Source organism: Lolium rigidum, chromosome 1 (assembly GCF_022539505.1).
Source record: "Lolium rigidum isolate FL_2022 chromosome 1, APGP_CSIRO_Lrig_0.1, whole genome shotgun sequence".
In the NCBI taxonomy this organism is placed as follows: domain Eukaryota; kingdom Viridiplantae; phylum Streptophyta; class Magnoliopsida; order Poales; family Poaceae; genus Lolium; species Lolium rigidum.
Genome location: NC_061508.1, coordinates 40,897,047 through 40,969,135, shown reverse-complemented (window position 1 = coordinate 40,969,135; position 72,089 = coordinate 40,897,047). Strand labels below are relative to the sequence as shown.

Here is a 72,089-nt window from a genome sequence, read left to right as displayed (position 1 = left end):
GTATCCCATGGTGATCTGAACGTACCTCGTGACCAACCATAATGTGCCCTCATTGTGCGCTCATGAGACATCAATATTTGTATCCTTGATTTCTTTTACATGTTGAGATTTCCATTTCCTCTCCAAGTGTTGACGTTTATGATGTTGAGGCGTACTAAAATACCTTGCCCTAGCGTCGTCTATTTTATTTTTTGTTGCTTTCATGCCAAAGGGAGGGGTAATTCTATTAGGTCGTCGTGTTGTTGTTCTTGATATGTCAAGCTACACATCCCAATATTCCATTGTGTTGATCATATTGGCTTGTTCTCTAAGTTGCTATTGTTTTGTGTGTGATGTGTGCTATTTTAAATCATCCATTTTTACCATGTGAACTAACTGGTTTGTATAATTTGTATCTTTGTTGAATCGGTGTGATATGTGTTATTGTTATTATGAGTCTATGTTAAAGGTAATCTTCGTATGTTCTTATCTCTTTGCACTATCTCTTGGTGGCAATTCTATCACATGTTTCATATTAGTCTTCATGTTTACACACATGCTCCCTTGTGTAAAGTTTATCAATCATTTCCACAAGGCCCTCGTCAACCGACACATTCGACACCGATACCTAGGACTCGGCAGTGGCTCTAAATCGGGAACTTACGATAGGATCTATGAATCCCCAACACAAACCAAGGGCTGGCTAAAGTCGGCACACAACGAGTCCTACAATCACCACACACCAAAAATCACCGCAACATCTTACACATCATACAGTACACGATATATATGAAAACCACTAATCTAGATTACACGAGGTGAATCTACGTGCTCAGGAAGTAGATATGGCAAATGGCATTGCAAAATTTCATCCTGCAAGCTCTACATTTCGACCCTACCTACCCTGGATCACCGATTAACAAGGTACTATCATGTAAGTCGTAGCCAGATGTAGCAAACCCTACCAATATCTAACCGTAGGCAAGGAAGTTGGAGCGGCATATACTTATAGTCATCGCTGGGGGCGAAGGAGATCTCAATGAAGAAGATGAAGTAGCCTTGTCGCTGCCGTCGCCGACCCGGAGATCGGTGCGCCGCTTACCTGCTTTAAGACCGGAGCTGGGGCTCGAAAAGTAGGCGGAATGGAGGTTTCGAATTGGGCGGTGAGAGTGGAGGATAGACATAGGGGTGGGTGCTCGACGAGAGGTGACAAAATCCTTCCTACCCCTTTTCTCTTTTTGTCGCATCACGTGTGAGCTCGCTCCATCTCTGTGATCGGGCACGACTCGTGGATGAAAAGATTCCCTTTTCATCGACGGAGCGTGAGACGAGGGTGGCTCACTTGAAACGGCCGATTCAGTCGTTCCTCCCGTGCTTGGCCCAAGGGTGCTTTGAGAACCGATCTCGCCATAACATGGAGGTCTTCCAGGCATCCAAACGGCCCAATTTTATCTCCTCATATGTGGGCCAAATGGGTTGTGACCTGCCAAACGCGCCCTAGGAGCACCCGGCTTGTAGTTTTGCTAACTCAAAGTTTGTAAATGACGTGAAATTGCTCACAGTTCCCCTTTAATTGTTGACTTCGTGCTCTATTTTCCAATTTACAAGAGACGAGGGCTACATTCTTGAGATCATGTGGGCCTTTTTTTTTTTTGCCACGGGCTCTGTAATTGGAATTACTGCCTTTGTCTCTATGCCTCTGGTTATTTGTATGCTTGTTATTGTCTTGTTTAGTGCTGCTTCTATCTTGTTTATCTCGTGTATCTTGTTGCTAGAGTAACATTTGACACATAAGATTATACCGCATAGTTACATTATAGTGAATCTTTTAATTTTACATTTCCTAAAATCAACAAAATTATAATAATCCTGGTTATATATTTACCCATTAAGTCGGACATCCTTGGTCCTTCCCGACTCATGACATTTGTCCTAACGAACCCGTCGACCACTTTTGAGTCTGTGATGAAAGTGGTGTTTGACCGCACATGGGGCCAAATTTTCTTTACTTTTTTGGATGATATTCTCATGTACAATCTGGCGTTGGAGGACGTGAGGATCAGTTGTTTGTTAAGCTATCGAAGTGCACATTTGCTCACACTAGGTAATAGTATCTAGGACACATCATGTTGGACCCAGCCTTCACAACAGAGCCAACAAAGACGATAGTCATGGTTCAGCCATGACCATCAATAGGAAAGCTCTACCGCTTTCTTGGCCTCACATGCTATTAGAAAAAGAATGTATGCAACTATGAGGCTATCGCGCAACCTTTCGCGCTAGTGCTGAAGAAGAATGCATCTGAATGGAGTGATCAAGCCATTGAAGCGTTTGAGCACCTCAAACAAAAAAAATGCAATGACCAACACGCCAATTCTCGCACTCTCATCATTGAAATAGACACTTGTGATAACATAGTGGAAGCTATGTTGATGTAACACGGTCATCGAGTGGCATTCCTTAGTAAAAGAACTCGAACTAGCACACAAGAAGCTATCAATTTAGAAAAAGGAATTTCCTGCTCCAATTATGGTGATCAAGATGTGGCGTTAGTGCTTGCACCTAGTTGATTGCTTTCTTTCGATAGGGGAAACGAAGCCCCAACCTCTGCATCAAAGAGATGCATATGATTATTATTTAAGTTTTGTTTAACAAAAATATGTTTAATACATACATCATAAAATTTGAAAGCTACCATTCAACACCCAAAAACCTAACAATGCGTGAAGTAACATGTTGTCATGGTCTCTGCCGTAAAAAAAACGCCCCACCAATTAATAGCCAGGGGCACTCTTGAGTCACCCTATGGCGAAAACAGGAGGTCACAACAGGCCTAGGAGCATCTCCATATAGCCCTTGCGAGACATGTTATCAATGCCACCATGAAAGATCTGTCATGCGTAGCACCTGTTAAATTAACATGATCCAGCGTACCACCTATCGGCCAGACATGACTTGACATCTCCTTCTCCTACCTATGTTATCTCGCGCTAACCAATGTTCATGTTATCTTTTCTTGAAATTCCTAAGGGAGTGAGAAAAAGCCTTGATTATTATCGTTCTCGGTTTTTTTGGCAGTCCGATGATGATAAGATGAAATATAGATTGTCTAAGTGGAACATAATTTGTAGACCCAAAGATCAGGGGGGTTTGGGAATCGAGGTACTTGAACTTAAAAATATGTGCCTACTAAGTAAATGGTTATTCAAGTTATGACATGAAGATGGGATGTGGCAACAGTTGTTACAGAATAAGTATATCAAGAATAAAACTTTAGCACAAGTTGAGGCCAAACCCAGTGATTCTCCTTTTTGGAAGGGTCTCATGCGGGTTAAACATGAATTTTTCAAACTAGGAGCCTTTAAGGTTGGGAGTGGAATGGTAGTGCGTTTTTTGGAGGATACTTGGCTAGGTGATCTTCCTCTTTCTCTCCAATATCCGTCTCTATATAACATAGTCCAACGAAAAAATGTGTTAGTCTCCACAGTTTTGGCAGAGCACCCTCTTAATATTGGTTTTAGGAGAATGCTTAATGAATATAAATATAATCTGTGGTTACACTTATGTCAACGGCTGATGAATGTTCAGTTAACAAATGAGCCAGATAATTTTGTTTGGAAATTAACTGACAGTGGACTATTTTCTGTTAAATCTATGTATATGGATCTTATGAATAGTCATACTAGATTCTTACGGAAATATCTTTGGAAGATTAAAATTCCTCTTAAAATTAAGATATTTATGTGGTTTCTTAGTAATAAAGTTTTGCTTACTAAGGATAATTTGGTGAAGAGAAAGTGTACTGGGAGTCAGACATGTTGTTTCTGTAACAATAATGAAACTGTTGATCACTTGTTTCTTCATTGCCCTTTTGCAAAAATTGTTTGGCGGATGATATATTTTGCTTATAACATTCCACCACCGTCTAATGTTACTAATATGTTTGGTAATTGGTTAAACGGTGTTAAAAAAGAGGATAAGGCTCATATTCGGATTGGTATTTCGGCATTATGTTGGTCTATTTGGACTAGCCGAAATGATATTATTTTTAACAAACAGAAGGGGACAAATTTTTTGCAGGTTATTCTTCGTGCGGCGCACTGGATACAGCTATGGACGTATATGCTTCCGGAGGACCAGCGGGGTATTATGGATACAGGATGCAGCCGCCTGCTCAAGGTCACGCAGGACTGTTATTTCCAGGCTACTGGATGGCGTCATATTAGCAGGATTCGAGATGTCTAGTTTTTGTACTCTTCATCTTTGACCGGTTCATACTGTTGCAACAGTAGCATACTTTCATATGTAATACACACTTTTTGTTAACACTACTTCTTTAAATAAATGGCTGTGTGCATCGATTGATGCAGAGGCCGGGGCAGCGCTCCCATATCGAAGAAAAAAAAAATCTTGCGCTGCTTCGCAAATGATGCTCCCAAGAGAGAAACGACACCACAATGTCGCCATCGTCTATGCTGAAAGACCCCTAGGATTTTCCTCGGAGCAACACAAGTGGGTTGAAAGTCGTTGCACGACGATGACTTCATCAAGGTAACGGCGTAGAGCGCCGCCATCGCCCGCCTAGACCAAAGTCAGCTTAGTTGATTGATTTATCATCAGAATCTACCACCACGGTCTCAACTGCCTTGAGGAACAACATCTGCAGTCCAAGATGCAAGGAACGGCCATAACTCACCTGATTGGATTGCAAGCCATAACCTCAAGATGGTCTGTCGCGAAGGAGAAGAAGACACGTTTGTTGACGCTCTATGCCGCGTTGGACAGTTTCAGTGTTCAGGCTCTCTGAGTGCAAACCATTATAGCTGCTGGGCAGGTAGCATTCAATTTATATGCAACTGATCCTGTGGCATAACAACGTATTGGCGCGGCCCGTTCTAGTCAGTCTGGACGAACAAGGACATGAACTGCAAAACGGCGTGACCGAACAAAAATGGCTCATCTGGATCGGTTTGAGCTCTGCACTACAAACGAAACAGGTTTGACACTTTGTACACTTGTGCTGGGAGAGGCCACTCAGAAATTCAGACCACATAGCAACCTTTGCAGGACTTGTTCCTTTGGCTAGGCCTCAACCCTCAAGTCTAACTTGAAAGCTTCTTCGTCCATCAGTGACTCAACGTGCTGTTTTTCAACGCGCTAAATATAGCTTAACCAAGCCGATGGGTCTGCTTCACCCACTAGTAGTTCCAAAAGGAGCATGTAGGGTGTAAACGTTCATGGATAACATTGTGAAGCTACATGGTATGACATTAACCATTATCTCAGTTCGTCTATTTGAAAAAAAAAATCCCATTATTGTTCGAGACAAGATTTTCAGCAATGCGTTATTGAATGATCAATTTTCTAGTATGGATACAAAGCTTTTTTAGGGAACCACCCAGAGGGTGGGGAGTGTTGGATAATTAGGCACAATTTCCATGATTAATTCCAGAATATAAAACATGATGACAACAACTACTAACATGTGAAACTCGAACATACTAGATGCATTAATCAACATGAGTAGCAGCAGCACAAACGGTAAAGCACCCATCGCTAAACGGATCGAGATATGTCGCACGTACCGATCCGAGTGGTGGTGGCGGTGGAGGTGTAGCGAGATGATGTCACGAGCAGCAACGTTGTTGATGACAACGTTGTTGACGACGGGTCGAAGTAGACGGCGTTGAAGACGACGGTAGGCGGCACCGCCCGACTTGGACGGAAGGCGACCCGTGATGAAGAGCTTGAGCAGTCGCGCAGAGCGCTTCCCAAAAACCTAATTCGCCCTCTCCCGTACATGATCGCAAGGACAAGTGGTTCCGGAGACCTGCTCTCCCGTTCGCCGATGCACGTCAGCTCGCGGGATGGAGTAGGCTACGATGGCGGCGCAAGCAGAGAGAGGTGGAAACCCTAACTCGTGTATTAGCTATTATTCTGCGGTAGCCGGGCAAGAGATTATATAAGCTCGGGAAACCCTAGGCAACGTGGGCCACGCCCACGTTGCACGAACGTTTCGAGTCGGTTATGGGAGCGCTGCCCCGGCCTCTGCATCAATCGATGCACACAGCCACTCCCTAGTGAGCTGCCACCAACTTGGGCTCAAACTCACAAGGCTGCCACTATGTGGGCTTTGAGATTTATAGGAAAAACTGAAATCTAATTTGGGCCACTAAAAATGGGCCCAATATTTCAACAGGGAGCTCCCTTGTTGCATTATAAGAAAATAGAAAATAGAGCAGTTATTAAAGGAAATGGGACCGAAAGATCATCAAAGACATGGTTAATTAAGAGAAAACCGGCGAAAACCACACACACCCGAAGCTGCTGTTCTCCACGGCTTGTTATCCTCAGACCGGCGAGTAGAGCATCATGCTTGGAGATATCAGATAGATCGCATCCAGGGCTTAGCAAAAAGTAAAGCAATGCAAAGCACCTGCTCGTGGAATTATGGTACTTCTTCGGTTCATATTAGTTGATGCTAATATAGATGTATCTAGAGTCTAGATATATTTTAGTTGTAGATACATCCATTTTAACATCAAGTAATATGGATCGGAGGGAGTACTGTAAAGCTTCTCAATATGACTAATGGAGATGACACCAGGTGGGAAGGATGTTTACAAGTAACATAAAAACAATTAACGAAAGGAAACAACGCGGCAAACATATCCTGCAGTCCCATAATCATTGTCATAATTTAATTTGAATTTAAAATAAAATCATGATAAGAATTATAAAACAAGGATATAGGAAAGAAAAGATTAGCACCTGCTCTACCAACCTACTACAGTTGACAATGTCAATTCATTGGCCAACTGCTCTCACCTACACAATAGATTATGAATTTGTGTTCTAAAAAAATGTTATCGGTCATCACATGGAGTGTTTGATACACTGCATCTGCACAATCCGCCGTCTCCGGTAGCCGCCACCCCGAATTACCGCGACGGCGCGCGCGGTAAAAGAGAGAGCGAGACGTTTCGTCGCACCGGACGTGAAGAATAAACAAATGAAATCAGCTAAGTATAGGGTTTGATTTACAGGTCCGGGAAGTCGCTGAAGAAGCGCATCATCATCCCCGGCGAGGGCATGGTTGGCGTGGCCAGCAGCATGCCGGCGCCGGGGCTGGAGGCGAAGGGCGCGTCGCGGGCGCCGGCGGAGGGGAGGAAGGGGCTGAGGTCGTTGAGCCAGGCGAGGGAGGCGGCGCTGGTGTCGAACGGCAGCGGCGAGAAGAGCCCCGCCGAGGCCGCGGGCGGGAGCGTTGAGGGCAGGGGCGAGAGGATCCCCGGCCGCCCGGGGCCGAGCACCTCCGCGAGGCCGTCCAGGTCGACCCAGGAGCCGGCGTACGGCGCGGGCCCGGGCGGCAGCGGCCGGACGGACGTCTCGATGGCGGCGTACCGCGCCGCCGGGGAGAGCCCGGCGGTCGGGGAGAGGAGGAACTCCTGCGGCTGGAACTGCGGCGGGACCTCCTGCGGCTCGATCGAGTGACCCACGCCCGGGCCGGTGAGGCGCTGGACGAGCGCCATGAACTCGCTGGGCTGCGTGTGGATGACCTTGGGCGAGGCGTCGTAGATGATGACCGGCGCGCGCGGCTGCTGCGGCTGCGGCTGCTGGCGGTTGCGAGGTTGTTGGGCCCCGTGCGGCAGCGGCACGACGGGCGGCTTCCGGACCTTGTGGGAGTCCTTGCTGACGGAGAGGCGCGGCGGGCGCGGACCCTGCAGCTGCAGCTGCCGGCTGCGCGGCGACTGGCGGTCCGACGACGAGGCGTCCATGGATCGCGGAGGGGGAGGCGGAGGAGGAAGAGGAAGGCAAGCGGCCAAAAGGAGGGAGAAGACGGGAATGCTTTGTAGTTGCAGACGCAGCTATCAAGAAATCAACGCGAGCAGGAGGAAGCCGCGGTGTGTGCTGCGCTGTTGACGACGGACGGAAAAGTCGTGCGTGCTTCCCTTAACTACCACTTTTGCTGACTAGTTAATCATTTTTTGGCCTGATCCAAATCCAAAGCGATGATTTCTCCGCGACTTTTTCTGCTAATTTCTGCGGCTGCTCAGCTCAGGACGGCACGGTCTGGCTTTGTCTGTCTGGGTGTGCTCTCTGCTCAATGTGAGTTGTGGATTTCCCTTTTACTGTACACCAGCAAGCTCTGCAAGACACCGCAGGTGCCAAAAGACGTGAACTCGATACCGCACGACCAAACTCACGTGGTTCCTGCCACAAAACCAGTTTGTTCTCGGCCTTGTGCTGCATAAAAATAACCAAAAGCTGAAAGAAAAGCAGGCATCGATCCTTCGGCGAAACTATTTCACTCATCTAACTTTTTTGTGTGGTGCTCCTCTCATGGGCGCCACACATGCCCATGTGGCGCCCGTGCTGCCGGCGCCATAAACTCATCTGACGTGGCTCGTCGACGCTGAGCTGGTGAGCCGATCCGACATGGCAGGCCGTGTGGCGCCGCTCTCGCCGGCGCCACACTTTGAAAGTGTGGCGCCCGTGGCAAGGGCGCCACACGTCCACTTAAGTTTGGCCGCGCGAGCCCGCCCAGCCCGACCCAGTTTCTTTCTCCTCCCCCTGTTCTTCTTCTCTCACAAGAGGCGGCCGGCTCTCTCTCCCCCCTCTCCCCCCATCAAATCCACCACCAAATCATCAGATCTGTCTGTGGAGATCGTTCCCAACTCGTTCCTTGAGATAATCTCCTCCGTTCCCCTTCTTTTCATCCATTGATTTTGTGTATTTGGTTGAATCTACATGTGAAACCCTAGATGTGGATTTGGTTGATTTGAGGGTGGAGATGGATTTGGTTGGATGTTAGGGTTGTTGAAGTAGGAGAAATGGTAGTGTGCTAGTTTGTATGGGTAGATTATGTTGATTATGGTAACTAATGAACACATGTGTGTATGTGTTGTTCCCATTATGCTAGGGGGATGGAAAGAATTGTTCATGTTCATCATGTGGACAAGGATGCTTACTTGAAGGGAAACATAGAGCCGGACCCGGAAGAGGTTGACTTGGTGTTTGACCTTAGCCCTAGCTTTGCGGAGGTGGTAGCACAAGTGAGGGTTGAGTTGAATTGGAATGAGCCAAATGATGGTGTTGAGCTAGAGGGAAGGCATAATGTGGGGTTTGGAATGCACACCCGTTGGAAGACAATGCGTATCAACTCCGAGCAACGTTGGTCCGTTTACAAGGAGACGGTGGCCGGGTCACAAGATAAGGCTTTGGAGTTGTTTGCAACCAAGACGGTTGATGCTCGTATCGAGCTTGACCTTAACCGGCCCTCCTCCCCCGTTCGAGAGAGGAGTCCACCACCCATGAGCCAAGAAGAAGCCACCCAATCTCCCATTTTCCAATCTCCCATTGCCCAACAACCTTCGTTGGATAATGAGTATGACGAGCATGATGATGGTGATGATGGTTTCGAGATGAATGGCACCAATGTCGGTGATTTGGATAAATATTGGACGCAACAGGAGATGGACCACTCCATTCCTTATTCCCGATGCTATGCGTCGAACTCGGATGATGATGGACCCGAAGAGGAGGTTGACGAGGATGGCTTGACGGCTAAGGAAGCCGAAAGAGCCGAGATCTTCAAGAAGGTAACCGGACGGGATATCCGGGTACCATTGTTCCGTGATGTTAGTCTTGCGGATGGAGCCGTGGTTGATGGTGGCAAAAGTTTACTTCTTGGAGCTAGGCCAATATCCAAGAGAGATGTGGATGGTAGGACGGCTATGATCTCTAAAGGGCTCACGTTTGATACCTTCTTGGAATTGAAGATATGGTTGAAGGAGTTCTCCATTAAGCATCATCGCTCTTACCTCGTTGTTCACTCGGACTTGAAGAAGCGGTACACGCTAAAATGTGTGGATAAAAGGTGCCCATGGGTTGTCCGTGCAAGACCTTTCAAAAAAGGGCCCTCTTGGCACATAACAAGTTGTGTAGCGACTCACATGTGCCGGGGGCCGAAGCTTGATGGCAAGGATGCTCAGCCGGACCACCGTCAACTCACATCCGAGTTCATCGCATACAAGCTCTCGGCGGAGATATCATCACTTCCTATCATGAGCATTAAGTTCGTGCAAGATACGGTCAAATCCCGGTTTGCCTACGACGTCAAGTACGGGAAGGCATGGAAGGCCAAACAAGCCGCATTTAAGATGTTGTACGGTGATTGGGAGGAAGCATACAACCGAGTCCCTAGGTTGTTGTTAGCGATGGCCGCAACTAACCCGGGCATGGTGCATGTGGTGGAGCCTTCCACAACCAAAATGACATTGCATGATGGTAAAAGAGTGAGGGTATTTCACCGTGCATTTTGGTCATTCGAGCAATGCACGAGGGCATTCGAACATTGTAGGCCCGTCATAGCCGTGGATGGTACCTTCTTGACCGGCAAGTACAAGGGCACACTATTGGTGGCAATAGCAAATGATGCGAGCAACCGTTTAGTACCACTCGGCTTTTGCATTGGTAGAGATTGAGAACAATGATAACCGGGAATGGTTTTTCCATATATTGAGGACGAGGGTCATACCACCCTCAAAGGAAGTGTGTGTCATCTCCGATCGTCATCAAGGAATTCTCAATGCGGTGGAGCTTGCAATTCCCGGGCATGCTCCCTTGCATCACCGATGGTGCATGAGGCATTTTTGTGCAAACTTCTACCGGGCATGCAAGAGCAAAGAGTTGTCTGACCTTCTTCAAGATTGTTGCCTCGCTTATTCGGAGCGCCGCTTCGCAAACCTATACAACGGCTTGCTGAAGCACAAAGACCTCAACGCGGGTGGTCAAGAGTTTCTTCATAGACACCTCATATTTAACTCAAAGTGGGCAAGAGCTTATGATGAGGATGGGAGGAGATATTGTCAAATGACAAGCAACATGGCCGAGTGCTTCAACAATGTGTTGAAGGGTGTCCGTGCATTGCCCGTGACGGCAATCATTCAATACACATTCGAGAAGTTGAATCTCTATTTCCAGAACTACACCAATGAAACGGAGAAGGAAATTGCTATGAATTGCGAGTTCCCAACGAAGGTTCAAGAGTTCATGGATTTTCAGGCGAGGAAGGCGGACTCCCAAACGGCTACATGTTATGACAATGTTGACTGGGTTTACCAAGTGAATGAGCCGGGAGGCACCACACAAGGTGGTGTCCAACACGGAGGCCGGGCTTTCCGTGTGTCCCTAAAGACATGTGAATGCACATGTAGGAGGCTCTCTTTGCTTCATTTGGCTTGCTCCCACTTGCTAACAGCGGCACGCACTAGACGTATCGACTACAATAACCCGCTCACCGTTCGGGAGTCCGAGTTCTCAATTGAAGCCACAAAGAGGACATGGGCTCCAAGGTTTTCTCCTTACTTGGATCAATCACAATGGCCGGAGTATCATGGTGTGCAAGTTTGGCCAGATCCGGAATGGAAGGTTGTGAAACGTGGAAGAAGAAAGACAAAGAGGTATCACAGAGATATGGATAGATGGGGTCATTCGGGAAACAGGTTATTCCAAGAAGCTCGCGAGCCAACTAATTGTGGATCATGCAATAGTAAGGGCCACAATAAAAGGAAGTGCACATCCGGCAAAAAATCAAAGGGCAATGATGCTACCACAAGTCAAGCATCAAGTAGCCAACAAGCTTCAAATCAACCTCGAAGCCAACAAACCCCAAGCCAACAAGCTCCAAGCCAACCGTCTCCGTGTCAACCTCCTCCAAGCCAAAAAGCTCCAAGCACACAAGCCCCACGGCAACAAGCTCCAAGCACACAAGCCCCACGGCAACAAGCTCCAACGCAACAAGCTCCAAGGCAACAAGCCCCACGGCAACAAGCTCCTACGCAACAAGCTCCAAGGCAACAAGCCGCAAGGCATCAAACACAATGGCGACAAGGTCCAAGGCAACCAAGGATTCATGTTGGGCTTAGTAGAGGTCGGCATGGTGGCCGTCGGGGTACTAGTATGCTAGGATACCTAGCGGGGCCTTATTCGTATGTGTCTCCAAGTTACTAATTGCATTGTACTTTCTATTTTCCTATTCCATGACTAACTTTGGTTTTTCAATTTGGTTTTCAGGTATGGCAACTCAACCCACCAAGGGGAAGGGGGCATGGGAGGGCAATGAGAAGGAGGAGTCCGTTTGGGAGGAGGCGGTAAGGACGGTGCGGAAGAGGGAGAAGGAAGAACTTGAGAGGAAGAGGCGGGAGGAGATAGCTAAGAAGAAGGAGGAAGATGACCGTATGGAAAGGGGGTATGAGGAATACCTATTGCGCGACAAGAGGAGGAATGACAAGCTGAAGGCCGAACGGGACCGCGAGGCACGGGCAAAATTCCTGAGGAGCTGCCAACTTGAGCAAATAGCGAGGGAGAGGGCCAATAGGATGCACCTAGAAGAGGTGGATAGGGAGGCTGAACGCATCAAGGAGGAAAGAGCTCAAGCGGAAGATGCAAAGACGGAGGAGCGCCACCACTTCTTCGATTCGGTCGTTCAGTTGGCTCGTGACATAAGGGAGAAGGAAGAATTGGCTGAAGAATCTAAGAAAAAGAAAGCGAGGGGGGAGGGAGCCTTTGCCACGCAGTGATGTCCCTTTGGCTATGTTCTTGTTGTCGAACCTTTAAATGTTGTCGAACCATGATGTTGTGTGAACCTTGATCTTCTCGAACCTTCATGTCGTTGAACCTTATTGTAATTGGAACCTTGATGTCGTCGAACCTTATTTGTCGTTTGAACCATTATGCTGTGTCGTACATATTCAGTGCAATGTTGTACTCAAAACTGTTTGAATATGGTAGGATTTTTCATGGTTTTAACACAAGTCAATGTGTGGCACCCTTCCCACTGGCGCCACAGTGCACTGTGTGGCGCCCCTCGCATCGGCGCCACACATGCCAACATATATCAACTTTTGGGTCGAAAACATCCAGGGGCTCCGGACGATTAGTCCTTAGCCGTTTTGGTGAGGCTCTTTGTGTGGCGCCCGCGGCATCGGCGCCACACTGTGAGGTGTGGCGCCCGTGGCATCGGCGCCACACATAGAGCCTCGCCAAAACGGCTAAGTCCCGTATGATTTGTCTTACGGTATGTTTTGGGCAATTACAAATGGATGTGTGGCGCCGATGGGAGGGGCGCCACACAGTGCATCGTGGCGCCGGTGGGAAGGGCGCCACACATTGACTTGTGTAAAACCATGAAAAATCCTACCATATTCCAACAAAACTGCCATCATGTCAACAGCTATTTCATACACACATCATATCAAAAGCAATTTCGTACACACATGATAGACATAACATCATCATACCTAACATCGTAGCACATAGTTTCATACAATTTAAGATAGAATTCAAACAACACGTAGCAATGAAGATAGATTTCACAACACTCTAAGTTCTAACTATCGGTGTCTGAGCCGGATTCGCCGGTGTGGTAGTGCACGCGGCAGGCTGTGTCGTCGAACACCTTGACGATCATTGATAACCCACAAGTATAGGGGATCACAGCAGTCTTCGCGGGTAGTAAAACCCAATTTATTGATTCGACACAAGGGGAGACAAAGAATACTTGAAAGCCTTAACAAGCTGAGATGTCAATTCAGCTCGCACCTGGAAACGGACTTGCTCGAAGAGTATCGGTAGTACTAGCTTTATAGCAGTAGCGATAGTGAAATAACAGCAGCTGAGTAACGAGAGACAGCAGTAGTGATTATAGTAAACAGCAGGATTAAAATACGTAGGCACGGGAACGGATAACGGGCGTTGCATGGATGAGAGAAACTCATGTAACAATCAAGCGGGGCATTTGCGAGATAATAATAAAACGGTGTCCAAGTACAAAGCAATCAATAGGCATGTGTTCCAATTATAGTCGTACGTGCTCGCAATGAGAAACTTGCACAACATCTTTTGTCCTACCGAGCCGGTGGCAGCCGGGCCTCAAGGGAATCTACTCGGATATTAAGGTACTCCTTTTAATAGAGTACCGGAGCAAAGCATTAACACTCCGTGAACACATGTGATCCACACATCACTACCATCCCCTCCGGTTGTCCCGATTTGTCACTTCGGGGCCATTGGTTCCGGACAACGACATGTGTATACAACTTGCAGTGTAAGACCATAAACAATGAATATCATGATGAAATAATAACATGTTCAGATCTGAGATCATGGCACTCGGGCCCTAGTGACAAGCATTAAGCATAACAAGTTGCAACAATATCATCAAAGTACCAATTACGGACACTAGGCACTATGCCCTAACAATCTTACACTATTACATGACCAATCTCATCCAATCCCTACCATCCCCTTCATCCTACAGCGGGGAATTACTCACACATGGATGGGGGAAACATGGCTGGTCGATGGAGAGGCGTCGGTGGTGATGATGGCGATGATCTCCTCCAATTCCCCGTCCCGGCGGAGTGCCAGAACGAAGATTTCTGGCTCCTGAGACGGAGTTTCGCGATGTGGCGGCGGCTCCGGGATGGTTTTCTCTGTTTCCCGTCTTTTCTGGCCGATGTTTTTAGGTCGTGACGATTATATAGGCCGAGAATCGGAGTCGGAGGGCCACGGGGTGGCGCCACCATAGGGCGCGCCCCCCTGGGCCGCGCCGCCACGTGGTGTGGGGCCCCCCGGCACCCCTCCGACTTTTCTCCAGGTGCTCTGGAAGCTTCCGGGAATTATAAGGCCTTCGGTCTTGATTTCGTCCGATTCCGAAAATATTTCTTTACTAGGATTTCTGAAACCAAAAACAGCAGAAAACAGCAACTGGCCTTTCGGCATCTCGTCAATAGGTTAGTTCCTAAAAACGCATAAAAATGATATAAAGTGTGAACAAAACATGTTGGTATTGTCATAAAACAAGCATGGAACATCAGAAATTATAGATACGTTGGAGACGTATCAGCATCCCCAAGCTTAGTTCCTACTCGTCCTCGAGTAGGTAAACGATAAAAGATAATTTACGAGGTGACATGCTACCAACATAATCTTAATCATACTATTGTAAAGCATATGAGATGAATGCAGCGATTCAAAACAATATTAATGCAATGAGTAAACAATTGAATCATATAGCAAAGACTTTTCATGAATAGTACTTTCAAGACAAGTATCAATAAGTCTTGCATAAGAGTTACTCATAAAGCAATAAATTCAAAGTAAAGACATTGAAGCAACACAATGGAAGATTAAGTTTCAGCGGTTGCTTTCAACTTGTAACATGTATATCTCATGGATAATTGTCAATGCAAAGCAATATAACAAGTATAATATGCAAGTATGTAAGAATCAATGCACGAGTTAATCACAAGTGTTTGCTTCTAAGATAGAGAAATGGGTAAACTGACTCAACATAAAAGTAAAAGAATGGCCCTTCGCAGAGGAAGCATTGATTGCTATATTTGTGCTAGAGCTTTGGTTTTGAAAGCAAGAAAACAATTTTGTCAACGGTAGTAATAAAGCATATGAGTTATGTAAATTATATCTTACAAGTTGCAAGCCTCATGCATAGTATACTAATAGTGCCCGCACCTTGTCCTAATTAGCTTGGACTACCGGATCATCGCAATACACATGTTTTAACCAAGTGTCACAATGGGGTACCTCCATGCCGCATGTACAAAGGTCTAAGGAGAAAGCTCGCATTTTGGATTTCTCGCTTTTGATTATTCTCAACTTAGACATCCATACCGGGACAACATGGACAACAGATAATGGACTCCTCTTTAATGCATAAGCATGTGGCAACAATTATTATTCTCATATGAGATTGAGGATATATGTCCAAAAGCTGAAACTTCCACCATGAATCATGGCTTTAGTTAGCGGCCCAATGTTCTTCTCTAACAATATGCATGCTCCAACCATTAAGGTGGTAGATCTCTCTTACTTCAGACAAGACGGACATGCATAGCAACTCACATGATATTCAACAAAGAATAGTTGATGGCGTCCCCGAAACATGGTTATCGCACAACAAGCAACTTAATAAGAGATAAAGTGCATAAGTACATATTCAATACCACAATAGTTTTTAAGCTATTTGTCCCATGAGCTATATATTGTAAAGGTAGAGGATAGAAATTTAAAGGTAGCACTTCAAGCAATTTACTTTGGAATGGCGGAGAAATACCATGTAGTAGGTAGGTATGGTGGACACAAATGGCATAGTGGTTGGCTCAAGGATTTTGGATGCATGAGAAGTACTCCCTCTCGATACAAGGCTTAGGCTAGCAAGGTTGTTTGAAGCAAACACAAGCATAAACTAGTACATCAAAACTTACATAAAAGACATATTACAAGCATTATAAGACTATACATTGTCTTCCCCGTTGTTCAAACACCTCACTAGAAAATATCTAGACTCTAGAGAAACCACTCATGCAAACCAAATTTTAACAAGCTCTATGTATTTCTTCACTAATAGGTGCAAAGTATATGATGCAAGAGCTTAAACATGAGCACAACAGTTGCCAAGTATCAGGTTATTCAAGACATCATACCAGTTACTACACGTAGCATTTTCCGTTTCCAACCATATAATAATTAACGAAGCAGTTTCATCCTTCGCCATGAAAATTAAAATCTAAGAACACATGTGTTCATACGAACCAGCGGAGTGTGTCTCTCTCCCACACAAGCATTTATTCAAACAAAAACAAAAACAAGAAACATACAGACGCTCCAAGTAAAGTACATAAGATGTGACCGAATAAAAATATAGTTTCAAGAGAAGGAACTCGATAATTTGTCGATGAAGAAGGGGATGCCTTGGGCATCCCCAAGCTTAGATGCTTGAGTCTTCTTGAAATATGCAGGGATGAACCACCGGAGCATCCCCAAGCTTAGAGCTTTCACTCTCCTTGATCATAGTATATCATCCTCCTCTCTTGACCCTTGAAAACTTCCTCCACACCAAACTCGAAACAAACTCATTAGAGGGTTAGTGCATAATTAAAAATTCACATGTTCAGAGGTGACACAATCATTCTTAACACTTCTGGACATTGCTCAAAGCTACTGAAAGGTAATGGAACAAAGAAATCCACCCAACACAGCGAAAGAAGCAATGCGAAATAAAAGGCAGAATCTGTCAAAACGAACGATCCGTAAAGACGAATTTTAAAAGGGCACCAGACTTGCTCAAATGAAAATGCTCAAATTTAATGAAAGTTGCGTACATATCTGAGGATCACTCACGTAAATTGGCTTAATTTTCTGAGTTACCTACAGAGAATTAGACCCAGATTCGTGACAGCAAAGAAATCTGTTTCTGCGTAGTAATCCAAATCTAGTATTCACTTTACTATCAAAGACTTTACTTGGCACAACAAAACACAAAACTAAGATAATGAGAGGTTGCTACAGTAGTAAACAACTTCCAAGACACAAATATAAAACAAAGTACTGTAGCAAAATAACACATGGGTTATCTCCCAAGAAGTTCTTTCTTTATAACCATTAAGATGGGCTCAGCAATTTTAATGTTGCGCTCGCAGGAAATAGTATTTGGAGCAAAAAGAGAGCATCAAGAAGCAAATCCAAAACACATTTAAGTCTAACATGCTTCCTATGAAGAGGAGTCTTGTACACAAATGAATTCATGAAGAACAAAGTGACAAGCATAAAAGGATAAAACACGAGTAACTTCAAGATTCTCGACATAAAGAGGGGAAACTTAATATTATTGAAATGCATATAACCATATTTCCCTCTCTTATAATAACTTTCAGTAGCATCATTGATGAAATCCACAATATACCCATCACTTAAAACATTCTTATCATGATTCATATGCATAGAAGTATCATTAAATTTGGCATAAGAAGAGTTATTCTCATTAATAGTAATTGGAGTAAGATTATTATCAATAATTTGAACATGGTAAACAAATTGCATATTAAGGGAATTGTTTTTGGTAATCCAATCATGACTATGACAAGTTTCATAAGGATAGTTAGAACCTATATCATAGCATTCTTTATAATAATCATCGAGAGATCGGGGGCACGAGTGTCATCATAGGAAATAGAATAGTTATCTTTCACGAGTCGGTTTATCACGTGTCCACACCATCATTGTTATTAGAAGGAGATGTATCAAGAACATAATGACCAGTAGCTAAAGGATTTTCAAACACCTCTTCCCCAAGCTTAGAGCTTTCTATATCATTATGGGAGGAAGCATGGATAGCACCGACACTATGGCAATTATTATCATCATTTTCAGAATTAGTTTCCCGAGAGATTTGTAATATCAAAAGTAGTGTGCTCATTCAAATCATGATTGCTAATGTATGTAAAGGGCATAGGAAGATCATCGTATTCAGATTCATTATCATAATAATCATTAGGAGCAACATACTTACGGTTACCTAGCGTTATCTCATTCACGCGGGGGTACGCCGTTACCTCTTTCTTTTTATTCTCCTTCTTCTTCTTCTTCTTCTTCTTCTTCTTCTTCTTCGTTCCCTTCTTCTTGTTCCCTTCTTTAGGAGGAAGAGGCTTGAAGGGTGGCTTGTCCGCATAACCTGATTTACTTTCAGAAACAATGGAAGAAACTTGGGAGGATCCCTCCTTTTCATTAATTAGTTGAAAACACACAGCGGTCCTATCATATTTTAGCAAGGTGTCATCTTCTAAAATATTTTGTATGTAAGTATTTGTATGGCTATTATCAATGCAATAAGAAAAACACCCATGCAGGACATCATCAATATCAAGATCACTCATATGCAACAAAGAGATTTTTCTTGACAGTTCCTCACACCCCAAAAATAAAGTAAGTTCATCATGCTGATTAGGAGTAATTTCATCATCACAATACAAATTTGCAGCACTTATTGGGTTCAATTTATCATTGGAGGAGCATTGAAAATTAAAATGACCCCCTTCATGGCAAACTTCACAAATAAAAGGATAGAGGGCACAAACTTTTTTACCAAGATCTTCTAGAGCCCTAAACCACTTTCTAGTTTTTTCATTAGCATGATGGATACAATATTCATCTTCGATTTGATTAATTCCACAAGGTCTATGTATTCCACAAAAATTAATATGCTTATAGGAAATAGCATTCTTAGGAGTTTGAGCATGCTTATTACAATAATTAACAACAATTTCATTCTTCATGCAAGCCTCTTTAAAAGGTTCATGATACTTATCAAAATTCTTTTTAGGCAATTCAAAATGAGAAGCAAAGGCTTTATAAAGATTTGCAGCAACTTGAGAGTCAAGACCATAAGTAGCACTCATATTTCGAAATTTATCGGTATCCATAAAAGTTTCAATGCATTCATAATCATAATTTATACCGACTCTTTACCTTTGTCGTTCTCCCAATCTTCAGCGTTCTCCTTAATCCGATCAAGAAGGTCCCTTTTAAACTCTTCTTTGTTGCGCGTGAATGATCCAGAACAAGTAGCATCCAGACAAGGTCTTATCTTGAAAAGAAAGTCTTGCATAGAAATTATAAATGATGATATTACCTGGAAGCTCATGATTGGGGCATTTGAGCATTAAAGACTTCAATCTCTCCCATGCTTGGGCAATACTCTCTCCATCATGAGGCCAGCAATTATATATTCGGTTTCGGTCTCTGTGAATTTCACTTGGAGGATAGAATTTAGAATAAAATAGAGGCACAATATCCTTCCAATCAAGAGAATGCTCATCCTTCAGCAGTTTATGCCAATGCGCCGCTTTACCAGACAACGACATAGAGAATAATTTCTTCTTCACTTCATCCATAGAGATACCTGCACACTTGAATAACCCGCATAATTTATGCAAAAACAGTAAATGATCTCCAGGATGCACAGTTCCATCCCCTTCATAGCGGTTATCCATAACACGTTCAATAATTTTCATAGGTATTTTATATGGAATACTTTCAGTAGGTGCATTTAAAATATCACAAGCATCATTAGAGTTATCGCATATGGGAGATAAAGTATTATCAGAGCAAATTTTCTCCCCTAAAGATGGGAAGCTAAAAAGATCACAAAAACTAGCTTCCCCAAGCTTAGACTTCTCCATAGCATTAGCGAGTAATTGCATTCATACTAATAACATCGCTACTAGCATGCGAATAAGGTTCCATTGGTTTTTTAATGTTCGCACCAAACAATTCTAAATCAGGAAAAAGATTAAAAAGCTCACCAAATTTTTTGTTGTTTTCCATTATGCCTAACTAGTGAAAATAAAAACAAGAAACAAAAAGATGCAATTGCAGGATCTAAAGGAAATAGCTTCGAGCACTCACACACCGGCAACAGTGCTAGGAAATAGCTTAGTAGTCGGAGGATGTGAATGCCTTTTAGCTTACCTCCCCGGCAACGGCGCCAGAAAATAGCTTGATGTCTACGAGAGCTTCTATTCTTGTAGACAGTGTTGGGCCTCCAAGAGCAGAGGTTTGTAGAACAGCAGCAAGTTTCCCTTAAGTGGATCACCCAAGGTTTATCGATCTCGGGGAGGAAGAGGTCAAAGATATCCCTCTCAAGCAACCCCGCAACCACAAAGCAAGAAGTCTCTTGTGTCCCCAACACACCTAATACACTTGTCGGATGTATAGGTGCACTAGTTCGGCGAAGAGATAGTGAAATACAAGTAGTATGGATGTATATGAGTGGTAATAGCAATCTGAATAAAATATGGCAGCGAGTAAACATGCAACGTAACGAGTAAATAAACGGAGATTCGATGTTTGGAAACAAGGCCTAGGGATCATACTTTCACTAGTGGACACTCTCAACATTGATCGCATAATAAATAACTCTTTCTCTTATGTGCTACATACACTCTTTTGTTGGATGATGAACACATTGCGTAGGATTACACGAACCCTCAATGTCGGAGTTAACAAGCTCCACAATTCAATGTTCATATTTAAATAACCTTAGAGCATAATAGATCATTGCAAAATAAACCAAAAACTAACATAGTGCACACACTGTCCACATTACACTATGAAGGAGGAATAGATCACATCAATACTATCATAATGATAATTAACTCCACAATCTACAAGAGATCATGATCATAGCCTACGACAAGAACCACACGGTGCACACACTAGTCACCTTTACACCAAGCAGGAGGAATAGACTACTTTAATAACATCACATGAGTAGCACATAAACTAGTAGCGATACAAAGCTCATCATATGGATCTCAATCATGCAAAGCAATTCACGAGATCATTGTATTGGAGTAAGAGAGAGAGATTAACCACATAGCTACGGTAGAGCCCTCAGCCCCAGGGGTGGATTACTCCCTCCTCATCATGGAGACAGCGATGGCGGTGAAGATGGCGGTGGAGACGGCGGTGGAGATGACTCCGGGGGCAATTCCCCGCCCCGGCAGGGTGCCGGAACAGAGAGTTCTGTCCCCCGAATTGGACTTTCGCGATGGCGGCGGCTCTGGATGGTTTTCTCTGTTTCCGTCTTTTCTGTCGATGTTTTTAGGTCAGGGACGATTATATAGGCCGAGAATCGGAGTCGGAGGGGCCACGAGGTGGCGCCACCATACGGGGGCGCGCCCCCCTTGGGCCGCGCCGCCCTGTGGTGTGGGGCCCCCCTGGCACCCCTCTGACTTTTCTCCGGTGCTCCGGAAGCTTCCGGGAATTATAAGGCCTTCGGTCTTGATTTCGTCCGATTCCGAAAATATTTCTTTACTAGGATTTCCGAAACCAAAAACAGACAGAAAACAAGAATCGGCCTTTCGGCATCTCGTCAATAGGTTAGTTCCGAAAAACGCATAAAAATGATATAAAGTGTGAACAAAACATGTTGGTATTGTCATAAAACAAGCATGGAACATCAGAAATTATAGATACGTTGGAGACGTATCAGTCCCCCTCGTAGAGGAAGGTGAGCTGGTAGCCGGGCTCGAGCGCGAGGTCACGGGCGAACTTTCCCACCCCGTGTGCAGGTACATCTTGCCCTGCCCGTCGAACAGGACCTCCACGGGCCAGCGACGAGGCTGCGGCCTAGCCTCCCGTAGGCCGCAACTCGCGCCGGCTCGACGCCATCGACGAACTCGGCGAACTTGTCCGGTAGCCGCTTGATGCCGAGTGGGTCGTCGTCGATGCGGAGGAGGAACTCGAAGCAACGTTCCTCATGCGAAGAAGAGGAGGATGCGGTGACGGTGAGCGTGGAGCCGTTGCTTGCTCCACCGCGGCGGCCCCTTCCCGGCCCGGGGCGCCCGTGGCCGCGGCCTCGACCGCCTCGCCGGCCACCGGGACCGGCCATCCTACATGTTTACATGTTTGAACCATATTATGACCCATTCCACTAACAAATATGAGTTACTCCATCACAAATACTAGGCATATGTAACACATTTGAATGCATTTCCTAGGTAAATATTACACATTTCAACACATACATACATAGGGTTCATACACATACATGTGAAATTTCATATCTAGGTTTCAACAAATCTATGGTTCAAACACATGCATACATGAGGCTACCATCTCCAACACAAACACTACAATATAGAGTGCACAAAAAAAAAATTCATGTCTATGGTTCATGTCCAAATCTAGCAAGATCTATGAAATTAGTGGATGAATGGAGAAGATTCGAAGGGGATTACCTTGAGAAATGGATGGGGAATGATCTCCACGGACAGATCTGGTGATTTGGTGGTGGATTTGGTGGGGGGGAGAGTGGGGGAGAGAGAGAGCCGGGCGCCTGTGGAGAGAGAGGAAGAACAGAGGGAGGAGAAAGAAGAAGGGTCGGGCTGGGGGCGCGCGCGCGGCCGAAACTTAAGTGGATGTGTGTCGCCGTTGCCACGGGTGCCACACTTTCAATGTGTGGCGCCGGCAGGAGCGGCGCCACACGGTCTGCCACGTCGGATCGGCTAGCCAGCTCAGCGTCGACGAGCCACGTCGGATGGATTTACGGCGCCGGCAACAGGGGCGCCACATGGTCATGTGTGGCGCCCATGAGAGGGGCGCCACACAAAAAGGTTAGATGAGTAAAATAGTTTCGCCGGAGGGTCAGTCTGTGCTTTTCTTTCACTTTTGGGTTATTTTTGTGCAAATCGCCCTTTTATGCGGCGCCGCCCGCCTAGCAAAGTCCAACAGTCTTTTATAGAGCCACCTGTTCTGGATCGGTTCGATTCCGGGTCACCTTCCAGGCTCCAGTATCTCGACCGAAACAGAAATCCCCAACCGTAGCCACTGCCGTCGGCCGCCCGAGAGCACCCGGAGACATGGCGGCGACAACAGGCGGCGCAGCCGCCGACGCCGCTTCGACCGTCGACGGTGAGGCACCGAGCCGCATGGTCCGTGCGCTCAATCGCGTCCGCGATGTACTGGAACCCGTGGGCGAGACGCTTGCCGTCGTCAGCAGCGTACTCGGCATTGTTGTTGGCGCGATGGAGATTGTTCAGGACGTGCGCTACATCGTTGATTCTGCAAGAGGCACTCTGGCCCACGGAGGCGGTGGCGGTGCTGTTGACCTCGCGGGCGATGCTCTGAGCCGCATCAGCAAGGGTTTGGCCCCTGTCAGCGGTGATAGACCCGGTGCTTCAGTTAGGTAAGCCCCCCGTCGAATCGTTTATACCACTGTTCTAAGTAACTATCTAAGTAGCTAAGCGCCTAAGCCTATTCTTAAGGAAGGGATGCAATCATGGATTGATACCCTATGAGCATGTAATAAGTGACTTTCCATTGTAAATTACCCCCATCCACCATTTAATAGAAAAATGACACAGTAGAGAGCCTTTCCCTACTGTATTTGTGTCCAAAAAAAAAAGATGTAGGGCAATGTTCTGCTATATGTGACAGTGGTCATTCAACTGTTCGACACAGAACAGAAAACAAGTAGGTTCGTTTTGAAATCGAACTTTATTAGAAGGTCCAAATGCATATACTATTACAAGCTTGAATTACCAGGAAACGCATCAAGAAATCTGCAGCTTGGCACTGGGTACATCCAATACTAATCTCAAACAGTTGCCAACCATCTGAGGTTAATTATTGGACATGTTTATGTAGACGAGCTACATTATCATATATATAGCTAGATAAAGAGATAAACACAGCTAGGAAATCATCTATTGTTATTCTATTCTATATGCAAAGCTAATTCTTATTAATATTTTTTTGGAGGGATAATCCTTAATAGTTTTCAGTGTTACTGATATCTCCCTATGAATATATCGTGTATTACTTCTTTGCAAGTTGCAACCAGTCCATTGTAGGGCTGACGTTCCATTAGCACAACTATATAAAAATGCCTAGCGGCACTCCTAGGACACGTCATTTTTTGTTGTTTGTAACTGTGGAATATGATATTATCTATTGCAGGGCCGAATTGGAGAACAAACTGATCCACACTGGAGAGAGATCATATCATCACCAACGGAAGCTAATCTGCCAAACGCAGAGAGATATTACATTTGAAAACCTTCCAGAGGTTTGTGACGACTTCCTTTTCTGGTTTGTGTTGAGTATAACATTCAAATTCACAAACTTGGAGGCATGATATACGCACTATATTTTCAGAGTTGTCACTGCAAGATCTCATAAGGACCAGTGCTCTGTCAAGTAAATGGAGAAGTATGTGGACAATTTGTCCCAAACTAAGATTTGATGGTGGTACACTGTGTGGCAGTGAAACATCCAGGACACAACAATGTACTAAGAAGTTCATTGACAGTATTAACACAGTCTTGCAGCAGCACGAAGGAAAATTGGTTGACACGCTAGAGGTCAAAATTGAATTTTGCAGCATGCTAGTGAATCATCTCAATAACTGGGTTAGATTTGCTACAGCACATTTAACAAAGAATCTCTGTTTTGATTTAGCAATGGAGGAATTTGGTGGTCGTAATGATCATTACGTATTTCCCTTCGAACTTTTAATCATTGAAGCCATATCACGTTTAGAGCATATTCAACTTGGCTTTGTATCTTTAGCACTTCCTTCACAATTTAGTGGTTGGCCAAACCTGAAAAAACTCGATTTGCACTTGCTGCTTATTTCTAGAAATGACCTTCAAGATATGCTGTCAAGTTGTCCCAGTCTTGAGTGGTTGAGTATAGTTAGATGTCATCTTAACGATGAACTAAAGATTGACCGTCCATTCACCTGCCTGATATACTTGCAAGTTGCGCACTGCCAAATAACAAAGATACAGATACATGCTGTGAATCTTAAGACTTTTATATACAGGGGTATGCAGCTTCCACTTGACCTTAGTCATGCAAAAGAACTAGAAACTGTTAACGTTTCTTTTTTCGGTATAAATTTTGAGTATGCTCTCACCGTGCTTCCGAACGCACTTCCCAGTGTACGAAATTTGCATATGCAAGCTCGTCTTCTACTAAAGGTTTGTTATTTGAATGCATACTTTATAAGTACAGACTCATTTGTTTAAGTTAACTTCCTATTTCCTCTTTAATGATTTATATTGCAGTCACCCTGGTTGCTGGAAAGCTCCTGCAAGTTTTTTGGGCTGAAGCATTTGAAGTTGCTGATGTTTCACCTTGATGATGATATGCACAATATTCTCTCATTGGCTTCCTTTTTGAAGGCTGCCCCTCTCATTGAAATATTGGAGATTGATGTAAGTGCTCGCCCATGCCTGTTGTACTTCAAAGAAGTTAGATGAGTGTTGCTGCAATTTACTCTGTTATTATACTAAGAATGTTTTGCGTATGCTTATCGCCCTTTTATTCCTTCCTACTCTTGCAGTTCAATATCTTTGGCCTAATAAATGACTTGGAGACTGACTCTCTTAGGAGCCTTCCGAATTGTCCATATAACTATCTAAGGAACGTGTGCATTACTGGATTTCAAGGTGACATAGGCCAACTGGAACTTGTTGTACATATTGTGCAAAATGCGCCCGCATTGGAGGTTTTGATTATAGACAGAACAACAAAAAGAGGTGCCCATGTGAATCAACACTCTGGAGAGTGGCCTGGTATTGTTGTTAGAAGACACCTTGATGGCAAACTGTTACCTACAACAAAACTTGAAATTATCTGATATCCCTTTTGTAGAGGGACAAATGTAGGATTTGAGTGCAGTGAGGCAGCTCGTGTCTATACGCTGTATAACTAATTGTGCGGTCCATGTTGCTTTTTCCTCCTAGAAAATGTTCAGTTCATGTTCTGAACATATAAGATATCTATTTGGGCAGTAAGTCGCTTCTACTCATACTCATTGTTAATGGGAGCTTAGCAAGATTTAATCCAAAATGCCACATGAGCTGCGGATTGGTATCAGATATATTGCAGAGTCCAAAATATAAGATTTGAGGTTGGATTGGTTTGCCTTACATCAGTCTGTCACATGCGTCATAAACGCAGCATGAACACCTTCTGTCTGAAGAACATATCATCACCATGAGGAAGCACAGCTGAGCTAGTTACATGATTGGAACTTGGAAATGCGTATCTGCTTCGGCATAAACGCCTTCTGTCTGAAGAACATATCATCACCATGAGCAAGCGCAGCTGAGTTAGTTACATGATTGGAACTTGGAAGTGCGTATCTGCTTCGGCAAAGGGTGCAGCCTACCTCCCACAGAGGAGTTTTCCATGCACTGGGCAACATGCTGAGTAATGCCAGATTGGCTTCATTGGCATTTGGCTGAACATTGACCGAACACTTGATGGAGCGGAAAAGAGCAGGACCCAATCAAACATCCGATTCATTGAATCGTACCACTATGGAGCCGTCCGATCAAGTTTCATTTTGTGCAATCTCATTGATGATCTCAATGGCGTCCTCCTCACAGTTTTATGCAAAACTGAATGTTGATGGGTATGCGGACGTCATAACACGAATGTGAGACTAGTTACATGTCAGCCTCTGAGGAGGGACTTTGCCTTGCGTTTCAGACTTTCAGGGCTACCAAGTATCCTTGAGCCTTGAGGTTTTCTGCGCCGAGACGATCCACATGATTAAAGCCGCATCTGAACATCGGTGGCTATATCTTACCAAGGTAAAGAAGCTGGATCTCTTAATCCAGTATGGGATATTCTATGGAAGCTGAAAGTCCCAAGTAAAATAAAATGAATTGCTTGGAAGGAGCCACATGGTACTGTCCCTGGACTTGCAATCCTTGCCGATAGACATGTTCCTGTCTCGCCTCAATGTCCAGTGTGTGCTCAAGGCCATCATCTTCATTGTAAGAGTTTAGGAACCACGCATTGTGGTGTCTTGTATTGATCTATATATAGGGGGAATACAAGACAGAGTCCTTGTCACATACGACACGGACACATACAGGATTACACATATACAACCGTATCTCTATACAAATACATATACGGTTTATATTCTAACACCCTCCCTCAGTCGAAAATGGGCGTCCTACGAATGTTGAGACTGTCCCGAAAATCCAAAAAGAGAGGAGATGGTAATCCTTTAGTGAAGATGTCCGCAAACTGTGAAGAACTCGGCACATGAAGCACCCTAACATCGCCTGTGGTGACTCGATCCCGCACGAAATGAAGATCAATCTCCACATGCTTGGTGCGCTGATGGTGTACTGGATTCTGTGTCATGTAGACTGAGCTGACATTATCACAGAACACAATCGTAGCACCCGAGACTGGCCGATGAAGCTCCTGAAGAAGCTGGCGAAGCCAACAAGTCTCTGCCACCACATTTGCAACCGCCCGGTATTCAGCCTCAGCACTAGAACGGGACACTGTGTGTTGTCGCTTGGCAGACCATGACACTAGATTGGAGCCAAGGAAAACGCAGTAGCCAGAGGTAGACCGTCGAGTGTCGGGACATCCTGCCCAATCAGCATCCGAATAGGCCGTCAGTTTACTGGAACTCCGGCGAAACAAGGTCAGTCCATAGTCTCGTGGTGCCGCGGATGTAGCGAAGAACACGCTTGACAAGGAGCAAGTGATTTGCTCGAGGATCATGCATATGTAAACAGATTTGCTGCACCGCATAGGAGATGTCTGGCCGGGTAAACGTCAAGTATTGGAGACCTCCTGCAAGACTCCGATACTCTGTAGGATCTGCCACTGGTTCACTGGATTTGGCCGATAACTTGGAGGCGGTATCAACGGGTGTGGTGATGGATTTGCAATGCGACATGCCGGCACGCTCAAGAAGCTCTAACGCATACTTCTCTTGGGAGAGAAACAGACAATCCTTGCTGCGCTTGACGGAGACGCCGAGAAAGTAATGAAGATCTCCCATATCCGTCATACGAAACTCGACCGAAGCGAGACAATTAAGCTAGCCAGCAGAGCTGAGGAGGAGGCCGTCAAAACTATGTCGTCCACATAGAGCAAAAGATATGTCGTGTCCGGTCCACGCCGATAGATGAACAGGCTACTGTCGGACTTGGAGCCAATGAACCCAAGAGATGTGATGTAGGTGGCAAACCGCTGAAACCACGCCCGAGGTGCTTGCTTTAAGCCGTATAAGGACTTGTTGAGACGACACACCTTGTCAGGGAAGTTGGGATCAACAAACCTCGACGGCCGACGAGCATAGATCGTTTCCACTAGAGTGCCATTGAGAAAAGCATTCTTGACGTCGAGCTGATGTATGGGCCAGTTGCTAGACAGAGCAATAGACAACACTGTACGGATGGTGGCTGGTTTCACAACCGGGCTGAAAGTTTCATCGAAGTCAATCCCTTCACGTTGGGTGAATCCTCGCGAGAACCCAACGAGCTTTGTATCGATCCAAAGAACCATCAGACTTGAGCTTGTGACGATAGATCCACTTGCCTGTGACAATGTTTGCATTGCGAGGAGGATCAACAAGCTCCCAAGTATTGTTTGAGAGCAGAGCACCGTACTCATCAGTCATAGCTGAGCACCAGTTTGGGTCCTTGAGCGCAGCACGATATGTCTTCGGAATGGGAGATAAACCTTCGACGTGAAGATCAAAAATCTTCTTGGGCTGCACAACCCCTGACTTGGCGCGAGTGACCATGGTATGAGAGGGCGGTGGCGGTGGTGCACGCGGTCGTCGAACCGGTGCAGGTGCAGCAAGTCCGGGCGGCGAGGCTGCAGTGGAGGGCGCTGCCGCGCGCAGAAGCCGGGCGCGGCGGGCGACCGAGCAGCCGTGGGCGAGGCCAGGGCCGGTGATGGCGTAGCAGGCTCGTCTGCCGCGGCAGAGAAGCCAGGCGCGACAGGCTGTCGGGCAGCAGACGACCGATCCGCCGCAGGGGGCGCCGCAGGAGGCACAGCTGGAGTGACCGTGGCGGGCACGGTATACGGTGTCGGCACCATCGTTTGCTCAGGGACCTGCAAAAACTCATAGGTATGCAAGGAAGGAGTGGACGATGGAGAGGACACGAGTGGTAGCGAAGGGAAAGCTCGTCTCATCGAAAACAACGTGACGAGATATGATGATCTTCCGGGTAGACCTGTCGAGGCAGCGATAGCCTAGATGATGCGACGGATATCCGAGAAACACACAAGGCACGGAGCGAGGGGCAAGTTTATGCGGTGCAACAGCCGAGGTGTTGGGGTAACACAGACATCCGAAAACCCTAAGACCAGCATAGGAGGGATCCTTACCAAGAAGGGCGCGGAAGGGGACGCGCCCCGCAATGGCTTTGGAGGGAAGCCGATTATGAAGAAGCACGGCTGTATGAAGAGCTTCGACCCAGAAGCGAGGTGGCATGCTAGCTTGTATTAGGAGAGTGCGTGTGATGTCGTTAAGAGTGTGAATAATCCTTTCTGCTTTACCGTTTTGTTGAGATGTATATGGACATGAAAAGCGAAGTGCTATGCCATGTTTGTTGGCAAACGTGTGAAGGAGAGAATTATCGAACTCACGACCATTGTCGCATTGTATAGCTTGCGGGCGTGCTTGAAACTGGGTGTGAGCCAAGGCATGCAGGGACGCTAAGTGAGAGAAAACTTCAGACTTTGCTCGTAGAGGATAGACCCGAGCATACCGAGTGAAATCATCAAGACAAACAAGGTAGTACTTAAACCCAGAAATACTCTCAACAGGAGACGTCCACAAATCACAATGTATTATTTGAAAAGGGGCGACAGTTACACGATTGGTGGAGGAGAAAGGAAGACGAACATGACGACCTAACTGACAGGCATTGCACAAGCTAGTCTTATCTTTATTCTTTTCCCTAGGTATAACTGAAGAGCGAACTAAGGAGTCCATGACAGGCCGGCCTGGATGTCCGAGTCGACGGTGCCACGGTGCGGAATCGGCAACGAGGAAGGCGATGGGTGGACTGGTGGAAGAAGCTCGGACCGGGTAGAGAGCTCCGAAGCTATTGCATCCGAGAATCTCGGTCCCGGTACGCAGATCCTTCACAGAAAAACCAATGGGGTCAAATTCAACGGAGACATGATTATCAGTAGTGAATTGACGTACGGACAGAAGGTTTTTGACAATGTGAGGAGCTACTAAGACATTGCGAAGGTAAAGTGGGCGAGTGGATGATAAAAGGGGACGTGCGTGGCCGGTAGCAGTTATCGGAAGAGAGGAACCATTACCGACAATAACCGCACGAGAAGAAGGTGAAGGGGGAGACACGGATGTGAGCATACCGGGGTCGGACGCGAAGTGGGAGGATGCGCCGGTATCCATCACCCATTCACGAGGAGGAGCTTGCGGTCCCATAGTCCGGAACCGATTGAGCAAAGCCCGTTGGTCCCGGGAGGCCGTCGAGGGTGCCGGAGACGGAGGCACAGCGATGGGAGCGGTGTTGCCGTAGCCGTGGGGCAATGGTGGAGTGCCATAGCCGTAGGAGGGAACCGCACCATATGGGCTGTGCGCGTAGTAGGCATGAGAGGGCGGCGTGGGGCGGGGCACGTAGTGCTGCCGACCGAGCAAGCCGGCTCTGGCCGTAGGGCCACACCTGAAAGGCGCCGTTCCAGGGAAGCTGCATTGGCGTCCAAGATGGGGTGGCTGGGGCCGGGGCCGTGGCGGGCGCGACCTCTTTATCCTGCTTCTCCTTGTCCTGTTTCTTCTTCTTCTTCTTCTTGCCCTTGCCGTCACCCTTGCCAGGGTTGGGGTTTGGGTTGGGCGTGGCGGAGTAGAGAGCCGTGTCACCAGAGCGGGATCGACGGTTCTTCTTCTTCATGTCCTGAAGCTCAAGAAGAGATCGGCATTTGTCGAAGTTCATCCCGGGCATGAGGGAGATGAGATCAGCGGCCGAGTCGTATTGCTCGGGGAGGCCGTTGAGACACTGGATGACGAGCTTGGCGTCGTCGACCGGAGCGCCTAGATCGGTGAGGCCATCAGAAAGGCTCTTGACCTTAGTCAAGTAGTCCTTCATCGTCAGCTCGCCCATGTCAAGCCCGTCGAGCTCGGTGGAGAGATGAAGCTGGCGGTTGATCTTGTGGTCGGTGAAGAGGCCGTTGATGCTGGTCCAGAGCTCGACGGGCTATAGGATCATCGCCCGGTTTCATGACCGCGTCGAGGAGGCCAAGGGAGACGGACCCATAGAGCCACGAGACGACCGTGGCGTCGAGCGCAGTCCACTCCGGCGTCGGATCGGACGGAGCAGCCGCGTCGATGTGATCCAACGGGCGTACTTGCGAAGGGCGGCGCGGAAGAACGTGCGCCATTGGCGGTGAACGCCGGTGTCGAGGGCGAGCTCGACGGGAACATGCCCCTTGATGGAGGAGAGGCCGACGGCTTGGGCGTGCAAGGAGGAGATGGAGAAGAGGCCCGCGGTAGAGTTCGCGGGGTTGGCGATGGCAAGCTTGCCGGTCGCCTCGCGTTCTCGCTTCTCCTTGAGCTCCCTCGCGGCGCGCTCGCGCGTCGTCGCCCATGGCTGCCAAGAAGGGATCTAGGGTTTTGGAGGTGGGTGGCTCGCAGAGGTGGCGGCGGAAGAGGAGGGCGACGCGGTCCGGGTTAGGGTTTTGCGTCTGATACCATGTAAGAGTTTAGGAACCACGCATTGTGGTGTCTTGTATTGATCTATATATAGGGGGAATACAAGACAGAGTCCTTGTCACATACGACACGGACACATACAGGATTACACATATACAACCGTATCTCTATACAAATACATATACGGTTTATATTCTAACATTCATGTGTTGCAAAAGAGGTATGTCAATCTTTGGGTGTCCTTTCCATACTTGACTCATTGCTACTCTTTGAAAAATCGAGTTGGGTTGTCTTGGAAGAAATACTTCGTGATCATTTCCAAGTATCAACCAACGCAGCACTTAGTGATCTGAAGGCGTTAATCCTGGTGGGTGCATGGTATATTTGGTGGCAACGCAGCGGACTTGTAAAAGGAGAACAGCTTGCTCCTCCAGGTCGCACAGCCTTCTCAATCCAAGCTCTGACAGCAAACTATTGTGGTGCTCAAGCAAATGCTGTTCCTAAGGAAGTATGGTGGTGCAAGCCTAAGCCGAACACTTATAAACTGAATATAGATGCCTGCTTGTGCCGGAATGGATCGGGAGCTGCGGGAGCAATCGTTCGAAATGAGAAAGGTCAGGCAATTGCAGGTTCTAGCTGTACCCTAGATAACCTAATTGATGCAACTACGGCTGAAGCCTATGCCCTTCAAGAAAGGTCTACAACTGATCGAGCAGATTGGATGCTTGCCAGTCATTATAGAAACTGATTTTCTTGAATTTGTCCGGGCGGAACTATAGAAATTTGGAGCCCTTACGCAGCTATCCTAGCAGATTGCTTCGAGACTGCTAGCAGGATTGGTACTATATCCATTCAACATTGTTTGTGGCGCATAAATTAGCTATAGTTTGTTATGATTCAAATAATTTTGTTAGCGACTGTGATCACCCTAGTTTTTGGGTTCTTTTGTGGTACCCCCAACTGAATAACAGCTATTTATTTTCGTCCATCCAATGGTCCAAAAAAAAATCATACCACAGTCCAAAATTTGACAGGTATGTTACATACCGGTGGGAATTTTAGCACCCGTCAGGAGAAAAACGTGGACGGCCCAGCCCAATAAACGGTCCCAGCCTAATAGACTGGTTCAGGCCCAACGAGTCATTCCAGCCTTCCAGTCATGCGATGCTCCCTTCCCGTTCCGCTCGACGGAGTGCCCGCCGCCAAGTCCATCCCCTACTTAGGGTCGTCGACGGCAGCGACGAAAGTGGAGGTGGGTTATTCTCCGGTAGCTTCCCCACCGCGCTTCTGTAGATCCGCCGCATCATGTCCCCGTACGCATCCGGCATCGCCCTCCTGCTGCCAGAAAGGAACTCGTGGTCGCCGCAAAGGAGCTCATCACCGCCGGAAAGGAGCTCGCCGCCGGCTCCTCGTATCGTCCCCGAGCTCCTCCCTCCGTGCCTGAGAAATCTTCCGGTGGCTGCGGCGGAGGAGGAGATTCGCTCGTCCAGGTTCGTGTCCTTCATGCACTAATGCTTGTTGCATGCGCTCTGGCCGGACACCCTGTGGTGGTCGAAGCCTCAAAGGCTCAAACTCTGGTCGCGATATAGTTCTAGACATGTGTATACTGACTCGGAAATTGCAGGTGCCAGCCGGATTATTTGTCCGACTCCTAGCTAAATGGGTGTATTGTGAGAAAGAATGAGACATAAAGAGTTAGGAAATGCTATCATGGGTTACTGGACTGAAACAAACCTAATGCATTTTAGAAGTAGTGAGTGTATTTGACAGCAGCTAAAAACGTAATTGATACTTTCTGCCTGAAATAATGCCCGAAGACTGAGTTAGAGAGTTAGATAAGTATGATGTATGATTGAGTCTGATACTTGTAATTTTGACTTTTCCATGTAAGTGGACTCATTAATTGGGAAAATTTCTTCTTCCGCTAGCAAAATAAATGGAACACGTAGTATCATATGCCATACCCACATATGTTCTCTGCTTAGAAAATTTCATGGCTTGTGTATAACCTAGTGAAATACTGTTTAACAAATTATGATCAGTCTCTTGCATATAATATTCTCCATATATTGTTATCTCGGTAAATTCAACGAAACCTTAAAAGCTGGCGAGGTGTCCTAAAGAACTCAAAGTATTTTCTGCATCAGGCATTAACATGCATATTATTAGCAATGACTAATCTTAGTTTGAAAGAAAGTTCTCATTTTGACCATGAAGTGTTCTCGGTTTGGCCATAAGAGAAAATAACTACTGCTCTTACATGTTGGTTCGGTGTTAGATAAAAATTATTTTAATTAGTTTGTATGCTTCTAGATAAAATGAACTAGTTCTGTAAAGCAATCACGAACTCTTCGAGCCCTTCTACTTGTTACTTCAGAATGCATGCAGTCAACCCCCTTTCAACTATGACACAGTTATAATCAAACTTATTTAGATTTTAAAAGGCTTTTCTATTGGATAAAAGCAATGGTGTAAGTAGTTTATTGGGGATTGTATTGAGGCCAAAGGACAAGTAAAAAAAGAATGAGCATAGTAGCCCTGTAATAGTTAGTTGCTTATCTGTTCAATCCAGTTGTAGTTGCTCCAAAATCTACAATCATGGTGTTTTATCGCTGCCTTATAGCGTGCCGTGTCTGAACAAGTAAAAGAGAAAAGAGTTCTAATGCAGTCACTGACTCACTGTCACTGTTCTTGCGGTTGTTTAATTGTCATAACTTCGCTATCAAGAAACCATCAATTTCTGATGCATTTTCCTTCTCTGTGCTTATCAAGTAACTTTTCCTTGTTTTTGTTGTAATTGCAAGATGTTAACCGAATCTTGCCTAAGGCTCAGGGTCATGAAAGGTTCATATGCAATTGGACTTGGTATTTTCAGAGCCGTTGGTTCAATATCCACTTTTGTCTTTTACTGAGCACATGCCGTTCATATGTAGATAGTTGTTTTATTTAACCATTTATTTGCATCATGATACTGCCTTATTGTTCAAGCTGTTTCTCAGGCTTGCTTCGTTATTTGAAATACACATTTGCAGGAAAATAGTGTACTCTACAAAAGACTCATTGAAAGCATGTTTACTTGTATTTTAAATATGTTTAAGCACATGAGCTTTAAATTGAAATGCTAGTTTGCTTCCATTTCTTTTTATTAGCCCATTCTCTATTTTTACTATATTGAGTAAATGGGCCTGGCGAGTTCTGAAAGTGTTTGGATATAGTCCCCATTCCCCATCCACAGAGAACCAAAATCGCTTTTGTAATTGTATTCAAATAGTGTCTTTTGATAGTTGATTCACAAGAGCAAGTTCGGGACTCGAAGAAGATTGTACAACAAATACGTGATGCCAAGCTTCAAGATGAAGCATATCTAGCATTTCAGGATGCGGTGATAGAAGAACTGGACGCGAAAGTTAAAGAAAATAATAACGAAGATGTTGCACAAGACAACAAAAAGGAGCTCGAGGTTCTTAGACAGAAATGAATAGATTTTCAGTGGCTACCGTCAGTGTAGTCATCGCATTAGCTGTTGTATTGACTTACATGTATGTTAAATTTCCGATTCGTCAGTAAGATGTCAATAAGAAGTCGTTTGGAAGCCAGACTTTCATTTTATTTGTAGCATTTTGAAATGAATATCATTAACGGTGTAATTCCAGAAATGGACGCTTATTTGGTTGCCACAGGAATTGCAAATGACAACATAATTTAATATTAAATTTGTAAATGGTTTCCATAGAGAAACGCAAATGACAGGTCTCAGCTCGCAATCGTGTTTACCCACGGAGTCATTTTGCTGGATTTTCTAAATGAAATGACGGCCCAATTCTGTGGCAACCAAACAGCCCACCTATGAAATTCCAAAATAAATTTCAGGATTCCAGACCCAAATGATGGATACCAAACGACTTCTAAGTGATATCAAACATAAGACCCATGACCCGGCTTTATATATAAAGCCCTCATGGCAACATCCACCGATACAATGAACTCAAGTCTACCCAACACAAGATCGCCACACACACCACATAGTTCGCAAGGAGGCGTTACAACACCACACACCCAAGACGATACAAAGAACAAGACTAGCACGAGTAGCAGCTATGGCGCCGAAGCATCTTGTCCTCCCCTCCTTGTCCTCGCGTGGAGTCGCCTAACTCCGTCCCGCACCTCGTCCAGAAGTGTCATGTCCCTCCGTCTGACCAGTACCCTCCAGCTCTGCATATATATATAGACATTTTGTATAAGGCGTCAATAAGGCTAGAGATCATCTTCCCTTCCATGGCTAACTTGTTACGAATGTTCGATAGTGTCCAGCAAAGCACCGCAAAAGTAAACCAAGCTAACCTACGCAGAGGTACCGAGAGACCTTGGGCAAGGGTAATAAAATCCCAAACCCCTGTCCGGTTCTTGTTACATGGTAGGAGTTCCCTACCAGCCCACATGAAGCGAGCCAGGTGGCATCTGAAAAAGATGTGATCGCCATTCTCCAACTCGCCACAAAGTGCACGGCTACCATCAGATGGGCCATTCTTCCGGGCCACCTGTTCAGCCGATGGGAGTCTCCCCCGTATCAGTTGCCAAAGGAAGACCCTGATCTTCGGGGTACTCTGGTTTGCCAAACCTCCTTAAAGTAAGTGACCATCGCCCCCTGTGACAGTCTCACGTACATGGAGTGGGCGGAGTACACACCGGACGGCTCCAGCGCCCAGAAGACCTGGTCCTGGTCTGTATGCACAGGATGTAGATCGAAGATCCCGCACAAGTTCTGCCACTCCACCGTCTCCTCCATCCCGAAGTTCCTCCTAAATTGAATGCGCCATCCCTCGGCCGACCTCACTCCCTCCATCGTGGCAAAGTGATTGTCGCAACATGCAAAAAGGTTTGGGAATAGTTGGTGCAGAGCGCCCTCCCTGTCCACCAGTCTAACCAAAAATAAGTCCTCCTTCCGTTACGGACCTTGTGACGTGCCCCCAGCTTGAAATGCCATTTCATTTTCTGGATAGAGTTCTAGAACTGTGAGCCCTTAGTCTGAACCAAGGGGGAGAAGAGATCATGGTCGCCCAGATACTTCGCTTTGAGGTGGTCCACCCATAGGCCCTCTTCGTGCTGGTATAACTTCCAAATCCATCTGAGCATCAGAGCAATATTCATTGACTTGGTGTTGAGGATACCCAAACCCCCAACCTCCTTTGGCCTACACACTGTAGCCTAGTCCACCATGTGGTATTTCCGTTTATTTCCAACCCCTTCCCAAAAGAAACGGGATCTCGACGTATCCATCGCCCCATGCGTAGAGTCATACAGGAGGTATATACCCATGGCGAACATCGGAAGGCTTGATAAGCAAGAATTCATCAGTTCAAGTCTTCATGCCGACTCCAGGAACAACCCCTGCCATGGATCCACCCTGTGACCCACCTTCTCTGTGAGAAATAACCAGTCCGCCACAGAGAGTCGCTTGTCACTCACTGGCAGATCCAGGTAGTGTATCAGGTAAGCCGAGTTAAGATGATCAGCGATCCCGCGTTGTTCCTCCACCCTTAGCAAATTTCAGTTATAACTTGTGTTGCAACTAAAAACTAGCACGAACCACAAAGAAAATCTTAGCTGGGAACTAGCAAGACCCTAAAAAAAATATGGAACCGGTTCTTAGGGCATCTCCAGCGGCGCGACGCATTTCGGACGTCCGAAATGTCCGTTTGCGTCGCGCGGCGGACGCGAGACAGACCGTTTTTGTCCGCACGTCCGTTTGCACCTGGGGGTGGCTCCAGCGGCCCGACGCATTTTGGCGTTTGCATCAATTATGAAGTTTCGAAACAACAAAATAAGGAATTCAACGAAGTCAACTTATTACATTTAAATTTTTAAAAGTCTACATGAAAATAAGATAATATTTCTCTAGGCATGATCTTTATGGCCAACCAATGTCCACTGATGCTCAATCAGATCAGTCTGCAGCTGTTTAGAGACGTTCTCGTTAGTGACTTCTACATTGATACGTAGATACTCCTGCCAAGATGAAGCTCCAGGAAGTGGCGCCACCAGCTCACCTTGGAATTCCTAGTGGTTCTCATTGCGGCCATCAGGACGCTCGTTCTCAACGATCATGTTGTGCATGATCACGCAGCATGTCATCACCTCATGCATGGTCTTCAGCGACCATGTTCTTGCCGGGTGACGGACAATTACCCACCGAGCTTGGAGCACACCAAATCCGCGCTCCACATCTTTCCTGCAAGCCTCTTGCATCTTGGCAAACCTCCTCGTCTTCTCGGAGTTTGGATTACGGACAGTCTTCACCAATGTGGCCCAGTCAGGGTAGATGCCATTAGCAAGATAATATGGCTTGTCATATGCATTTCCATTGATCTCATAGCTCACCCGGGGAGCTTTGCCTTGCATGAGCCGGTTGAAAACCGGTGATCCCACTTTGTGCGATCAAACTCGACATGATGAAGGCATACGACAGAGTCGAATGGGACTTTCTTTTGCAAGCGCTTATTAGGATGGGATTCTCCAAAGCATGGGTTGATATGGTAGAAAGATGTGTTACAACTGTTCGCTTTTCAGTTAGACTGAATGGAGGCAGGTTTGACTAGTTTTATCCGACAAGGGGCTTGCGACAAGACGACCCTCTATCCCCATACCTATTTATCCTATGTGCAGAAGGATTTTCATCACTACTGAGACGGGAACAAGAAGCACTAAGACTACGTGGAGTTCAGTTTGGCACGAATGGGGGCCCTCATATTACACACCTTTTATTTGCTGATGATAGCTATGTATTTCTGGAGGCAACGGGTGACAATTTTCGAGCCCTACAATCAGTTTTACACCGCTATGAGGCTTGCTCTGGACAGAAGGTAAACCTTCACAAATCATCTATTTTCTTTGGAAAAGGGTGCTCGGAGCAAACAAAGGAAGAGCTAAAGCAAATTATGGGTATTCAATCAGAAGCACCCAATGAAAAATATCTTGGCCTCCCCACATCGGTTGGACGTTCAAAAAACGGGGCTTTCAAGCATATCCTCGAGCGTGCATGGATCAAGGTTCAAGGGTGGAAACAATGTCTGTCAAAAGCTGGGAAGGAGGCACTGATTAAATCTGTATTACAGGCGGTTCCAGCATACTCCATGAGCTGTTTCAAATTTACACAGGAACTTTGTAATAAGTTGAAGTCTGTTGCATCAAATTTCTGGTGGGGCATGAAGGAAGGGAAAAAAGAAGATTCACTGGGTGAACTGGGAACAAATGTGTACATCAAAATGTGCTGGATTCAGAGATATGGCAGCCTTCAATCAACCTTTATTAGCAAGACAAGGTTGGAGGATTTTGACAAACCCTGAAACTTTATGTTCGAGGGTTCTGAAAGCACGCTACCTCCATTCGGCCTCCTTTCTGGAGGCTACAAAGCCGTGCAAATGCTCCTATACTTGGAGAAGTATCCTCCATGGAAGAGAGTTGTTAAAACAAGGTTTGGTGAAAAGAATCGGTAATGGTGAAGGTATAAATTGCTGGACTGACCCCTGGATTCCAAGATGCACGTTGCGGCACCCTTTCGGCCAGTTAAGGCCAAACAACATAAAACGGGTGTCTGAATTGTTTAAAATAGGAAAGGTTGAGTGGAATCAAGAATTGATAAATAGGATTTTCTTCCCACTTGATGCCAGAGATATATTGCAAATAAAGATAGGTGAAGGTGTAGGGGAGGATTTCTGGGGCTGGAACCTTACGAAATCAGGTGTTTTTACTGTTCGATCAGCATACCATCATGCTAGAGCCGCTAACTCAACTAATGGAAAAGGTAATTCATCTGAGGAGTCGGCTAATCGTCACAAAGGCTGGTTACGACTATGGGATGTACGTACCCAACACAAATATAAAGTTCATGCCTGGAGAGTGATGCAAAAAGGGGTGGCTAGGTTCCGAGCTACAGAAAAGACACATTAAAGATGGAGTTAAGTGCATTTTTTTGTTCACGAGAGGAGTCTACCATCCATCGATTTTGGTCATGTCCGTATTCTCGTGACATTTGGCGTGAAGTTGAGATGGCATGTGGAATTAAAATGCCGCGACCCTCCGATGATCGACAAACGGACAAGACACTCAAATGGTGGATGCTTGATGCTCTGCAGGCTATGAAAGAGAATGCCGCTCAAGCTTTTCTCACAACGTTATATGAGATTTGGGAAGTTAGAAATGCTGCTGTACATGAAGATATACTGAACAGCCCAGCTTCAGTAGCTAGGAAGATTCATTATCTGATCCAGGAATGTGAAAACGTACATCAACCCATTGCTCAGACCTGCCCGCGGCCTACGGTAAGATGGTCAAAACCTCCAAGGGGATGGATCAAAGCAAATTCTGATGGGGCGCTAAATCTGGAGAAAAGGATAGGAGGATGCGGAGCTATCCTTCGGAACCACGATGGCAATGTCGTCGTAGCACGCTTATCTAAGGTGGACAATGTCATGGATGTGGAGACAGTGGAGCTACTGGCCTGCCATCAGGCTCTTGTTCTGGCAGAGGAGCTGAGGATACCAAAAATCATGCTGGAAATGGATAACGTCAATGCTGTGAGTAAAATAAAAGGTGTGGAGCTGGACCGATCGGCAACTGGATCACTGGTTCAGGAATTAAAGAACAGACTTGCCCGCTTCCAGGAGGTGCTGCTGACCTTTTAGCTAAACATGGGTGTAGTAGTAAGATTGAGCAAACCTGGTGTGATGTTGTACCAGAATTTCTTCATCCTGTGCTTTGTAAAGACTTATGCAGTAATGAATAAATAAAATGCCAGGTTTCTTTTCGCAAAAAAAAAACCGGTGATCGATGCAACACATTGATGTTATTGTTGGAATCGGCCATGCCAAAGAACGAATGCCAAATTGTGGTGACCCTGCATACCACTGCATGTTGTAGTATGCCAGTCGTTGATATAACATTCACGAAGTACCATTCCGCAAATATTACATCCCTCAGAGTAGTACAACAGAACATAGCAGGTCCATAACTCATTCATTTATTATTACAAATATCACACACATGTCGTTCCGGAGCTCCTCTTGGGTCCTAAGAGGAATACTCCTGGGTTCGAGGCGAACCCATCTTAGCTTACAATACCAGTGTCTCATTAAGTTATACATTTATTTCTTCGAGCAGCTAAATACTAAGAGTTCGGGCTGCTCGGCTACTACTACTACTCGAGATGCTCAGGCTTGATCTCCTCCGGAAGCCTCCCCGGTTCCGTAGACGATGAGGTAGTCTACGCCTTCAACACCTCCTGAGAGGTCTGGTTCCTCATAGCCGATGATCTCGGCTCCTTCATTGTTGTCGTAGTCCTCCTCCAGACGATTCAGACAATCTAAGCATGGGATTTAAGAGTGGTATGAGTACGAGCGTACTCAACAAGTTCATTATAGATAAGAGGTGTTTAATGCACTATCTACGATATTAGACCAGAAAGTCTAATACCAATGCAGGTTTTGGTAATCATTTCTTCAAGAGATTGCTTTTATTCCAAAGAGCTATGTCCGTCAGCCTTCACCGGTTTACTAGAACTTCATGGAGCTCCTTTCCGGCCGCGTTCGCAGTTCCTTATCCCGGAACAGGGAGTGACAGGTCACGGTTCTTTACACTCTGCGAGAGGTGTGTTGCTTTACCCATAAGAGATCTTAACCTTGGTGCCAACCGGGCAGCTTTCCCGTCCACACTTCCTTCGGTGTGAGGCCCGGTATAAGGTCTAGCCAATCATGTTCCTCCGCTACCTCGCACACCCACCCTTTGTTGCATACCCCGACCCTGGGTCCTCGTCGGTCCTCTTATACCATTTAAGGATGGACCCCGACCACGACAACAGTTTGGGACTCGTTAACCAAACTCCTTCGCCGGTAGCTGCAACCCATCATAGACCACTTACCGTGGGGAATTAGAATGGGATCCCCACCCCACCGCTTGCCCAACCTGGGTCAAGTGTTTACGGTAAGCGCATCCGTTGATGTACGAGAGGTGGAAACACTTTTGACTACTCCGTCCCACTCCAGATCTTATGGTTAACACGGGTATTACGACACAAGAATCACTAGCGACATTTGTTGTTTAATCCTAGATGGATATTAACCTTTGCAATGGAACCTCCACCATATCAACACAATCCATGGTTCCATTGCCCACCACATAGTCATATTCATAGTTATGAAAGTAGTGGTTTTGGTTTTTATGCAATAGTGATAACCATAATACTTTGCAAGTAATTTGATAGAAATACTCAAATGACATGAGCAAGTGATGAACTTGCTCGAACACCGCAAAGTTCTGCAGTTGGATGGTGTGGACTGACCCTTGTCCTCCGGTTCTGAAAAATAGCATCATTGTCCGATAAGGGCAATGGTTAAAGAAGCAATTATGCATGATTCCATTTTTAGGGTTTGTTCCCCCCTTCCGATGTCGTTATTATTTCATGTAAGAGGTTGATACTAGGAATAATTTGGGAATACTTGATTTGAAGTTATATACAACCTTGAAATGTTGTCAAGGTGTTTTTAAAGTCCAAATGCATTAATGGACTTATTTTCATTTTAGAAAATATTATATGTGATTTAAATTCTTATTTGAATCAACAAAATAGGACTTATTCTTAATTGTCTTCAAAAATTCTGTTTGGTATTTTATTTAAATAGAGAATTTTATGCTGATCATTTTCATATTTTTAATTATTTTTTAGAGCTTTTATCAATTTTCTATTGAATTTCAAAGTTTCAGGTTTTTATCAAATTGTGAAAAGTCTTATTTGCCCCTGGGCCCACCTGTCAGTGGAGCCCAGTGGGTTGGGCTAAACCAGCTCGGGTCCAACCGACCCGAGCGGTCGCTCACTCGCCCACCTCCTCGCGCCGCTCGACCTAACCCTAATCCCCTCTCCTCTCTCTGGCGATCTGCGTCGCCCTCACCGTCGCCGGCCGATTCCGGCGATCCCCGGCCGCCATGGCCCTCGCCATGGGGCGCATCTGCACCGCCACGCGACGGCGCACCAGATCCACGGCATCGATCTGGTTCTAGCCGCCCCTTCGCCGATCCCCCTCGTTTGTCCGCACGGTGGTGCGGTGCTCACCGGCGCCTCAGGCGTGATGGTGCCGTCGGGCCTTCCCACCGTGGTGTGGAGTGCTGCGGCGCTAGTCGGGCCTGGCATGGCCTGGCCAGGTGCCGCCGTGCCTTCGGCGCGCGCCGCCGTGGCCGCCACGGCTACGCATGCCGTCTGCTCGCTCCAGGTACATGCGCCGCCTCTCTCTTACCCTCTGTGCTTGTTCTTCCTTCTCTTCTATGTGCTCTGCCATGGCTTTCCTCCTTGTGGAGGTCTGCCATGCTGTTGCTGCTGCTCTGTTGCGCTTAGCTCGCTGCTGCTACGTATGCTGCTTGCTGTGTTGCTATTGCCATGCTTGCTCTAGTCTATGTGCTTGTGCAAATCCTGCTGTGATGTGTGCTTCCTTTGATTCTTGTCCCTGCTCACCCTTGAGGTTATACATGCTATCATCTGGCTAGATGCTCATCTGAGCATCACCGACCACTGCTATTGCTTGCTTACTTGTCGTTGTAATAAGCTCTAGCTCCTCCGGTTCATTACTCGTGGTTAATTCTTGTCTGTTTAGCAAGAGACGAGTGTTATTTGTGTGATGATTATTGAGTTACGGCTCACGGTAGGTTTGGCTTTGCTTAATTGTTGTCCATATACATCAATTCCTTGATGATATGCTTCGGATACAATCATAAAAATGGTTTATGTGCTAGTCTGTGATCTAATTGTTGCTTATCTGTGGCTGTTTAATTCATAGAATTCATGTGTGATACTGGTGATTGATTCTAGCATGCCCTGGCATGCTCTAGCAGGCTCTGGTGATCAAATGATCATCACTTGCTTGTTGCATGTGCCTTACTGGTGCTTCTCCTAGTGTCTGTGTGACACTTATACTTGTGCTGGTGTGTGTTAATGCTTGCTCAAGCATCATCTGATGCTTGCAGTGAGCCATTGGTTCACTGGCAAGATGTTGGTGCTTTAGTTACTTAACTATTTCATTTATCTGTAATTCCTTGCTTTACTAGATGGATAAATGATGTGAACTGTTTATCAGTAATGATCATATGGATGAATTTGATGTAGCTAGAGGGATGCCAACCATCTGGTTGGGTACCCTAGCTCATACTGAATCCTACTTGGATAATGATGTGATGCTTTGGTGAATTTCCTATGTGGATAGGTAGTCATGTTGTGACCCTAGCAGGCTATGTCTGCTTAGAAATGGTTGCTCCTACCTCATGGATGCTTCTGTGCACTAATCCTGGTAGTCAGTCATGGGCTTTCAGTATAATTGATGCTGAAATAAACATAGACATATAAATGTCTATATTCTGATGGTGTAGCTAGCTATAGGGTGCTAAGTGAATCTGTGTGGCTAGATAGGGATTAAATCCTTGTTGGATTTCTCTGGTTGTGTCACTGTGCCTTGACACATCCGAGTGTTCCACTGGGTAATTTCCTTCGGCTATTCATCCTTTTTGCTTGCACCACATGGCTTGGTAGCCAGATGATGATACAAACAGGGTTTCTACCCTTTTCTTTTGTTGTGATGTATGCATGTGCTTATGATATGAGCAAAACTGTGGCTTGCTCATGATTATCTGTGTATACCTCACTCCAGCTCCTAGAAAGGTTGTTGGTGTAGAGGATTTCTTCTGGTTGGATTTATGAGCTTGCCCTGCTCCTCCTGGCTTGCTGGTGATGCTTGGTTAATTTCTGTGTTTGGGGAAATAAGTGAGACAGCTCTGGCTGTTCACCTGTTCTTGGTGTTCTTGAGCTGTTCTTGCTATCTGGTGACTTACCCTGATGCTTTGTCGATGAATGAGCTAGGGTTTGGCTCTGAAAAGTCTTTATATGCCTAGCCCTTGCTTCTCTGGTCGACGACCTTGCACGGCAAGTGTTGGTGACTCTCCACTGTGTGAGTGTGCTTGGTGAGCATGCACACATGCAGTGTGAGCTGCCTGTGTGTGTGTGTGTTCCTGATACTTTGCACTTGGCTTGGAGAGGATCAGCTCGGCAGAGCTGTGAGCATATCCTCTCTGTTGCCATTTTCTTTCTAACCTGCCAAGTGGCAATGCCACTTGGCATAATTGTTGCTATGCTTTTTATGTGCGGGGAATCAAGATGATGATCAAAATGGATATGGAGATCATCAAATTCAAGATCAAGTGAAGAGGATCTTGTAGTATTTAGGATAGGATCCATCCTTGTACTTTTCTTTTTATTTTCTTTTATTCTTCAATTTCTCCAATTCTTGTAATGTGTTGTAAAATTCATTTATTTCCATTATGAATAATGTAAAGACAATGTATCTTGTGTGTTAATCAATAAAGCTCAAGGTTTTCTCTAATGAGCTTGCCTTATTGTTTAAATTATTCATAATGTGTTTTATGTATTATTTACTTAATGAATTTCCTCACCATTCAAATATTTAGGGTAATTATTTAATGTTTGAATTTGAATTTCAAATTCAACTTTGGTTTGAATTCAACCATGCCACTTAATTTAGAATTCAATCATGCAACTTAAGTTTGATGCAAACTCTCCCCTCTCTTCTCGAAACCCTAGTTTAGTTAGATGAGAAACAAGTTTGTCGCACTCTCGAAACCCTAACCCTGTAAGGTGTCGAGAGAGAAACTTGTCCCCCTCCGATGCAATTTTTGTTTAAAAGCGCGAAATTTCCCCAGAATTTGCCATGCAATGCACATCCCTTTCTAAAATCTACCCCTCGATCGTCTCTAAACCTGGGACATTACAGCCTTTCCCCCTTAAAGAAAACTTCGTCCCGAAGTTGTGGTTGTAATACCTGAAGAGTTCGGGGTATGTTCTCCTCGAGTCTTCTTCCTTTTCCCAGGTGGCTTCCCTCTCGGGATGATGCTTCCATTGTATCTTGCGGTACTTGATAGCTTTATTTCGAGTTGTTTCCAGCTCTCCTCGAGAATCTTGGCTGGCTTCTCGATGTAAGTCAAATCTGGTTGTAACTCGAGCTCAGCATGTGATATTGGCTCATACGGGGTCTTTAAGCATTTCCTGAGTTGTGACACATGGAATACATTGTGAACTTGTGCTAGCCTTCCCGGTAGATCCAATTCAAAGGCTAAACCTCGGTTCGACTCGGTATCTTGAAAGGTCCGATGTATCTAGGACTGAGTTTTCCTTTTACTCCAAACCTCCGGAGTCCTTTCATCGGGCTCACCTTAAGATATACCATGTCTCCAACTCTTGGCTCCCATGTTCTTCTCTTTTGGTCTGCATAACTCTTTTGTCGACTTTGGGCTATCTTAAGTCTATCTCTTATAATGTCAATGATGTATTGCTTTTCCTTGACATAATCAGGATTGAACTCCTTGCTTGCTCCAGCTTCATACCAACATATCGGTGATCTACACTTTCTTCCATAGAGAGCTTCAAACGGTGCCATCTTAATACTGCTTTGATAGCTGTTATTGTATGAAAACTCTGCTAGTGGTAAGTGCTCTTCCCATGATCCTCCGAAGTCTAGAGCACAAGCCCTAAGCATATCCTCTAGGATCTGGTTAGTTCTCTCCGTTTGTCCACCTGTTTGAGGATGATAGGCGGTACTATAATCCAACTTGGATCCTAAAGCTTCATGTAATTGCTTCCAAAATGCTGATGTGAACACGGATCCTCGATCCGACACTATTTTCTTAGGCACTCCATGCTTACTCACGATCTCTTTGATGTAAAGATCGATGAGTTTCTCTCCTTTATCCCGCTGATTTACCGCTAAAAAGTGTGCACTTTTCGTCAACCGGTCCACGATTACCCATATCATGTCCTTCTTTTTATTAGTCATGGGTAGTCCGGTGATAAAATCCATTCCTATCTCCTCCCATTTCCACTCTGGAATAGGTAAAGGTTGTAACTTCCCTGCCGGACTCTGATGTTCAGCCTTCACTCTTTGGCAGGTATGGCATTCCGCCACATATTATGCTATCTCTCTCTTCATATTGTTCCACCAGAATAGCTCCTTTAGATCCATGTACATCTTCGTACTCCCCGGATGAATGGAGTATGGTGTTTGATGGGCTTCCCGGAGTATTACTTCCTTGATTTCAGCAATATTCGGAACACAAATTCTCTTCTGGAACCATAATGATCCAGATTCACCACGGTGAAATTCGGATGGTCTTCCTTCATCTATCCTTCTCATCTCCTCCACGATGAATGGATCATCCAGCTGACCCATCATTATCTCATTCTTCAGGTTAACATTCAACTCATCGGCTATTTGTAAAGCCGATAGTCCCTCATGAGCTTCCTTCTCCCAAAGTTGTATTTGGGCTTGACTTATTTCCTTCCTCAACTCCGGTGATATTTCTTGTTCCACTCCGCCGGTGCTCTTCCTACTCAAGGCATCTGCTACAACATTGGCCTTCCCTGGAGTGTAATTGATGGTCAAATCATAATCCTTGATTAATTCTAGCCATCTTTTCTGTCTCATGTTGAGTTCCTTTTGAGTGAAGAAATATTTGAGGCTTTTATGATCCGTATAGAGCTCACACTTAGCTCCATAGAGAAAATGTCTCCATGTTTTGAGTGCAAATACAACTGCTGCTAGTTCTAAATCATGTGTTGGATAGTTCACTTCATGAGGTCTGAGTTGCCTCGATCCATATGATATTACCTTCCGATCTTGCATGAGTACACAACCCAATCCATGTTTGGATGCGTCGCAGTACACGGTGTAATCCTTGCCAACTTCGAGAAGCTGCTAACACCGGTCTTTGTGGTGAGTTTCTCTTTTAGAGTCTGAAAACTTTTCTCACACTCATCAGACCACACGAATGGTGTATTCTTCCTTAACAGCTTCGTCATTGGTCCTGCTATTTTGGAGAATCCTTCAATGAACCTCCGGTAATATCCTGCCATTCCGAGGAATCCTCGGATCTCTTTGACAGTCTTGGGTGCTTCCCATTCTAGAACTGCTGCTACCTTGCTCGGGTTAACAGCTATTCCGTCTTTACTAATGACATGACCAAGAAATTCCACTTGATCTAGCCAAAATTCACACTTGCTGAATTTGGCATAGAGTTGATGTTCTCTTAGTGTTTGCAACACTATCTTCAGATGTTCAGCATGTTCAGCTTTATCTTTGGAATAGATCAAGATATCATCGATAAATACGATGACGAACTTGTCTAGACATGGCATGAAAATCTTATTCATGAGATTCATGAAAATTGCTTGGGGCATTGGTTAATCCAAAAGGCACTACAAGATATTCATGATGTCCATATCTTGAAACAAAGGCAGTTTTCGGAACGTCTTCCTTCTTGATCTTTATCTGGTGATAACCGGATCTTAGATCAATCTTGGAAAAGACTCCCGCTCCTCTAACTTGATCAAATAGATCTTGTATTCTTGGAAGTGGATACTTGTTCTTGATTGTGACGTTGTTAAGATTCCTGTAGTCTCCGCACATCCTTCTTCCTCCATCCCTTTTATCTACGAAGATCACGGGTGATCCCCATGGTGAAACACTTTCTTGTATGAATCCTTTCTGTTCCAAGTCATCCAATTGCTCCTTAAGTTCTTTCAACTCCTTGGGCCCCATCTTGTATGGTGCCTTAGCAATCGGTGCTTGTTCTCGGAATTAGGTCGATAGTGAATTCTATCTCCCTATCTGGTGGCATACCAGGTAATTCTGCAGGAAACACATCCTGGAATTCATTTACTACAGGTATATCCTCCAATTTCACTTCCTTCATGCTGTTCAGCTGTAGCTCCACTTCAATCTGTGTATGTTTGTCTCCTTGGTAAATCATTCTACTTCCATCGGGGCTTTTCAAAGACACTGTTTTGCTCACACAGTCGATCAATGCTCCATTAGCTTCTAACCGGTTCATACCAAGAATGACATCAATGTCCTTCATCGGTAAAATGAACAGGTCCGCGTCAAACGCGCACTTATTGATCATAATGACTTGTTTTTGTTTGGTATGGGTTACTACTATCGTTCCCCCGCGAAAGTATGGTTATGGGTGTATCTAACTTAGTGCAACTAATCCCATGTTTGATGATGAATTGTTGAGAAATGAATGATGTAGTTGCACCGAGTATCAAAAAGTACTTTGCCGGGATGAGTGAGTATCTGGAGCGTACCTATCACCGCCTGATCGGGGTTGACCACCTCCTCCAGACTAGTGCAGTTCAGCTTGCCGAAGGGCTTCTTATTCTTCCAGCTCCCTCCGGTGTTTCCTCGATTTCTTCCTCCTCCAGATTGACCTCCTCCGGTGTTTCTCTTGGGGCAGTCCTTCGACATGTGCCCCTCCCGGCGACAACCAAAGCATATAATCTTTGGCTTCTTACAATCTTTCGCGACATGTCCTTTGAATCCACAGGAATGGCATATAATCTGGTTTGCAGACTGATATCCTTGGTTCCTCCTCTGGTTGTTGTTGTTGTTATTGTTGTTGTACCTTGGCTTGAAACTCAAGCTGGTATTGGGCTTGTTACTAACAAACCTCTTAGGCTCAAACTTGGCCTTCTTCCTTTTCTCCTCCTGTAGTTGCTTGAAATCATCTTCCAGAGTGATGGCAGCATCCACCAACTCTTGAAACTCCGTTGCTCTCATCATACGGAGCTGTACCTTGAGCCGGGGACTTAACCCCTTCGAAACCTCTTCTTTTTCTTGTCCTCGGTGTTGACTTCTTCAACAGCGTACCGGGACAGCTTTGAGAACTCCATGACATAAGTCAGGATTGCCTTGTCCTTCTGCTCGAGATTTTCAAATTCTCGACGCTTTAGCTCCACAATACTTTCAGGGACATTGGATTCCCTGAACTTCCTTGCGAACTCCTCCCAGGTAAATACCTTTCCAGCCGGATATACGGCTACTATGTTATCCCACCATGATGCGGCGGGTCCACACAACAGATGTGTAGCATAACGAACCTTCTCTTGGTTGTTACATCCAACGATATTGAGCTTCCGCTCGGTATCCATAAGCCAATCTTCCGCGTCCATTGGCTCGGGCGCGTATGCGAAAGATATAGGCTTGGTGTTACGGAAGTCCGCTAAGGTGACTCCCCGATTCTCGGGTCTCTCTACCCGGTTACAGTTGCAGCAAATCTTGGAAGAATTTGTTCTGCTGCTCCAGTGTTACACGCTGTCTCTCCTCTACCAGCTGCATGTACTGGATAAAATTTTGCTGCGTCATGGGTGGTGGTGGTGGTGGTAACTGATTCCTGGCTGCTTCGTCAGCCTCTTCCTTTTGTTTTGCTTCGCGCTCCATGCGCTGCGCTTCGGTCTCCTCTCCTAACGCTCCCGACATAACCCCCTAGTTCTGCAACACAAGATGATACTCATAATTACTCCATGCGCAAGTTTTCCGAGCTCAACATTGTGCACAGAACTAGTCACGCAATGGAAATCAAGAAGCAAATCCAAATCATACAAAACATATACCATAAATTTACATACTTAAGTGGTCTTATTACAATACTCAAGTCGATGTGAGTATGCAAACTCACTTATTAAAGTATATATACAAATTTCTACAAAATATTACACTCTACAATACACGTGGTACTTGTGTATTGTAGCTTTGCTTCCCTTGGTAGTCTCTAGACGATTTTCACTCCCGATACATTCCAGACTTCCATCCGGTCGAACGTGTCGTTCTCCTGACAAAACCTGGAACATAAGGTCTCCCCGTTGGCTGGTAGTCGGAATCCGATGATGATCCTAGGGCGAAATCAGTGTTCACGAACTGATCATTCGGTGCGTCATAATCCACCCATCGGGTGTACTCCCTCGTACCTACACCATAGGTATTTCCTACATTCGTATCCGACTCAACCTGTGTCGGATACCCTCCAACTTCCTCCTCATTCCACGGATAACTCGGTGCTTGGGTCGTGGCATCTTCATTCATCTCCCCATCATAATACGCTGTGGTACTATGAGTTCCCGTATCAGACCCCCAACGCCAACCCCTGGAGTTTTCTATCAGAGTCACGGAACGCTGATTGTTCCCGGATTCCGCTCCACCCTCATATCCCCCATAGGAACTTCCCAGATAGTTCCCAGGTGTAACAGGGGTAGCTTCACGCTCAAAAGGATCTATACTGATATAATCACCAGCTGAGTAGACTGGTGTGTGCACCTCATTCTCCATAGGTTCCTTCCCCCTAGTCTCCTCCTTGGGTTCAGTAAACTCCTCTAGCATTGTATCAATTGCTCCCGTCAAATGACGGTTCAACTGAAAGAGTAATGATATGAAGTTGCGGCTATTGTCCATGTATTTGGCTGCTTCGGCTGGTTTGCTTTTGGCATATTTGAAATGGTTCAGCATGGGATCATCGTCCTCCTCCATATGAGGAATGTGTGTGAATTCGGAACCCATAAGCTCTTTCGTCTTATGCTCCCGAATATCGGTTATGGATCTCATAACGGCTATATGGTAGGCTGTGTTGATAGTTCTGGCTTCTCATGCTGGCATTACTACGCTCATTCCCAAAGATTCGGGAAGTCGTAGCCCTACCCTACACTTGGCCAATACGGTACCATCATAGTACATGTATTTCTTTACTTGAATCTGGGGATCACACCCAAACTCTAGTAACATGGCTCGTAGAATATCCGCAAGTCCTCCTTCGTATTCACTCAGTATGGAATTCATCACCTTCACGTTTCGTCCGGGACGTGAACTTGCCATGTTGGCTGTAGAAATATAAAGATTATGAGATTAGTAATAATGCATCATAATAGAGATAATAAAGAATTATCGCACTAAAAGATATGATTGTTGTATTCTCAAGTGAATATACACCATACTTTTTAGAGAATTCTTTACTAGTCCTATTTGACTCCTAACGTTCGGTCCCATTTACTAGGTTCCAACCTAAGGTCAAAGCTTTTGCTCTGATACCAACCGTGGTGACCCCGCATACCACCGCATGTTGTAGTATGCCGATCGTTGATATAACATTCACGAAGTACCATTCCGCAAATATTACATCCCTCAGAGTAGTACAACAGAACATAGCAGGTCCATAACTCATTCATTTATTATTACAAATATCACACACATGTCGTTCCGGAGCTCCTCTTGGGTCCTAAGAGGAATACTCCTGGGTTCGAGGCGAACCCATCTTAGCTTACAATACCAGTGTCTCATTAAGTTATACATTTATTTCTTCGAGCAGCTAAATACTAAGAGTTCGGGCTGCTCGGCTACTACTACTACTACTCGAGATGCTCAGGCTTGATCTCCTCCGGAAGCCTCCCCGGTTCCGTAGACGATGAGGTAGTCTACGCCCTCAATACCTCCTGAGAGGTCTGGTTCCTCATAGCCGATGATCTCGGCTCCTTCATTATTGTCGTAGTCCTCCTCCAGACGATTCAGACAATCTAAGCATGGGATTTAAGAGTGGTATGAGTACGAGCGTACTCAACAAGTTTATTATAGATAAGAGGTGTTTAATGCACTATCTACGATATTAGACCAGAAAGTCTAATACCAATGCAGGTTTTGGTAATCATTTCTTCAAGAGATTGCTTTTATTCCAAAGAGCTATGTCCGTCAGCCTTCACCGGTTTACTAGAACTTCATGGAGCTCCTTTCCGGCCGCGTTCGCAGCTTCCTTATCCCGGAACAGGGAGTGACAGGTCACGGTTCTTTACACTCGCAGAGGTGTGTTGCTTTACCCATAAGAGATCTTAACCTTGGTGCCAACCGGGCAGCTTTCCCGTCCACACTTCCTTCGGTGTGAGGCCCGGTATAAGGTCTAGCTAATCATGTTCCTCCGCTACCTCGCACACCCACCCTTTGTTGCATACCCCGACCCTGGGTCCTCGTCGGTCCTCTTATACCATTTAAGGATGGACCCCGACCACGACAACAGTTTGGGACTCGTTAACCAAACTCCTTCGCCGGTAGCTGCAACCCATCATAGACCACTTACCGTGGGGAATTAGAATGGGATCCCCACCCCACCGCTTGCCCAACCTGGGTCAAGTGTCTACGGTAAGCGCATCCGTTGATGTACGAGAGGTGGAAACACTTTTGACTACTCCGTCCCACTCCGGATCTTATGGTTAACACGGGTATTACGGCACACGAATCACTCGGCGACATTTGTTGTTTAATCCTAGATGGATATTAACCTTTGCAATGGAACCTCCACCATATCAACACAATCCATGGTTCCATTGCCCACCACATAGTCATATTCATAGTTATGAAAGTAGTGGTTTTGGTTTTTATGCAATAGTGATAACCATAATACTTTGCAAGTAATTTGATAGAAATACTCAAATGACATGAGCAAGTGATGAACTTGCCTGAACACTGCAAAGTTTTGCAGTTGGATGGTGTGGACTGACCCTTGTCCTCTGGTTCTGAAAAATAGCATCATTGTCCGATAAGGGCAATGGTTAAAGAAGCAATTATGCATGATTCCATTTTTAGGGTTTGTTCCCCCCTTCCGATGTCGTTATTATTTCATGTAAGAGGTTGATACTAAGAATAATTTGGGAATACTTGATTTGAAGTAATATACAACCTTGAAATGTTGTCAAGGTGTTTTTAAAGTCCAAATGCATTAATGGACTTATTTTCATTTTAGAAAATATTATATGTGATTTAAATTCTTATTTGAATCAACAAAATATGACTTATTCTTAATTGTCTTCAAAAATTCTGTTTGGTATTTTATTTAAGGGATTTCTATTTTCGTGCCCTCAGGTCCTTAGTTGTACTCAGTTTTCCCCAGCTCCTTAGTTTTTCCTCAGTTTTCCCCAAGCCCTTGTCTGAACCGCAGAAGGAGCTCGGACGGAAGGAATCCGTTAAGTTGACCGTTCCGTGCTGACGAGTGGGGTCGTGTCGTTTGTGGGGTCGCGTCGTGTGGGACCGCGTCGTGTGGGGCTGGTAGGAAGGGACCGTGTGGGACAGGACGAGGCCGTGTTTGTGTGGCCGTAGCGTGTGGGGCCGTAGCGTGTGGAGCCGTGTGGGTCCGGGACGGGGGCACGAGTGGTTTCTGTCTCTTTCGCCCAGATTAGCAGTTTTCAATGTACCTTTTTCTTCTCTATCGCTCGATCTCATTCATATTTGATAGCCCAAATTGGTAGCAAATCTAGAGCAGCTTCTCCTTCGTTTTTTAACGCCATTCATTTCTTTATGCCTTCGTTTTTACCCAATCAGGTAGGAAATCTAGGGCACAAATCCGGAGAGAAAATATAGGATAAGCTGCATACGACAACCAACATAGCATAGATATATTCGGGACAGATCCAAAAGTAGTACCGATAGATCCAACATAAGCTACATTTTACATGAAATTAAGCTGCTCTACGGATAGAGCAAGTCACATACGAGAGAGTGCGAGTAGGCACGTTCAACGCCTCCGGGTAGCGCGTGTGACTCGCTTGGAGGTTGCGCGAGTGAATCCCAAGTGCTTTGTGTTTGGCCATGTACGCATGCACGTTCACGGTCCTTCCAACTCTAGCGCCACATCCGCCAATGGATTCAGCATGGTTCACCGGGGAGTTGAAGTCGGTGGCGCGGAGCTTCCTGTTGCGAAGGGGCACTTGTAAATGCCTCGAGCAAAGGGGCCATCGTAATGGCCGGACTGCAGCCTCCCGAGGACGTGACGAGTCTTGGTGTGGAAGGACTCGTCGTCGCCGTCGACGTCGCTGCTCCGCACTCCGTCACGTAGCACCAAAGATCGTGCAAAAAACACGGAGTCAATTGCAACGATGATGGAACGGAGAGTGAACAAAAATCATGCATGATAATATGGGCTCGAAAAAAAGAGGTAGCCGCAGCTACATTGGACACACTTATATCCAGGATTTGAGTCAGCAAACCAAAGATCATGCACAACAAATTTGTACACACCAATTGTTTACTGACCAAACCCTGAATCAATTTATGCCCAAATATTCATCATCATCGGCACAAATCTTAAACAAAAGCAAATCACAAACACTAATAACGCAAGATCTAACACAAAAGGATCGAACTAGGAACAGACGAACAGTAATAACGCAAGATCTAACAAAAAAGGATTGAACTAGGAACAGGCGAACCGTAATAACGCTAGATCTAACACAAAATGATTGAAATGAGATAAGAACAAGGGAACAAAGGGTTACCTCCGGCTCGTTGTCGACGATGGTGGTGTCGTAGGGGTTCTCCGGCGCGTCGTACCGCACCTGGTTCGTACGGGTCCCAATCGACGGGGACCGGACGGTGGCGGCGGCCGATGCGCCGGCTGCTACGTTGGAAGCAGACGACGGGGGCCCGGATGGGGGCGGCGGCCGATGCGCCGGCTGCTACGTTGGAAGCAGCGACGGGGCCCGGACGGTGGCGGCGGCCGATGCGCCGGCCGCTACGTTGGAAGCAGCCGACGGGGGCCTCGGACGGGGGCGGCGGCCGATGCGCCGGCTGCTACGTTGGAAGCAGACGACGGGGGCCCGGACGGGGCGGCGGCTGATGTGCCGACAATGGGCATCTCATTCTTCTCCATCGCCGGCGGTTTTCTTCGGGGTTTTTTCTTCGGTTGTGGAGAAGATGATGGGACAGGAGAGGCGGTTGCGGTGAGCCGGTGAGAACGTGCGTCGAGGGAGAGAAAGAGGGGCTCTATAAAGACGAAGGTGGCGTGTACCGCAACACGCGTCCGCTATGCACGGCTGCAGCGTGCACCGCTACACGAGTCTAACCCCGGGACGTTTGGTGTACTCGGTTATAACCTCGGGCCTTATACAGTAAATTTTATCCGTACTCGGTTTTCCCCTCGAGGACTTAGACCGGCAAGTGCAATATACTCAGTTTTACCCTCAAGTAGCTGGTCAACGGAGAGTCAACAAATGAGATTAACATAGCTAATTGAGTCATTTCATGCGCAAAAAAATCCGAAAAAATAAAAACATAGTGGCAACTACTCATGGAGTCTTCCTACGCAACCTCGCCACCTAGAAAACCTTAACAAACATATATAAATCAAGTTTTACCACAAATTGCCACTTCTCAGAATCACTAGTGTAGCTATGAAGATGCATGGTTTTCCACCCAAACCCCTTTGCAAAACATCTTTCCCAATACATAGTTTGTCGAAATGATGCCATAATTGTCACACTCATGTATATTTGAATTGCAAATAATTTGGTGTAGCCCAATATGAATTATATTGTACAAAACACACATTTTTCATTTTGTAATTCTTTTGTTTGAATCCCTTAGTCTATTTACTATTTATGTGCCCTTGGATTCTTAGTACTACTCAGTTTTGCCCTCAAGTACTGTCACAAATGCTCTAAGAAGCCCAAACTTATCCTGATTGGTTGAGCCGTTGTCACACGGATCGACTCCACGAACCGTTGATCCACTGATCTAACGGGCAGTATACCCCTATCCGTCTCTTCGTGGCAACCTCTCTCTCTCTCTCTCTCTCTCTCTCTCTCTCTCTCTCTCTCTCTCTCTCTTCGTGGCCACCCATCTCTCTCTCTCTCTGTCGGTGGAGAATGCAATAACGAGTTTGCCACTTAATATAGTTTGGGATATAGTATTGGTATAAACATGAGGCATACATATTTGCGGATTTCGGTGATTGCATTATTTGTCAGCCCTCTAACAATTATCAACTATCTTGAGCTGTCCTTTTCTTTTAGGGAATATAGTTTGGGATATAGTATTGGTATTTTGAAACGGCCTAAAAGTGGTATAATTTTGTTATAAACATGAGGCATACATTTTTGCGGATTTCGGCGATTGCATTATTTGTCACCCCTCTAACAATTATCAACTATCTTTAGCTGTCCTTTTCTTTTAGGGAATATAGTTTGGGATATGGTATTGGTATTTTGGAAAGGCCTAAAAGTGGTATAATTTTGGTATAAACATGAGGCATACATATTTGCAGCATTTCGGGGATTGCATTATTTGTCACCCCTCTAACAATTATCAACTATCTTGAGCTGTCCTTTTCTTTTAGGGAATATAGTTTGGGATATAGTATTGGTATTTTGAAACGGCCTAAAAGTGGTATAATTTTGTTATAAACATGAGGCATACATTTTTGCGAATTTCGGCGATTGCATTATTTGTCACCCCTCTAACAATTATCAACTATCTTTAGTCTGTCCTTTTCTTTTAGGGAATATAGTTTGGGATATGGTATTGGTATTTTGGAAAGGCCTAAAAGTGGTATAATTTTGGTATAAACATGAGGCATACATATTTGCGGATTTCGGTGATTGCATTATTTGTCACCCCTCTAACAATTATCAACTATCTTTAGCTTTCCTTTTCTTTTAGGGAATATAGTTGGTAATTTCGGTGAATGCACACACTAACTTTGAAAACAACTACAAGTACATGTAAGCTGAATAATGGATTTGTAACAAGGTATCCCTTGTAACAACTTCTAGCGCCCGGTGAGCAATGATAAGAATCCGATCGTAATTATACAACAAAAAAAAACCAGCCATCGGATTAGCTTGCTTCTTCAACTCGATCAGTCTGCCTTAACTCGCTTGTTCATTTTCTTCAGTTCTCCCTTCACTTCCACCAGTTCCGCATTGGGAGCATTAGGCATAATCGGAACGGCTCCTCTCTCCGCCGCATTCTCTACGACAAGTCCCCCCTCCCAAATTGCGCCCCCAATAGCGCCAATTGATTCCCGCAACCGAAGCCTCCGAACGTACACATCGATCCACTCGAAATGCCTGCATTTCTTCAAGATCCGAAAACAACAACGTGAACCCTAAATCCCAAATTCGAGGGAATAACAAGAAAATCGAGAGAAAACAGAGAAATTGGAGCGAGATCTAACCTTATCCCCCTCTCTATATGGCAAGCTCTCGCATGCAACGAACTCACGTCCATGGTTTCCGTTCTCGTCCGTCTTACAGATCGACCGCTTCAGAGGCTCCTGGCGTGGGCGGTCGAGGCATCTTGTCAAAGGCACGGGTCCATACTGCGGCCATGAAGAACGGGAGGTCGAAGAGAAACTAGACATCACCCGCGTGCCGGAGAAGGGCTGCCGGCCGGCGGAGAAGAAGAACAATGGGGCGCGGAGAAAGAAAGGGGAAGCAATGGCACGGGCACGGGCGTGGGGCTAGCTCGGGCTCCCATTTTGCAACGGTCGCCTGGGTAAGCTGTGGGTCCGGCGCGCTAACGTGGACAAGTTGTGGGTCCCACGATGATCTGGATAAGTGGAGACGTGTCCACTGCGGGGCACCAACAGTGGCCCCACTTGCCGGCACCAACCAACGTCAACTAAACGGGAATCCTCCGTCCGAGCTCCTTCTGCGGGTTACAAACAAGGGCTTGGGGAAAACTGAGGAAAAACTAAGGAGCTGGGGAAAACTGAGTACAACTAAGGACCCGAGGGCACGAAAATAGAAATCCCTTTATTTAAATAGAGAATTTTATGCTGATACATTTTCATATTTTTAATTTTTTTTAGAGCTTTTATCAATTTTCTATTGAATTTCAAAGTTTCAGGTTTTTATCAAATTGTGAAAAGTCTTATTTTCCCCTGGGCCCACCTGTCAGTGGAGCCCAGTGGGTTGGGCTAAACCAGCTCGGGTCCAACCGACCCGAGCGGTCGCTCACTCGCCCACCTCCTCGCGCCGCTCGACCTAACCCTAATCCCCTCTCCTCTCTCTGGCGATCTGCGTCGCCCTCACCGTCGCCGGCCGATTGATACGTCTCCGACGTATCGATAATTTCTTATGTTCTATGCCATATTATTGATGATACCTACATGTTTTATGCACACTTTATGTCATATTCGTGCATTTTCTGGAACTAACCTATTAACAAGATGCCGAAGTGCCGATTCTTTGTTTTCTGCTGTTTTTGGTTTCAGAAATCCTAGTAACGAAATATTCTCGGAATTGGACGAAATCAAGACCCAGAGGCCTATTTCGCCACGAACCTTCCAGAAGACCGAAGAGCATACGAAGTGGGGCCACGAGGTGGCCAAACCACAAGGCGGTGCGACCAAGGGGGGGCCCGCGCCGCCCTGTGGTGTGGGCCCCTCGTCAGCCCCCGCCTCCGCCCTTCCGCCTACTTAAAGCCTCCGTCGCGAAACCCCTGATGCGAAAAACCACGATACGGAAAACCTTACCGAGACGCCGCCGCCGCCGATCCCATCTCGGGGGATTCTGGAGATCTCCTCCGGCACCCTGCCGGAGAGGGGATTCATCTCCCGGAGGACTCTACACCGCCATGGTCGCCTCCGGAGTGATGAGTGAGTAGTTCACCCCTGGACTATGGGTCCATAGCAGTAGCTAGATGGTTGTCTTCTCCTCATTGTGCTTCATTGTTGGATCTTGTGAGCTGCCTAACATGATCAAGATCATCTATCTCGTAATACTCTATGTTGTGTTTGTCGGGATCCGATGGATAGAGAATACCATGTTATGTTAATTATCAAGTTATTGCATATGTGTTGTTTATGATCTTGCATGCTCTCCGTTATTAGTAGAGGCTCTGGCCAAGTTGATGCTAGTAACTCCAAGAGGGAGTATTTATGCTCGATAGTGGGTTCATGCCCGCATTGACACCTGGGACAGATGACGAAAGTTCTAAGGTTGTGTTGTGCTTGTTGCCACTAGGGATAAAACATTGATGCTATGTCCGAGGATGTAGTTATTGATTACATTACGCACCATACTTAATGCAATTGTCCGTTGCTTTGCAACTTAATACTTGGAAGGGGTTCGGACGATAACCCGAAGGTGGACTTTTTAGGCATAGATGCGAGTTGGATGGCGGTCTATGTACTTTGTCGTAATGCCCAATTAAATCTCACTATACTTATCATGACATGTATGTGCATTGTTATGCCCTCTCTATTTGTCAATTGCCCGACTGTAATTTGTTCACCCAACATGCTTTTATCTTATGGGAGAGACACCTCTAGTGAACTGTGGACCCCGGTCCATTCTTTTAATACTCGAAATACAAATCTGCTTGCAATACTTTTTTACTATTTTCTCTCGCAAACAATCATCTTCCACACAATACGGTTAATCCTTTGTTACAGCAAGCCGGTGAGATTGACAACCTCACTCGTTTCGTTGGGGCAAAGTACTTTGGTTGTGTTGTGCGGGTTCCACGTTGGCGCCGGAATCCCTGGTGTTGCGCCGCACTACATCCCGCCGCCATCAACCTTCAACGTGCTTCTTGGCTCCTCCTGGTTCGATAAACCTTGGTTTCTTTCTCGAGGTAAAACTTGCTGCTGTGCGCATCATACCTTCCTCTTGGGGTTGCCCAACGAACGTGTGAAATACACGCCATCAAGCATATTTTCACGGCGCCGTTGCCGGGGAGATCAAGACACGCTGCAAGGGGAGTCTCCACTTCTCAATCTCTTTACTTTGTTTTTATCTTGCTTTATTTTATTTACTACTTTGTTTGCTGCATTATATCAAAACACAAAAAAATTAGTTGCTAGTTTTACTTTATTTACTGTCTTGCACTCTATATCAGAAACACAAAAAATTAGTTTACTTGCATTTACTTTATCTAGTTTGTTTTATTTACTATTGCTAAAATGGCCAACCCTGAAAATACTAAGTTGTGTGACTTCACTAGCACAAATAATAATGATTTCCTATGCACACCTATTGCTCCACCTGCTACTACAGCAGAATTCTTTGAAATTAAACCTGCTTTACTGAATCTTGTCATGAGAGAGCAATTTTCTGGTGTTAGTTCTGATGATGCTGCTGCCCATCTCAATAATTTTGTTGAATTGTGTGAAATGCAAAAGTATAAAGATGTAGATGGTGACATTATAAAATTAAAATTGTTTCCTTTCTCATTAAGAGGAAGAGCTAAAGATTGGTTGCTATCTCTGCCTAAGAATAGTATTGATTCCTGGACTAAATGCAAGGATGCTTTTATTGGTAGATATTATCCCCCTGCTAAAATTATATCTTTGAGGAGTATCATAATGAATTTTAAACAATTAGATAATGAACATGTTGCCCAAGCTTGGGAAAGAATGAAATCTTTGGTTAAAAATTGCCCAACCCATGGACTGACTACTTGGATGATCGTCCAAACCTTCTATGCAGGACTAAATTTTTCTTCGCGGAATTTATTGGATTCAGCTGCTGGAGGTACCTTTATGTCCATCACTCTTGGTGAAGCAACAAAGCTCCTTGATAATATGATGGTTAATTACTCTGAATGGCACACGGAAAGAGCTCCGCAAGGTAAGAAGGTAAATTCTGTTGAAGAATCCTCTTCCTTGAATGATAAGGTTGATGCTATTATGTCTATGCTTGCGAATGATAGGACTAATATTGATCCTAATAATGTTCCATTAGCTTCATTGGTTGCCCAAGAAGAACATGTTGATGTAAACTTCATTAAAAATAATAATTTCAACAACAATGCTTATCGGAACAATTCTAGTAATAACTATAGGCCATATCCTTATAATAATGGTAACGGTTATGCTAATTCTTATGGGAATTATTACAACAATAATAGGAATACACCCCCTGGACTTGAAGCCGTGCTTAAAGAATTTATTAGTACACAAACCGCCTTTAACAAATCTGTTGAGGAAAAGCTCAATAAAATTGATATTCTTGCTTCTAGAGTTGATAGTCTTGCCTCTGATGTTGATCTTTTGAAATCGAAAGTTATGCCTAATAGGGATATTGAAAATAAAATTGTTACTACAGAAAATGCCATCCAAGTTAGAATTAATGAGAATATAAGATTAATGGCTGAACTGCGTGCTAGGTGGGATAGAGAAGAAAATGAAAAACTAGCTAAAAAGGAAAATGCAGCTAAAGTTTGGACTATTACCACCACTAGCAATGCTAATGATTCACATGTTGCTGCACCTCCTACTATTAATGGTAAAATAATTGGTGTTGGCAATGCTTCTACTCCTAGTACAAAGCGCGCAAAATTACCTGAAGCTAGCTGAAACTGCTCTGTGATAAAACTGCTGAAATTTTTTCCAACCTTGGGGATGATAATCCCATTGCTTTAGATTGTAATGATTTAGATTTTGATGATTACCACATCTCTGAAGTTATAAAGTTCTTACAAAAACTTGCTAAAAGTCCTAATGCTAGTGCTATAAACTTGGCTTTCACAAAACATATTACAAATGCTCTCATAAAAGCTAGAGAAGAGAAACTAAAACTTGAAACTTCTATTCCTAGAAAGCTAGAGGATGGTTGGGAGCCCATCATTAAAATGAGAGTCAAAGATTTTGATTGTAATGCTTTATGTGATCTTGGTGCAAGTATTTACGTTATGCCTAAAAAAGTCTATGATATGCTTGACTTGCCACCATTGAAAAACCGTTATCTGGATGTTAATCTCGTCGATAATGCTAAAAAGAAACCTTTGGGGAAAGTTGATAATGTTCATATTATGGTTAACAATAACCTTGTTCCCGTTGATTTTGTTGTCTTGGATATTGAATGCAATGCATCTTGCCCCATTATATTGGGAAGACCTTTTCTTCGAACCGTTGGTGCTACTATTGATATGAAGGAAGGTAATATTAAGTATCAATTTCCTCTCAAGAAAGGTATGGAACACTTCCCTAGAAAGAGAATGAAGTTACCTTATGATTCTATTATTAGAATAAATTATGATGTTGATGCTTCGTCTCTTGATGTTACTTGATATACACTTTACGCGCCTAGCCGAAAGGCGTTAAAGAAAAGCGCTTATGGGAGACAACCCATGTTTTTACTACAGTATTTTTGTTTTATATTTGAGTCTTGGAAGTTGTTTACTACTGTAGCAACCTCTCCTTATCTTAGTTTTGAGTTTTGTTGTGCCAAGTAAAGTCTTTGATAGTAAAATAAGTACTAGATTTGGATTACTGCGCAGAAACAGATTTCTTTGCTGTCACGAATCTGGGTCTAATTCTCTGTAGGTAACTCAGAAAATTAAGCAAATTTACGTGAGTGATCCTCAGATATGTACGCAACTTTCATTAAATTTGAGCATTTTCATTTGAGCAAGTCTGGTGGCCTAATAAAATCCATCTTTACGGACTGTTCTGTTTTGACAGATTCTGTCTTTTATTTTGCATTGCCTCTTTTGCTATGTTGGATGAATTTCTTTGATCCATTAATGTCCAGTAGCTTTATGCAATGTCCAGAAGTGTTAAGAATGATTGTGTCACCTCTGAACATGTGAATTTTTATTGTGCACTAACCCTCTAATGAGTTGTTTCGAGTTTGGTGTGGAGGAAGTTTTCAAGGATCAAGAGAGGAGTATGATGCAATATGATCAAGGAGAGTGAAAGCTCTAAGCTTGGGGATGCCCCGGTGGTTCACCCCTGCATATTCTAAGAAGACTCAAGCGTCTAAGCTTGGGGATGCCCAAGGCATCCCCTTCTTCATCGACAACATTATCAGGTTCCTCCCCGAAACTATATTTTTATTCCGTCACATCTTATGTACTTTGCTTGGAGCGTCGGTTTGTTTTTGTTTTTGTTTTATTTGAATAAAATGGATCCTAGCATTCACTTAATGGGAGAGAGACACGCTCCGCTGTAGCATATGGACAAGTATGTCCTTAGGCTCTACTTATAGTATTCATGGCGAAGTTTCTTCTTCGTTAATTTGTTATATGGTTGGAATTGGAAAATGCTACATGTAGTAATTCTAAAATTTCTTGGATAATTTGATACTTGGAAATTGTTGTGCTCATGTTTAAGCTCTTGCATCATATACTTTGCACCCATTAATGAAGAAACACTTAGAGCTTGCTAATTTGGTTTGCATATTTGGTTTCTCTAGAGTCTAGATAATATCTAGTATTGAGTTTTGAACAACAAGGAAGATGGTGTAGACTCTTATAATGTTTACAATATGTCTTTTATGTGAGTTTTGCTGCACCGTTCATCCTTGTGTTTGTTTCAAAAAACCTTGCTAGCCTAAACCTTGTATCGAGAGGGAATACTTCTCATGCATCCAAAATACTTGAGCCAACCACTATGCCATTTGTGTCCACCATACCTACCTACTACATGGTATTTATCCGCCATTCCAAAGTAAATTGCTTGAGTGCTACCTTTAAAATTCCATCATTCACCTTTACAATATATAGCTCATGGGACAAATAGCTTAAAAACTATTGTGGTATTGAATATGTACTTATGCACTTTATCTCTTATTAAGTTGCTTGTTGTGCGATAACCATGCTTTTGGGGACGCCATCAACTATTCTTTGTTGAATATCATGTGAGTTGCTATGCATGTCCGTCTTGTCCGAAGTAAGATAGATCTACCACGTTAATGGTTGGAGCATGCATATTGTTAGAGAAGAACATTGGGCCGCTAACTAAAGCCATGAATCATGGTGGAAGTTTCAGTTTTGGACATATATCCTCAATCTCATATGAGAATAATAATTGTTGCCACATGCTTATGCATTAAAGAGGAGTCCATTATCTGTTGTCCATGTTGTCCCGGTATGGATGTCTAAGTTGAGAATAATCAAAAGCGAGAAATCCAAAATGCGAGCTTTCTCCTTAGACCTTTGTACGAGGCGGCATGGAGGTACCCCATTGTGACACTTGGTTAAAACATGTGCATTGCAAAGATCCGGTAGTCCAAGCTAATTAGGACAAGGTGCGGGCACTATTAGTATACTATGCATGAGACTTGCAACTTGTAAGATATAATTTTCATAACTCATATGCTTTATTACTACCGTTGACAAAAAAATTTCATGTTTTCAAAATAAAAGCTCTAGCACAAATATAGCAATCGATGCTTTCCTCTTTGAAGGACCATTCTTTTTTACTTTTATGTTGAGTCAGTTCACCTATCTGTCTCCACCTCAAGAAGCAAACACTTGTTTGAACTGTGCATTGATTCCTACATACTTGCATATTGAACTTGTTATATTACTCTATGTTGACAATTATCCATGAGATATACATGTTACAAGTTGAAAGCAACCGCTGAAACTTAATCTTCCTTTGTGTTGCTTCAATGCCTTTACTTTGATTTATTGCTTTATGAGTTAACTCTTATGCAAGACTTATTGATGCTTGTCTTGAAGTACTATTCATGAAAAGTCTTTGCTTTATGATTCACTTGTTTACTCATGTCATTACCATTGTTTTGATCGCTGCATCCACTACATATGTTTACAAATAGTATGATCAAGGTTATGATGGCATGTCACTTCAGAAATTATCTTTGTTATCGTTTTACCTCGCTCGGGACGAGCGAGAACTAAGCTTGGGATGCTTGATACGTCTCCGACGTATCGATAATTTCTCATGTTCTATGCCATATTATTGATGATACCTACATGTTTTATGCACACTTTATGTCATATTCGTGCATTTTTCTGGAACTAACCTATTAACAAGATGCCGAAGTGCCAGTTGTTGTTTTCTGCTGTTTTTGGTTTCAGAAATCCTAGTAACGAAATATTCTCGGAATTGGACGAAATCAAGACCCAGGGGCCTATTTCGCCACGAACCTTCCAGAAGACCGAAGAGCATACGAAGTGGGGCCACGAGGTGGCCAAACCACAAGGCGGCGCGGCCAAGGGGGGCCGCGCCGCCCTGTGGTGTGGGCCCCTCGTCTGGCCCCCGACTCTGCCCTTCCGCCTACTTAAAGCCTCCGTCGCGAAACCCCTGATGCGAAAAACCACGATACGGAAAACCTTACTGAGACGCCGCCGCCGCCGATCCCATCTCGGGGGACTCGGAGATCTCCTCCGGCACCCTGCCGGAGAGGGGATTCATCTCCCGGAGGACTCTACACCGCCATGGTCGCCTCCCGGAGTGATGAGTGAGTAGTTCACCCCTGGACTATGGGTCCATAGCAGTAGCTAGATGGTTGTCTTCTCCTCATTGTGCTTCATTGTTGGATCTTGTGAGCTGCCTAACATGATCAAGATCATCTATCTCGTAATACTCTATGTTGTGTTTGTCGGGATCCGATGGATAGAGAATACCATGTTATGTTAATTATCAAGTTATTGCATATGTGTTGTTTATGATCTTGCATGCTCTCCGTTATTAGTAGAGGCTCTGGCCAAGTTGATGCTAGTAACTACAAGAGGGAGTATTTATGCTCGATAGTGGGTTCATGCCTGCATTGACACACGGGACGAGTGACGAGAAAGTTCTAAGGTTGTGTTGTGCTCGTTGCCACTAGGGATAAAACATTGATGCTATGTCCGAGGATGTAGTTATTGATTACATTACGCACCATACTTAATGCAATTGTCTCGTTGCTTTGCAACTTAATACCGGAAGGGGTTCGGACGATAACTCTGAAGGTGGACTTTTAGGCATAGATGCGATTGGATGGCGGTCTATGTACTTTGTCGTAATGCCCAATTAAATCTCACTATACTTATCATGACATGTATGTGCATTGTTATGCCCTCTCTATTTGTCAATTGCCCGACTGTAATTTGTTCACCCAACATGCTTTTATCTTATGGGAGAGACACCTCTAGTGAACTGTGGACCCCGGTCCATTCTTTTAATACCGAAATACAAATCGCTGCAATACTTGTTTTACTATTTTCTCTGCAAACAATCATCTTCCACACAATACGGTTAATCCTTTGTTACAGCAAGCCGGTGAGATTGACAACCTCACTCTGTTTCGTTGGGGCAAAGTACTTTGGTTGTGTTGTGCAGGTTCCACGTTGGCGTCGGAATCCCTGGTGTTGCGCCGCACTACATCCCGCCGCCATCAACCTTCAACCTGCTTCTTGGCTCCTCCTGGTTCGATAAACCTTGGTTTCTTTCTGAGGGAAAACTTGCTGCTGTGCGCATCATACCTTCCTCTTGGGGTTGCCCAACGAACGTGTGAAATACACGCCATCACCGATTCCGGCGATCCCCGGCCGCCATGGCCCTCGCCATGGGGCGCATCTGCACCGCCACACGACGGCGCACCAGATCCACGGCATCGATCTGGTTCTAGCCGCCCCTTCGCCGATCCCCCTCTCGTTTGTCCGCACGGTGGTGCGGTGCTCACCGGCGCCTCAGGCGTGGTGGTGCCGTCGGGCCTTCCCACCGTGGTGTGGAGTGCTGCGGCGCTAGTCGGGCCTGGCATGGCCTGGCCAGGTGCCGCCGTGCCTTCGCGCGCGCCGCCGTGGCCGCCACGGCTACGCCTGCCGTCTGCTCGCTCCAGGTACATGCGCCGCCTCTCTCTTACCCTCTGTGCTTGTTCTTCCTTCTCTTCTATGTGCTCTGCCATGGCTTTCCTCCTTGTGGAGGTCTGCCATGCTCGTTGCTTCTTCGCTCGTCTGCGCTTAGCTCGCTGTCGCTACGTATGCTTGCTTGCTCGTGTTGCTATTGCCATGCTTGCTCTAGTCTATGTGCTTGTGCAAATCCTCGCTCGTGATGTGTGCTTCCTTTGATTCTTGTCCCTGCTCACCCTTGAGGTTATACATGCTATCATCCGGCTAGATGCTCATCCGAGCATCACTGACCATCGCTATTGCTTGCTTACTTGTGCTTGTAATAAGCTCTAGCCCCTCTGGTTCATTACTGTGGTTGATTCTTGCTGTTTAGCAAGAGACAGTGTTATTTGTGTGATGATTATTGAGTTCTGGCTCACAGTAGGTTTGGCTTTGCTTAATTGTTGTCCATATACATCAATTCCTTGATGATATGCTTCGGATACAATCATAAAAATGGTTTATGTGCTAGTACGCTGATCTAATTGTTGCTTATCTCGTGGCGGTTTAATTCATAGAATTCATGTGTGATACTGGTGATTGATTCTAGCATGCCCTGGCATGCTCTAGCGAGCTCACGGTGATCAAATGATCATCACTTGCTTGTTGCCTCGTGCCTTACTGGGTGCTTCTCCTAGTGTCTGTGTGACACTTATACTTGTGCTGGTGTGTGTTAATGCTTGCTCAAGCATCATCTGATGCTTGCAGTGAGCCATTGGTTCACTGGCAAGTTGTTGGTGCTTTAGTTACTTAACTATTTCATTTATCTGTAATTCCTTGCTTTACTAGATGGATAAATGATGTGAACTGTTTATCAGTAATGATCATATGGATGAATTTGATGTAGCTAGAGGGATGCCAACCACTGGTTGGGTACCCTAGCTCATACTGAATCCTACTGGATAATGATGTGATGCTTTGGTGAATTTCCTATGTGGATAGGTAGCTGTTGTGACCCTAGCAGGCTCTGTCTGCTTAGAAATGGTTGCTCCTACCTCATGGATGCTTCTGTGCACTAATCCTGGTAGTCAGTCATGGGCTTTCGGTATAATTGATGTCTGAAATAAACATAGACATATAAATGTCTATATTCCGATGGTGTAGCTAGCTATAGGGTGCTAAGTGAATCAGTGTGGCTAGATAGGGATTAAATCCTTGTTGGATTTCTCTGGTTGTGTCATCTGTCTTTGACACATCCGGTGTTCCACAGGTAATTTCCTTCTGGCTATTCATCCTTTTTGCTTGCACCACATGGCTTGGTAGCCAGATGATGATACAAACAGGGTTTCTACCCTTTTCTTTTGTTGTGATGTATGCATGTGCTTATGATATGAGCAAAACTGTGGCTTGCTCATGATTATCTGTGTATACCTCACTCCGGCTCCTAGAAAGGTTGTTGGTGTAGAGGATTTCTTCCGGTTGGATTTATGAGCTTGCCTCGCTCCTCCCGGCTTGCTTGGTGATGCTTGGTTAATTTACGTGTTTGGGGAAATAAGTGAGACAGCTCTGGCTGTTCACCTGTTCTTGGTGTTCTTGAGCTGTTCTTGCTATCTGGTGAATTACCCTGATGCTTTGTCGATGAATGAGCTAGGGTTTGGCTCTGAAAAGTCTTTATATGCCTAGCCCTTGCTTCTCTAGTCGACAGCACTGCCTGGCAAGTGTTGGTGACTCTCCCTGTGTGAGTGTGCTGGTGAGCATGCACACATGCAGTGTGAGCTGCCTGTGTGTGTGTGTGTTCCTGATACTTTGCACTTGGCTTGGAGAGGATCAGCTCGGCAGAGCTGTGAGCATATCCTCTCTGTTGCCATTTTCTTTCTAACCTGCCAAGTGGCAATGCCACTTGGCATAATTGTTGCTATGCTTTTTATGTGCAGGGAATCAAGATGATGATCAAAATGGATATGGAGATCATCAAATTCAAGATCAAGTGAAGAGGATCTTGTAGTATTTAGGATAGGATCCATCCTTGTACTTTTCTTTTTATTTTCTTTTATTCTTCAATTTCTCCAATTCTTGTAATGTGTTGTAAAATTCATTTATTTCCATTATGAATAATGTAAAGACAATGTATCTTGTGTGTTAATCAATAAAGCTCAAGGTTTTCTCTAATGAGCTTGCCTTATTGTTTAAATTATTCATAATGTGTTTTATGTATTATTTACTTAATGAATTTCCTCACCATTCAAATATTTAGGGTAATTATTTAATGTTTGAATTTGAATTTCAAATTCAACTTTGGTTTGAATTCAACCATGCCACTTAATTTAGAATTCAATCATGCAACTTAAGTTTGATGCAAACTCTCCCCTCTCTTCTCGAAACCCTAGTTTAGTTAGATGAGAAACAAGTTTGTCGCACTCTCGAAACCCTAACCCTGTAAGGTGTCGAGAGAGAAACTTGTCCCCCTCCGATGCAGTTTTTGTTTAAAAGCGCGAAATTTCCCCAGAATTTGCCATGCAATGCACATCCCTTTCTAAAATCTACCCCTCGATTGTCTCTAAACCTGGGACATTACACAAATCCATAAATCTTGAGATATGACAGCTTCAAGAATGACAATTTTTCCCTCCCCATGCCCGCTGTACGCACCCTGCCATCCGAATGGACAGTTTTTTCACTCCCAGTGCATGCAATCTATGCTGCCAATCATTCCTGGGAACCCTCTAAACTTGTTGATAGACAGGAGCCGCCTTGTATCCTCAACAATTGGCTCCCTACAGTAATACTCTCCGAACACGGCAATCACGGCTCGGCAAAACCTGTACATGGCCTCAAGGCAGGTTCTCTCGCCCATTCGAAGATACTCATCGAATATATCCGCAGCCATTCCATATGAGAGCATGCGAATAGACGCGGAGCATTTTTGGTAGGAGGTGAAACCTAGCGCGCTTGTTGCATCGGGCCTGCATTGGAAGTAGGGGTCGTAGTTTCTGACGCCCCGTAGAATGACCAAGAACAGGTCCCTTGATATCCTGTACCGGCGTCGGAATAGTTTTTCTGGGAACACCGGATTGGTGAGGTGGAAGTAGTCCTCGTGGAGACGGGCCTGCCCTTCCACTCTGTTGCGCGACAGGTTTTTGGAGCGCCCCTTCATAGAGCCCCGGTGCTCCGGCCCCGGGTTTGAGGTGAACTCGTGGATCATGGAGGCCGCAGTAGTTGCCAATGTCTGCGTCGACTGATCGGACTCCTCGTCGGAAGAGGAGTCGACGACCTCCGCGCAGAAGTTGTTCACCATCTGCCACATGTCCATCTGCGTGGGTACATAGTGCGGATCAATGGCCGCGCACAATGGTGCCGAAAACACGAGTAAGAAACCTACCGACGCAATTGACCGAACAGGTCGTGGGCGGCGCGGAAGGGCGGCGCAACCGGGAGCGTTTGGCCCGAAAACAGCCGACAGGTACGCGGAGGAGCCAATCCCGAGTACGATCCTGCTCTCCCGCGCGGCGAGAACGGAGCCGACGACGAGTACTACGGCGCTGCGGCGGGACGGCGGCGGGACGGCGGCGGGTGGGGTTGGGGTGGTGGCGTCGCAGTGGGGCAGCCAAGAAGGGGAAAAAGAAGCAAATCGAAGCGGTCGATTTCGCTGTCTCTGACTTGCGGGACCGGGTAACAAATGGAGGACGCTCCGCGCAACCGCCGAGCGTCCGCGGAGATGCAAACCTGGCGCATATTTGGGCCAGGTTTGCGTCTCCGCGGATGGTCCGGTCACTTTGCGCCGCCCCGCTGGAGCAGGCCCCAGACGCATTTCCGGTTACGGCGGACAAAAACGATCGCTCAACGCTGTTTGCATCGCGCCGCTGGAGGCCCTTAGGGCATCTCCAGCGGCGCGACGCAAACGGACGCTGAGCGACCGTTTGTGTCCGCCGTGACCGGAAATGCGTCTGGGGCCTGTTCCAGCGGGGCGACGCAAAGTGACCGGGCCGTCCGCCGAGACGCAAACCTGGCCCAAATATGTGCCAGGTTTGCGTCTCCGCGGACGCTCGGCGGATGCGGAAAATGTCCGCTCGGTCCTCGCGCGGGCCCGCCTGGCAGCAGCACAACTGCTTCGTCTTCCGCGGCATTACTTCCGGGCGGCGCGCTGCAGCCTTTGCAGGGCCGCGTTAATGGCGTGCCTCGGCTTCCGCGAGCATGCGCAGCGTCGACGCGTCTTCTCCGCCGCATGCGGCACCGAGGCGTCGCTTCGGCGGTCCGCGGCCGCGTTAATGGCGATGCCTCGCGTGGCTCGCGGCCGTTGCCTACCTCTGCGCACGTAGTAATGGCGATGCCACGCGTGGCGCGGCCGTCGCCCGCCTCCGCGCTATATATACAGGGGCGCGAGCATCTCATCTCCTCCCCACAAACCCTAGCCGCCGCTGCCGTAGCGCCGGTTCCTCTCAAGTAGATCCACCATGAGCAGCGCCAGACGCGGCCAGGCTGCCGCGCCTCCACCTCCACCTTCACCTCCCACTCCACCTCCTCCGGCGTCGAGCTCCTCCGAGGAGTTCGACTCCGAAGATAGCACCGATCTCCTCCACCCGGTCAGGGACGCCGCGGCCCTGGCACTCGCGGCGCAGGAAGCAGAGGAGCTGGCGGGCCACGCGGCGTTGGACGCCGAGCTGGAACAGCGCAGGCTGGCGGCTGCCGCTGCAGCCTAGGACTCCGACTCGGAGATATCTTGGTCATCCGATGACCCTGATGCGCCGACGCCGGAGGAGAAGGCGGCGGAGCAGCGGGCCTTCGTCGAGTCTTTCGAGACGCTCAAGGACGAGGCCGCCAACGCGAGGCTGGAGCAGTGCATGCAAGAGGACGCGGCGGCGCACCGAGCCATAGCGGCCGCGCGGGAGGCGGCGGAGAAGCAGGCGACGGAGCGTCGCAACGACGGTGCCGGCCCGTCAGGAAGCAAGTAGTCTAGGCCTATAGATCTACTTTGTATAGTTTTTATGCATTTTTATGTGTACTACTTTGAATGTTTTTACTATGTTGCAATTAAAAAATGGGTCGCCCCGGTGGGAGCATACCCAGACGCAAACGGACGAGCGGACAAAATATGT

General features: G+C 45.6%; 2 protein-coding genes across 2 annotated transcripts; one reads left to right on the top strand and one right to left on the bottom strand.

Annotated features, from left to right (window-relative positions):
* Positions 1–6,797: 6,797 nt before the first annotated feature.
* LOC124671656 (protein MKS1-like) lies at positions 6,798–7,879 on the bottom strand. Its single transcript, XM_047208005.1, has one exon. The coding sequence runs from the start codon at positions 7,752–7,754 to the stop codon at positions 7,020–7,022; it is 735 nt and encodes a 244-aa protein (XP_047063961.1). The 5' UTR covers positions 7,755–7,879; the 3' UTR covers positions 6,798–7,019.
* Positions 7,880–24,974: 17,095 nt separating this feature from the next.
* LOC124671644 lies at positions 24,975–26,066 on the top strand. Its single transcript, XM_047207996.1, has 3 exons — positions 24,975–25,325; positions 25,413–25,562; positions 25,691–26,066. The coding sequence occupies exons 1-3, from the start codon at positions 24,999–25,001 to the stop codon at positions 25,985–25,987; spliced, it is 774 nt and encodes a 257-aa protein (XP_047063952.1). The 5' UTR covers positions 24,975–24,998; the 3' UTR covers positions 25,988–26,066.
* Positions 26,067–72,089: the final 46,023 nt, after the last annotated feature.

Bases quoted from the DNA above. Each gene is read 5' to 3' on its own strand.
- LOC124671656 (XM_047208005.1), bottom strand. From the start codon at position 7,754: ATGGACGCCTCGTCGTCGGACCGCCAGTCGCCGCGCAGCCGGCAGCTG.
- LOC124671644 (XM_047207996.1), top strand. From the start codon at position 24,999: ATGCTGTCAAGTTGTCCCAGTCTTGAGTGGTTGAGTATAGTTAGATGT. The intron at 25,326-25,412 runs GTTTGTTATTTG...TTTATATTGCAG, and splicing joins AAGCTCGTCTTCTACTAAAG to TCACCCTGGTTGCTGGAAAG. The intron at 25,563-25,690 runs GTAAGTGCTCGC...CTACTCTTGCAG, and splicing joins TTGAAATATTGGAGATTGAT to TTCAATATCTTTGGCCTAAT.